At 33.6% G+C, this 71,612-nt stretch overlaps 7 protein-coding genes and 1 pseudogene across 10 annotated transcripts; 3 read left to right on the top strand and 5 right to left on the bottom strand.

Annotated features, from left to right (window-relative positions):
* LOC108663661 (LRR receptor-like serine/threonine-protein kinase GSO2) lies at positions 2,196 to 5,426 on the bottom strand. The gene is made up of 5 exons (XM_018128905.1): positions 4,582 to 5,426; positions 3,962 to 4,437; positions 2,637 to 3,749; positions 2,517 to 2,521; positions 2,196 to 2,306 (listed from the first exon to the last, which is right to left on the bottom strand). Exons 1-5 carry the CDS (start codon positions 5,424 to 5,426, stop codon positions 2,196 to 2,198), a joined length of 2,550 nt encoding a protein of 849 aa, XP_017984394.1.
* Positions 17,765 to 22,297, top strand: LOC18587318 (putative E3 ubiquitin-protein ligase SINAT1). The gene is made up of 2 exons (XM_018128904.1): positions 17,765 to 17,980; positions 22,016 to 22,297. Exons 1-2 carry the CDS (start codon positions 17,765 to 17,767, stop codon positions 22,295 to 22,297), a joined length of 498 nt encoding a protein of 165 aa, XP_017984393.1.
* Positions 23,127 to 26,790, bottom strand: LOC108663575 (DNA-damage-repair/toleration protein DRT100-like). 2 transcript variants are annotated; one of them, XM_018128732.1, is made up of 3 exons: positions 26,421 to 26,790; positions 23,714 to 24,071; positions 23,127 to 23,355 (listed from the first exon to the last, which is right to left on the bottom strand). In XM_018128732.1, exons 1-2 carry the CDS (start codon positions 26,761 to 26,763, stop codon positions 23,737 to 23,739), a joined length of 678 nt encoding a protein of 225 aa, XP_017984221.1. In that variant the 5' UTR covers positions 26,764 to 26,790; the 3' UTR covers positions 23,127 to 23,355; positions 23,714 to 23,736. The 2 variants fall into 2 exon arrangements, with proteins under 2 accessions (XP_017984221.1, XP_017984220.1); XM_018128731.1 differs by lacking the exon at positions 26,421 to 26,790 and having other exon boundaries at positions 23,714 to 24,735.
* On the bottom strand, positions 35,465 to 39,772 carry LOC18587317 (annotated as a pseudogene).
* LOC18587315 lies at positions 42,529 to 46,196 on the top strand. Its single transcript, XM_007011030.2, has 5 exons — positions 42,529 to 42,911; positions 43,357 to 43,418; positions 44,327 to 44,417; positions 45,024 to 45,120; positions 45,215 to 46,196. Exons 1-5 carry the CDS (start codon positions 42,703 to 42,705, stop codon positions 45,923 to 45,925), a joined length of 1,170 nt encoding a protein of 389 aa, XP_007011092.2. The 5' UTR covers positions 42,529 to 42,702; the 3' UTR covers positions 45,926 to 46,196.
* LOC18587314 (protein TIC 20-I, chloroplastic) lies at positions 46,800 to 48,942 on the bottom strand. 3 transcript variants are annotated; one of them, XM_007011027.2, is made up of 3 exons: positions 48,743 to 48,942; positions 47,922 to 48,112; positions 46,800 to 47,717 (listed from the first exon to the last, which is right to left on the bottom strand). In XM_007011027.2, the coding sequence occupies exons 2-3, from the start codon at positions 48,100 to 48,102 to the stop codon at positions 47,080 to 47,082; spliced, it is 819 nt and encodes a 272-aa protein (XP_007011089.2). In that variant the 5' UTR covers positions 48,103 to 48,112; positions 48,743 to 48,942; the 3' UTR covers positions 46,800 to 47,079. The 3 variants fall into 3 exon arrangements, with proteins under 3 accessions (XP_007011089.2, XP_007011090.2, XP_007011091.2); XM_007011028.2 differs by having other exon boundaries at positions 48,761 to 48,941; XM_007011029.2 differs by lacking the exon at positions 48,743 to 48,942 and adding an exon at positions 48,222 to 48,343.
* Positions 63,392 to 65,028, bottom strand: LOC18605649 (ribonuclease 1). Its single transcript, XM_007038787.2, has 3 exons — positions 64,698 to 65,028; positions 64,407 to 64,605; positions 63,392 to 63,871 (listed from the first exon to the last, which is right to left on the bottom strand). Exons 1-3 carry the CDS (start codon positions 64,965 to 64,967, stop codon positions 63,615 to 63,617), a joined length of 726 nt encoding a protein of 241 aa, XP_007038849.2. The 5' UTR covers positions 64,968 to 65,028; the 3' UTR covers positions 63,392 to 63,614.
* LOC18605648 (ribonuclease MC) lies at positions 68,833 to 70,050 on the top strand. Its single transcript, XM_007038786.2, has 3 exons — positions 68,833 to 69,119; positions 69,252 to 69,438; positions 69,642 to 70,050. The coding sequence occupies exons 1-3, from the start codon at positions 68,847 to 68,849 to the stop codon at positions 69,887 to 69,889; spliced, it is 708 nt and encodes a 235-aa protein (XP_007038848.2). The 5' UTR covers positions 68,833 to 68,846; the 3' UTR covers positions 69,890 to 70,050.

The raw sequence follows: 71,612 nt of genomic DNA, 5'->3' as shown, positions 1-71,612 counted from the left end.
CTTCTGTTGCTGTATTGTTGATGTCCATGGCATCTTTGGATTTTTGTGGCAACAAATATACCTTCAATAGCTGTTGAGATGATGGGGATTCACATCACACACTGTACCCTCTCATGCTGAACAGGTCACAAGGATAAAAATCTGATCTTTCTTCATGTCGTGCCCAAATACAAACTCTCTGCTCTCATTTATACAAACATATGACAGCAATGGTCTGTGACGCTGGGGCGTTGGGCAGAGTGGATATCATCACATTAGAATGACGAATGGAGATGAATGGAAAACAACCTTCAAAACAGCAGATGAATTATTCGAATGGTTGGTGTGGACCATGACAGTATGTGGATCCAAACATCTACAAGGAGTATGTTAAGGCCTATTCATCGAACCCGAGTCTTTTTTCTGGCAAGAGGAGAATGGTGCAGGCGCATCTAGAATTCTATTTTATTTAATTTTAGTTAGTTTAAGATTTTATTTTTTTTATTTTATTTAGATTGGGATACTTTTCTTATTTTTATTAGGATTTTTAGTACTTTAAGAATTAGTATTTGATTAGACTAGTCATCTTTTATTTAGGAATAAAATACTTATTTTATTTAAATCTCTTCCTACCTACTCTAATTTCATTAGAGTGCTAAGCGTAGAGTGTTATAGGCCCACATCCTAATAAAACTATACGTCTAGTTGTCTACTACAATTAAAGTAGCTAACAAGAGATTTAAATAAAATAAGTATTTTATTATTAAATAGATGACTAGCCTAATTAAATAATAATGCTTAAAGTACTAAAAATCCTAATAAAAATAAGAAAAGAATGCCAATCTAAATAGAATAAAGAAAATAAAATCCTAAACCAACTAAAATTAGAAAAACTAAATTAAATAAAATAAAATTCTATATGTGCCTGCATCATTCTGCTCGGGTCAAAAAAAAGACTTGACTCCGAGGGGTAGGCCTTGACATGCTCCTTGTAGATGTCTATATCCACATGCTGTCATGGTCGATACCAACCATTCAAATAATTCATCTGGTGTTTTGAAGGTTGTTTTCCATTTATCTCCATTCCTCATTCTAATTTGATGATATCCACTCTTTGAATCGTTATTTGAAAACACCTTAGAACCAACTAATTGATCAAGCATCTCATCCAATTGAGGAATAGGAAAACAATACTTGACTGTAATCTTGTTTATGCCACGGCTGTCCACACAAGTCCTCCATAAATCATCTTTCTCTAATAAAGCTAGGCAAGCACAAAGACTTTCACTTTCACTTTCACTTATTAGACCTTTATCCAACAACAAATTTATCATTGTGCATCCTTTATCTGAATCAATTAAATTTTCTTTTAGAATTTTAAAAATATAGGATGATTATGCTACTCTGGTTTGGAAGTGTTGGGGTGCATGTAGTGCTTCTGGGTGAATTGTAATTTCCGTAAAATTGCTGTGGGTGTTTTCTGATGTTCGGGCCATGAAATGTGTACTATGACATGTTTTGGGTTTTCAACTCTGGATAGTATAGAAAATGGAAACAAAAGAAATAGGTTACAACACAATGTGGTGACCTGTTCTTGAGGGAGGTTAAGGCCTCAGTTCTGCTATAGGTGTATTGGGAGTTATGTTGATCTTGGGGGTTGTAATAGGTTTTGTGGAAGGGATTAGGAACATTGATTCCTGGATTTTTTGTTCTCTGTTCAGCCTCTCCAAGGATTTATGTATCAGGTTGATGCATTAACAAGACTTTTAGCGTACAAAAAAAGTATTGTCCAATTATTTATTTACACTACTTTCTCTCTATTGGGCAGACTTGATTTCGGGGATTTTCTATCATTCAAGTAATCTGTTGTTTCTTTGTAAACATATTTAACTCCTGTATTCCATTATTTTCTTCTCCCATGCTCTAGTCAATAAAACATAACTAATTTGCAAATTAGTCCATGGGCAAGTCATAGAATTAAGCCAAAGCAAGTAGAATTCATCAAAAAGCTATGAATCTAGCTCATCAGTTTTTCTTTCTCAGTCAAATCTGATCATTTTATTAAGTGTCAAAGCTGTTGATACAAAGCCTAATCAAGACCTACCAATCAAAGAAATTTAAAGTAAACAAAAAGAGCCATACAGAATGATAACATAAATTTTCTACTTTTCAAAAAAAAAAAAGAATAACATAAATCTCTCCTGCATATCATACAGTCATACACTGAAGAAATCACCAAACCGAACAGCCGTAAGAGACATCAACCCAGAATACATCACCACAAGTACATAAGAGCCACATGCCAACTCCGACGTTGCTACAGCTAGCTACCAACAACATAACCTGATAAATCAGTTATCACTGAATCATTACAAGAAAAACAGTATTCAAAAGAATATTTGCTCTCGCCAAAGATTATAAATTATATCAAATTAAGCTTATAAATTAATTAAAATAGTTTGTAATGTAGTTTTAGATTCTCATTAAACTCTGATCTAACATTAAGAATTTTTATCCACTAAATAGTGAGCTCATACCTTATCTATAGATTCATGAAATAGGTTGACTGAACAATGTTTGAAACTAGAAACAAAATTTTTGATCTTATCCACTATGGGGAAGCTCATACCTTTATTAGAAACTTAGTAGCCACTAACTCTGGAACTTCCTCTCCAATCTTGCACTCCACCGAATGAATGTCCTGTACAGCAAGTCCATCCAATTATCCAAGAGCCGAAAATATGCATGCCTCCAAGAAGGCTTCAACAGTAGAGTGCCAATAACTCCCCAAAACGCCGTGAAGAATCCGATTCCAATTCCAGCATATAACCATGCGCTGAATTCATCTCTATCTTCTTCAGGTGGTTGAGCTTGAACTGTGTCATTTTTTAAGCACTGCTGTGTAATTGGAGGCCCACACAGTGCGTTATTACCAACAAAGGCTGAAGCACCAATGGTTTGGAGTTGAGTACCCAATGGAATTTTTCCTGATAAGTTATTAGATGACAGATTCAAGTAACTCAAAAAATTTAAATCAGCCATGCTGTTAGGAATTCGCCCTGACAATTGATTGTTTGACAAATCAAGTGATTCTAATTGTTTCAACTGACCAATGTTTTCAGGAATAAACCCAACCAAATTGTTCCCCGATAAGTTCAATACAACCAATTCAGAAAGTCTTGTTATCTCATCTGGAATTTCTCCATCTAATTTGTTTCCTGCAAGATCAATGATCCTAAACAGTCCAAGACTTCTTTCATACTCGTACTTTTTTCCCTTCCATCCAACCCATGCCTTTGCAATATAAAAGCCTGTAGTAATACCATGACCTTCGTCTGAAGACAAATATAATTGTTCAATGATATCATTCGGATCTACATTGTGAACCATGGCAGTCAAATTATTAAGGCACAATGGTATTGCTCCAGAGAGATTGTTTTCCGAGAGGTCCAGAATCCGTATATTGGCTAATTGGCATAAATTAGTAGGTATCCTCCCATAAAACTCATTAGAATGTAAACTCAAAAAAGTCAAAGATGACAAATTTTCTCCTATCCAGGCTGGTATACTTCCAGAAAACATATTCTCGCTTAAGTCCAAAAATTCCAACCGATTGCAATTTTTCAAAGAAGAAGGTAAGTCGCTAGAGAAGCTATTATTGTGCAAATTAATTATTTCAACTGACAACAATGATCCCACACTTGTTGGAATACCCCCTGAGAAGTTGTTATTAGCTAAATTCAAAACTAGGAGGTATTGCCAGTGAAAAATGCAATCAGGAAGTACTCCCCACAATAGGTTATCAGAAAGATCAATAATGGTCAAACCCTCTGCTGTAATCTCACATAAAGGAGAAATTGATCCAGAAAATCTATTTCTAGTAAGAATTAATGCTGTCAAGTTATATGGAAAGATTGGCAATGGACCTCAAACAGGTTAAAACTTAAATCTATTCCAAGAAATGCTTTAATCTTGAGTGATGATAAGTCTGGTAGCATGCCAATCATCTGGTTATGGGAGAGATTTAAAGAAGATAAATATGGAGGCAGGTCCCAAAACCAATCAGGGATAGTATCTGAAATTCCAGCACCAGAAATATCAAGATCTTGAAATTCCTTTTGAGTTCGAAGCCATTTTGGGAAGTGAGTCCCCAATTTGCAAAATGATAGATAAATATGATGTAACTGAAAAGGAGGAACCCAACCGGAGCTGACATTAAAAGCTAAAACATTGTAAGATAGGTCAAGTGTTTGTAATTTGGAGAGATTTTCAAAATGAGCTTCAGATATCACACCTTCAAAAGAATTCCAAGAAGCATTAAGATGCTCGAGCTCAGACAGGCATCCTAAACTTTCAGTCATCGTTCCATTGAATTGATTATAGCCAATATCTAAATACTTCAATGATGAAAACTTTGTGAGATCAGGTAAAGCACCTCTGAGTTGGTTGTTCGACAGATATAGAAACGCAAGCTTCGAAGGTCGTTTAAAACTTGCTGGAAAAGAGCCATTTAATCTATTACCTGAGAGATTAAGTTCTTTTAGAGAAGAAAATCTTGTTATGTAAGAAAATATTGAATCTTGAAAGCTATTCCACGGTAGTCTCAAAATCTCCAGTGAATTCTGTATGCATCCAGACAAACCAGCGGGAATGAATCTACTAAAGTTATTGAAGGAAAGGTCTATTGCTTTTAAAGTACATATGTTCCCCAGGAATTCTGGAATCTCGCCTCCAAGTTGATTTAGGGAGAGATCAAGATGTCTAAGGGAAACCATGTTCTTGAAAAAGTCTGGAATTGAGCCTTGTAATGAGTTATATTGGAGGTTAAGATCAACAATTTTGCTGGTAATATTGAACAATAGTGGGTACATGGAAGAAGTAAGATCATTTACAGAGAGATCAATGGAAATTGATGTTGAAGTAGTATTAGTGAGGGAAGGTGGAGAAAGGATTTTCGGAAGACTACAGCCGCTCAACTTTAAGTCTTGTAGATAAGGAAGCTTGTTGAGTAGCTGCGGCCAATCCTTGGCTTCACCAAGGTAGTTCCAACTAAGGTCAAGAAATCTTAAAGAAGAAAGATTCCCAAGCTGATACAGTATTGCAGAACTTACTCCAGTTTCATGAAGATCGAGGTATCTTAACTTCCTTAGAGAGCCACTAATATTCAGAAACCGACTTCCTCCAAAATCATTTTCACTAAGGTCTGAATATATTAAATGTTGCAGTTCAAGCAATGAAAGATTAATCGTACCTCTCAGACTATTATTCTGATAGGCGATATCAAAGCCAACATCAAGGGTCAGAGAGTTATGAAGATCGAGCATGATTACATGGCCTGTTCTCTTGCTACACCGGACACCTCGCCAGAGACAACAATCTTTTTCTCCATCTTTGCTTCCCCAAGACGAGAGTCGACCGGAATCACCAACAAGACTTTGCTTGAACATAAGGAGAGCACGTCTCTCGTCCTCTTTGCATCGGGTGGTATCTTATTTGGCACTTAGGTTGAAGCCATTTGCAATTGTTATGCTATGGCAAAGCCAAAGAAACATCAGCAGCATCTGAAAAGACCTACACTTTCCGCGCATTCTTGGGATGATTGTAATGAAATTTCGAGACAATCTTGGGTTTAATTATAGAGGCTGTCAAAGAGTCTGGAAATAGTTTAGTTCAATCCATTATTCCGACCTGTCCTCTTTTTATTTTTCCTTTTGGCGTCAAGTCAAGAGGCATTGAATTTATTATCTTATTATTCAAAGCGTGAGTTTTCCACACAACTTTACTACTTGAAAGTCAAAATGATAGTTGAAAAGTTCCACTTAGTCCGTTAATCTGCTTAGCAATTTCATGTTTTCATATCTTTGTTACTGTTTAAAAAGAAAGAAATTCATTCATCTAAATTCATAGATGTCATTATTAAAGTAGACTGCAATAATGAGACACACATGTTTCCTGAAGTTCATAGAAATTGTTGCCCAATGGATCATTTTTCTAACTTGATTAACCTCCTTGGCTATAATCCTGTGAGAAAATTACCAAATTGAGATTAACCAGAAATCTATTCAGCCATGGTTCTGAGAACAGAGCAATTCTGTAAAAGTGCTTGTAATTCATTCAATACTTAATATTTGTCATCACTTAAATCACAAAGCCCTGAAATTATCAACAAAACGTTTATTACAAAGTGTAAAAAGCCCTCAGTAAATTGCAATTCACTAAGAATGAATCTGGTTCGAATTGTGGGATATTGTTTTGATTTTAGCATCGTCTCCAAATCTTGCGTCATTTGCAAGTCTAGAATTGGACAAACCAATCAGTGAAGAAAAAGAAAAAGAAACCAATGAAGCGATGAAGTAAGCTTGTGGAGAAAAGAAAAATAAATGGTTATGATCAAAGGCGGAGCTAGTTAATTTTTGTTGGGGGTCAAAGACGAATAAGAATAAAGGGTAAAAATTTCTAAAACCAATATGTTGAATTTAACCAACAATAAAAAAATTCATACTGGATAATAATTTTTATATAACATATAGATAAAAAAATAAGAAAAGAAATATTTACTGTAGTCTTTTAAGAAAGTTATTCTTGATGATGTCTTTTAGATTCAAATTCATCAATTATTGACTCTATATTGACGATGCTAGCAATATTTTTCTCAACATAAATAATTAAATTTTATGCAAAAAACTCATCATCCATTTTGTTTCAGAATCTTATTTTCAAAATTTTCATTGCTAAAAAGACTCTCTCTGTAGTTGCTATAGAAATCGAAAAAGTAAAAACAAAGAGTGGTAATTTTTTTACTTTCTTATTTCTGCTAATCTTTGACACAATTTAGAAAATATCTTAATATCTTCAAAACCTTAGTGATGAGGCATATGAAGCTCCTAATGCTTTAATCGTAACCTCAAAAGAAGTCTTTATTGCTCTGTGAAATTTTGAGAATAAAAACGGTCTGTTAATTTGTAGATATCATCAATATTAAATGATTTGTAATTGTTAAAATAAAGGAAAAAAATTTAAATTAGGATAACATTGAGTAGGATTTGGATTTAGGGATTTTTAATTTTTTTTTGTATTAATTATAATAAAAAATTATTTTGAGGGAATCAAAATAAAAAATTTTAAAAATTTTAAAGAGGTCATTGAAAAATATATATATAATTAAATAAAAATTTTCAAAATTTTTATGCTCCGCCCCTGGCTATGATATACGTATCAGACTTAAAAAGGATTCAAACAGAAGTTTTGCATAGTCAGTCCATCAACAAGACTTAAAAGGAAAAAAACAGTCCTTTGTCTTAAATTTTCTTTTAGATTTTTAAACTTATAAATTAAAACCCTTCTTGACATGACATGACATGTAGTTGTTGAATAAATAAATAACAAACTGTCAGCTAATTGAATTTGCCCTTGCCCTTTTTATATAGTTTTGACCATTGATTGCGTTGGAAAGTGACTCTAAGAGGAAATCTTTATTAGCCAAGCCAGATATTCTTTTGTCACCCCAAGTGGCGAAACTTTCATAGAGTTAATGTCATATTAATTAATTTACACAGTAAACATGCCATCTCTCAAATTAAACGGAAACTTTATTCATTTAATTGATCAATCAAATGATCTATAAGCATTAATTCACAGAAGAAACAGCTAATCTCTAAGTAGACAAAATCCTAATAAATTTATTTGACCAAACAAATTCAAAATTTTGATGTCTACAATGTTACGTACAGCATGAATATAAGTGATGTATAAACACACACACACACACACACACAAATATTTTCTAATCTTGCACCCCACAGCATGAATGTCACGTACAGCGAGTCTGTCCATTTATCCAAGAGTCGCAACTTGCACATATAATTGTTGATTGAGAAATTTGTCTAAAAAGACCAAAGTATAAAAAAGCATCCCATTCATGCCTTATAATGTTAAAAGGATCTACATTACTTCTTATAAATTCATTGAATTATTACATTTTCCATCATAAATTGAATGTCCATCATAAAAGCATCCTAGTGAACGTTCAAGTATTATTAAAATTATTGTTACAATAGACTGTAGATTCTACTATTGATGTTTTGAAATGTCAAAGCTTATAGCCCAAATTTAGATCGAGAATGGGTCAAATGAGAAAAATGTGTGGAAATATAATAATCTCTTCTCTACTTGTGACAATTATTTCATTTTAATAGCTACTTGAGTCATTCTTGACACAACTGTTTTGTTTTTATAAATTTTAGAAATTAAAGTTAAAACAAGAAAATCTAGATTAATTCAATTCCTTAATATTAATCAAATTTAATATCATGCCCTTTTTTTTTTTGAAGAGAATTTAATATCATGATAATGCAAGATGCGAGAAAGATGATTCCTCTCCTTAGTAACCAAATCGATGTCAATGGGAAATTAGCCTTGTGAAATCCATTAAAGTGAGCTCTAATTATTGAGTTTTCCACAACTTTACTACTTAAAAGTAAATATGGTAGTTGAAAAGTTCTACTTACAGTTTAATAAGAAGAAATTCATTCATCCAAATTCTTTTGGAATATCAAACCAAGATAATCTCTCTATTTCAGCCTAATTTACTATGATAATCTCCCTGTTTTCAACCAGGTTAACCTCTGTTTGTGATGAATTGATTGCTTATGCTATTTTACCTTGTTGCAGTAGTGAGGCTGATGAGAAAGCCATATTTCCTGATCCAAGAATTGAAGTTTATTCAAGGACTTGATCACCACTTCTCAAGCTTTTCCAAACCAGTCCTTGCACAATGGTCCATTTCTCTCAGTTGCCAATATCCATTCTTAGGATATTTGGTGTTAAAAATCACAAAACTCTAAAATTATCAATAAAAATTTTATTACAAAGTGTAAAAAACCCTCAAAATATATAATCATTCCTGTAAGTTGCAATTCACTACAGATGAATCTAATTAGAATTGTGGGATATTGTTGTAATGTTACCATTACCTTCAAATCTTTGGACAAACCATGATTCTATAATTATATTTTTATAATTGAAAAATAATGGAGTAAGACAGAATAATGAGATCAAGGAGTGTAAAATAGAACATTCCAGTTATGTATCAACCAACCAATGAACTTTATACCCAAAACTTTGATGGTGGTATTTCTATGATGGTTATCCTGACATATCAATTGTCTCTGAATCATTAAAGCTCTAATCAATTTCAAAATCTAGTGAATGAAATCAACAGCTAGAACAAAAACAACATCTAGAGGAATCATCTGTTCATGTCAAAAACTAAGACTACAAACTCCTCCTTAATTCTCACTTATGATCAGTAACGGATTACTCTTGTTTTATAGTTTCATTAAGCTACTAATATATAATTAAGTATTTCAATTTCTATTCTGAAAATTAAATCTAAAGTTCATAATACAAGGAACATACTAAGCAGTGAGCTCATACCTTGTCTAAAGATTCATGAACATCACATATTTATAATTAATGAATCTTTATTATATACTTTTCGTAGTTGAAAATAAACAATTAAATATCAAATAGCAGTAAAGTGACCCTGTAAAGAATTAAACATGTTTCACTCTAAAGTATATACAATGTATTAATTAATAATTGTGCAGCTACTCTAACCATATAGTTAAGTAGGTGACAAAACATGCAATGTCCTTATAAGAAACTGAACTCTGAATTAATTGTCCATTACAAAATATGCAATCTAATCATGCTTAGAAAACAATCTGTAATTAAATGTACTAGATATTTTGTGAAATAAATATGCAACTTAACATGGAAAGGAGAATAAAATTATCTTATAATCCATTTGGATTACTAAAATTATCTTATAATCTCTCACCATTTTGGCCTATTTCACTAGCTTGAAGGGGGCTTTATGGGATTTGAATGCTAAGAAATATTCAGCCATCCTTTGAGATCAGAACAATTGAGTAAGCTCTTGCAAAATGATAATATCTGATATCAAGTTGCATGGTCAATACCATCTTAACGTGGAATGGTTCTTGTAAACATTCAATAATATGTACAATATAACTTAATTATCTTTCTTTTTTGACTTTCATCAAAGCAACCCCATCGAGAGAAAAGGCCATTTGAAAAGAATATTTCCTCTGTATGTTTTTCATCATCTCATTCTGTACAGTTTCAGTAGTATATGTACAAGAACAAATGAATATTGAGCCTACAATAAACAGCACTACCTGACAAAATTACAAGAATAAAAATACCTACAGAGGATAACTATCTACATATATACCACTATTTTGTTAGTCCAACAATCAAAACAAGACATCTTCATGACTCTCGAGAATCTTCTTTGCAACAAATTCCTCTCTGGCTTCACTCCATTTAATTTTCTAATACTCCCCCTAAAGAGGTGCTTGGTGAACTATGAATGTTAACCATGCTCATCTTGGATATGAGATAAGAAAATTGTTTTGGCTGAAGAGCCTTTGGGAAAATATCAGCAATCTGCATATCAGTTTGAATGTATTGTAGAGCTATCAATTTTGCTGCAACTTTCTCCCTCATGAAATGGCAATCCATTTCAATATGCTTCGTTCTTTCATGGTGTGTGGGATTTTTACAAATGTGAAGGGCAGATTGGTTATCACAATACAACTTCACTGCTTGTGAATGATAAATTCCAAAATCTCTAAGCAAATTCAACAACCATAATATTTCACAACGTGTTGCTGCATAGACCTATATTCTGCCTCTGTTGAACTTCAAGCTACCACAGTTTGTTTCTTTGCTTTCCAGCTAATCAAAGATTTTTCAAGGAATATACTGAACCCTGTAACAGACCTTCTTGTGTCTGGACAGCTCCCCCTATCATTGTCTGCATAAGCTGTCAAGATAGGTTCTGAATATGAAGACATCAAAATACCACACCCTGAGGTATCCTTTAGGTATTTAAGGACTCTGAGTGCTGCATAGAAATGAGACTTTCCAGGCTTGTCTAAAAACTGTGATAGAACTTTAATAGCCTATGTGATGTCTGGTCTTCTAAAGACTAGGTAAATTAATTTACCTATCAACTATCTATAACTTGTAGTGTAACGACCCTTCCTCAATCGCTACCAGCGTCTGAGACCTCCGGGAGATCGCGCCAAGTCCCGAACAAGCCTAAAAGAAATTTCTCCATAACTTATTGTACACCTTTACTAATCTATATTAATGTTTGAACCATATATAGTTTTTTTTTTAAACTTAAAATTTCACAAGAAACATAGCCATTAAATTTTGACTTTAAGTCATGATATCACAATTAAATACATTGAGTTCAAGAATCTAAAATTTATGTTTTTATCAAAACTAATATTTGTTTACATAGTAAAACCAAAGTACTACAACTCAATCTCTAACAGCGGAGCGACTCGGGATAAAATGCTATGAGATGCCTTTACCTATCTACGGTGGACCATACGCATCGATGATTACGCACTAGGCTGATCACTGTCTGCAAAAAGGGAAATAAAAAGGGGGGTGAGTCTCACAGACTCAGTGATCATCGGCTCCGTGAGTAGGGAGTAGATGGGAAACAAGCAAACAACAGATCAGTTGATATTAAAAATGCAAGATTATAAAAACAATTTATTTCAAACGAAAGTTTGTGCCTTGTATGAAAAACCGAGGATTTCTTACACATTGTAAACACTTCAATTGGTAAATTAACCAAGGTAGACAAAAATTTTCACTACAAAACAGATCAGTAACCTTATTCAAGTCAATCATTTGAAATATTGAATTAAAACAATTTTACATAAAAAAAATTTCGTCGTCAAGATCAATTGACATTTTACTCAAATCAAATCAGTATATTCGGCAAGCTCCCATGAAATCGAATGTTAATCAAACACATATGTAAATCACAAATCACCTCGCACTCGAGGAGTTAAAATTCATTTTACCGTAAAAATAAGGGGAGCTGCAGAAAAACCGTTAAATTTCGTTTTCACCATGCAAAGAAATATGAGTTTAAAAACCTAGAGATGCCACTCTCGAGTAGGGAATGAAAATAAACCCGTGGTCCCGCTACCACATAATAACATCCGGGAGCATTGCTTCCACCGGATTCCCATGTGCCATGGCAATCTCACGATGTTGGCCGACATCGGAGAATCAAACGGTCGCAACCGCATAATCATTTGGTGGCCTAGCCACGCATACATATATCACAGGCCGTGGCCCCAACCACGCCTAACCGCCCGTCGGTGACCTAATGGTTTTCTTGCTAGAGCTCACTCGTGCACGAGGGTCACACTTAACCGAAGTGACAACCGGCCTACTCTCCAATCTCTCGATTTGTAAAACCATTTTGAAATTGTGTTATGTTCTTAAAAGCTCGTCTCAAAATTATTTTCAAAGTATTCAACACAAGGTATGATAAAATCTATTATCATTTTCATAAAATAAAATTTATGCATGAATTTCGAAACAATAACTCGCATGGTGAATGAGCATTATAATCATGGATGCACACTGCACAAATATAAAGCACAGATTTTAAGGCAAAACAGTGCGAAGGACTTGTTTTCCCATTTTGAAAACACTTTACATATAATTTATACATATATATTCAAAACGATTTCTAAACATAATTTGCATTCACAATTCCCTAAAATTGCTACCAGCACATGCTATCCACAATTTTCGCGTTTAAAATAAATAATACATATAAGAATATATTTATGAAAATTTTAAAATGGACACTCCCTACTCACCTCACAATAGCGGGATGTTACGTCACTATTAATTCGTAAACGTATCTAGTTATTCCCTCCTACCGGCCATTCGTTATTTTTCTTCGGCCTGCCACCACAGTGTTCCACCGTTACTTATTTCTTCTATACATTGAAACCCCATTAATATATATATATATATATATATATATATATATTACTTTACTTTTATTTTATTTTATTTTATTTATTTTATTTTATTTATTATTTATGTTTTTTTTTCTTTATGCCCCCATTACCTTCCCTTCACCCGATCTCTTTCTCATCCTTTTTACTGCAGCCTTCATCCTTCCTCNATTTTATTTTATTTTATATTTTTATTTTATTATTATTATGTTTTTTTTTCTTTATGCCCCCATTACCTTCCCTTCACCCGATCTCTTTCTCATCCTTTTTACTGCAGCCTTCATCCTTCCTCCTTCACTACCAACGCCGACAGCAAGCTCTCTACTTTCACTCTCACCGCCGATCACCATAACAGCCCAGCTTCCTCTATTTTCCTTCCCAAAAATCCAGCAACACAAGGCCTTTTTTTCCTCTCAAAAACCGACAGCAAGAAGCCCCTCTTTCCTCTCTAAAATCGACAACACAAGGCCTCCATTTCCTCTCTCAAAAATAAGTTCCTTTCCCTTTTTTATTTAGCTCCATAAATGGCTTCCTTTCTTCTCTATTTCTCCCCTCAAGACCGGTTGCAACCACCCAAGAAATTCTCCCTTCAACCCGTGACACTTCCTCCTTTCTCTCTCACATTTCGGCTCTTTCTGCCTTTCTCTTTTTCTCCCTAAATGGCTAAGGATAAAATGAAAGAGACAAAGAGAGGTTGTATTTGATATGGCTTCATGGTGGGGCCGACAATGACAAGTTTCTTGTCCATGTTCCCCCACTCCTTTTTCCTTTCTTCTTCTTTCTTTCTCTCTAAAGTTCGGTTACTCCTCCTTTAAATCTAGAGTATATTTTCGTTGGCAGATTGTAATCCCAGTATTTGACCTTGCTACTTCTAGACCAAGAAAATATTTCATACATCCTAGATCCTTCAACTTAAACTTGGAACTAAGCTATTGCTTGATATCGTTTGTAACCTTCACAAAGGAACTTCCTATTACTATATCATCAACATACACAAGTAGTCCCACAAAATCATTGTTTTCAGTTGTCTAAGTCAACAAGGAATAATCTAATTTTGATTGTGTGAAATCATAAAGTAGTAATGCCTTAGTGGACTTACAATTCCACTGTCGTGACGCTTGTTTGAGTTCGTAGAGTGATTTGTGTAGTTTATAGACAAGTTTCACACCAGTAAGATACTCCCCCTTAATCTAACAACCTTGAGGCAAATCCATGTAAACAATATCATCAAGGTCCCTATTTAAGAAAGTGTTGTTGATGTCAAGATGTGAGAGATGCCAATTTTTCAATGCTGCTATTGCTAAAAAAATTCTAGCAGTAGACGGTTTAGCCATTGGATTAAACGTCTCTTGATAATCAAAGCTTTCTCGTTGATTATAGTCTTTAGCCACCAACCTAGTTTTGTATCTTTCTACACTGCCATCAGCATTCGTCTTTACTTTATATATCCATTTGTTGCCAATAGAATATGAATCTGAAGGTAATGGTACCACACTCCATGTGCCATTGTCTTCTAAGGCATCCAGTTCTATTTTTATGGCATTCTTCCAATGATCAAACTGAATTGCTTGATGATATGTTTTGGGCTCATCAACATGGGACAAAGAAACAATAAAGGCTCTATGAGAATCAAACAATAAATTGGAAGATAAAAAATCTTGCATGGGATATTTAGTAACATTGTGTGATGATGCAGATGATAAATTACAGTGATATGCCTCCAAGTATTTTGGAGGTCTTCTTATCTTATCACTTCTCCTTGGTGGATCATTTTCATGATTATCACTAGAGATAATCGGATGTTCATCATAAGAATTAGATATATTTGAAGTAGATGAAACTATGTCTATATTGGAAACTGATTCTGAATTTGATGGACTTGTATGATTTATGTCATGATTAATATCTGCTGAAAAAAGAGATTGATCAACAAGATTATAATCGTGAATAGGAACATCAAAATCTAAATAATGATTAGTATTGATATTGAGATCATTTGTGACAGAATTATGTTCACAAGGTGTTTGAGGAAATGAGAATAATTCTTTGTTGAGAGTTTGTGTTGGCTGTCGGAAGGGAAAAATACTTTCATGAAATATGACATCCCTGGATATAAAAACTTTATGAGTGCTCAAATCATATAACTTGTATCCCTTAATTCCTGTTGCGTATCCTAGAAATACACATTTGACAGCTCTAGGGTAAAATTTTTTTTCTGTTATGTGATAGAGTGCTAGCCAAACAAAGAGAACCAAATATCCTGAAATGTGAATAGGAAGGTAGTTTTTGGAATAATTTCTTATATGGAGTTTTATTCTTTAAAAGTGGTGTGGGGATTCGATTGATAATGTGGGTTACTCAAAGTACTAAATCAGCCCAAAATTTCAAAGGCAAACAGGATTGGAAAAGTAAAGCTCTAGCAATTACTAATAGATGTTGGTGGCTCCTTTCAACTACACCATTCTACTGCGGTCTATCTACACACGACAGTTGATGCATAATTCCTTTAGAAGAATAAAATTCAACTAGTTTAAATTCCTTACCGTTATCGGATTTTAATTGCTTAATGGATTTACCAAATTGATTTAATATCATGTTGTAAAAAGATTGTTTTAAATCTGTTGTATCAGCTTTAGCATGCATAAGAGAAGTCCATGTGAAATGACTGTAATCATCCACGATTGTGAGAAAATATCGATGACCATTAATTGTTGGTGTGAAATATGGACCCAGATATCTACATGCACTAAATCAAATGCACATTTTGAGCTTTGAACATGAATAGGAAAAGGTAAACGTTTTTGCTTTGCTAATGGACAGATTTCACAAGGCAAATCATTAGCACATTGAACTTGTTGAGTTTTAGGTTGACTAGAATTCTAGATCTTATTTGATTAGGATTTTTTGTTTGTATACAATATTAAGTAGTTGTATGGTTTTAAACTTCTTATTCCACATCGAATCCTAATCACATTTTACTTTGGACTTTTATACTATAAAAGTGGATTTTTAGGCTTTAGAATTGTAAGTAGTGCTTTGAGAGCTCTAGAGAGAGAACATCTTGTAACTCTATCTTTTGCTCTAAGTGAAGCTAGAGTGGTTTGAGTGAATGTTCTTGGGAGGTTATTGAGGAAGAGTGTGCAGGGGATATTGGGTTGTTTTGGGGAACCATAAAGGTCAATTTATTGTACTTTAAATTCTCAATAATAGAAGAACAGTTTCACTCCATGGACGTAGGCAAGAGGCCGAACCACGTAAATTCTTGTGTTTTTCTTTTTGCTTATTTTCTCTGGATTTTATCTTTGTTGATTTTTGGGCAATTTTCATAACAAACTGGTATCAGAGCTTCAGGTTCGGTAAATTCAAGATTCAACAAAGATGTCGAAAGTTACTAGTTCTGCGAATTTTTCAATTGAGAAGTTTGATGGGAAGACTAGTTTCACGCAGTGGCAGAGAAGGATGAAAGATCTCCTTGTACAGCAAGGTTTAATGCGCCCCTTGCTAGGAAATGAGGAAGAGCAACCAGATGACATGAAGGATGTTGAATGGGCAGAGTTGGAGCAAAGGTGTGTGAGCACTATTCGGCTTTGCATTGGAGATAATGTGTTTAACCATGTTATTGATGAGGATTCTGCTCTAAGATTATGGGCAAAGTTAGAGAAAATTTACTTGACGAAAAGTCTTTCTAACAAGTTGCAGCTTAGGTGAAAGTTGTATCGCTTAAAGATAAAGGAGAATGGAGACCTCGTGAAGCATATGAATGAATTCGATGGAATCATTGATCAGTTGAAGAAGGGTGATGTNCTACGAATTTTTCAATTGAGAAGTTTGATGGTAAGACTAGTTTCACGCAGTGGTAAAGAATGATGAAAGATCTCCTTGTACAGCAAGGTTTAATGCGCCCCTTGCTAGGAAATGAGGAAGGGCAACCAGATGACATGAAGGATGTTGAATGGGCATAGTTGAAGCAAAGGTGTGTGAGCACTATTCGGCTTTGCATTGGAGATAATGTGTTTAATCATGTTATTGATGAGGATTCTGCTCTAAGATTATGGGCAAAGTTAGAGAAAATTTACTTGACGAAAAGTCTTTCTAACAAGTTGCAGCTTAGGCGAAAGTTGTATTGCTTAAAGATGGAGAAGAATGGAGACCTCATGAAGCATATGAATGAATTTGATGGGATCATTGATCAGTTGAAGAAGGTTGATGTCAAGGTGGAGGAAGAGGAAAAGGCACTATTGTTCCTAGCTTCGCTTCCAAACTCCTATGAGGTATTTGTGGAATCTCTTATATGTGGAATGGATACAATAACGTTAGAACAAGCACAAGCAACGTAATGTCTCGTGAAGCCCAAAAAAAAGTAAAAAAGGGGATAGAGATCCAAATGGCTTGGCATTAGTAATTAAGGCTAATAGGAGAAAGTCAACTAGTAAGGGATCTAAGGGTGGCAAGTCTAGATCCAACAATGTTCAATGCTTTAAATGCAAAGGGTATGGGCATATTAAAAGGGATTGTCCTACAAAAGGGGATGAAAGTAACGAGAACAAAGGTGAGTGTGCTTTCGTTGCTGAAGGTGATGATTGTAATGTCCTTACAATTTCAGAAATATGGATGCAAATTCTTATTAGTATTTAGATTCTGCTTCTGCTACTCACATATGTTATCAAAAGGATTGTTTTGATTTACTACAAGAAGGGGTGGCTGGGAATTTGACTTTGGGTGATAAGTCAATAGTGAAGGTCATGGGTATTGGAGTGGTGAAAATCAAAATGTTTGATGGGGTTGTGCACTCTTTGGGTGGTGTGACTTATGTTTCAAGGATGTGTAAGAATCTAATATCATTGAGCCCGTTAGACTCCAAAGGGTATGAATATTCTGATTGTGATGGAGTAGTAAAAGTCACATAAGGCGACATGGTCCTGATGAGGGGAAATTTGCATAATGGCTTGTATCGTCTAGAATGTGAGGCCTTGAAAGGATGGGAACAGTGCACAGGGGATGGTAGCTACCAAAGTGAGATTTCATTTGCTGAGGAGGTGATGAAAGTTTCCCATGGTGTAGACGATGGTGAAAGGATGAAAAATCTTGCCAGTAGTGAATTGGAAGGGTTGTCGAGGTCCCTTTCCGAAGTCAATTAGTGCCATTGACTTGACGGCTACACAGGTGCATTGGCCGTTTTGTGGAATCAAGTGTTGGACCATGCTTGATTCGGTATGTGTAGTCGTGGCAATTATAAAGGTCAATGATTTAGAAAATCTTATGCTTGGAGAGTTGTTCAAGGTGTTGAAAAGTAGGTGGAGTTAGGAAGTTGCAATTAGGTGCGACTAGTGGAAGAGGTTTAAAGAGTTTGAATTCAAGTCAAAGGTAGAGATTTGTTGAGTTTTGGGTTGACTAGAATTCTAGATCTTATTTGATTAGGATTTTTGTTTGTATACAATATTAAGTAGTTGTATGGTTTTTAAACTTCTTATTCCACATTGAATCCTAATCACATTCTACTTTAGACTTTTATACTATAAAAGTGGATTTCTAGACTTTAGAATTGTAAGTAATGCTTTGAGAGCTCTAGAGAGGGAACATCTTGTAACTCTATCTTTTGCTCTAGGTGGAGCTAGAGTGGTTTGAGTGAATGTTCTTGAGAGGTTATTGAGGAAGAGTGTGCAAGGGATATTGGGTTGTTTTGGGGAACCATAAAGGTCAATTTATTGTACTTTAAATTCTCAATAATAGAAGAACAGTTTCACTCCGTGGACGTAGGCAAGAGGCCGAACCACGTAAATTCTTGTGTTTTTCTGTTTGCTTATTTTCTCTGGATTTTATCTTTGTTGATTCTTGGGCAATTTTCACAACAGAACTTCAGAACAATTTTTCCTATTAGATTTATCCTATTTAAAGAGACATGCCCTAATCTATAATGCCAAAGGTCAAAATAGCTAGGAGCTCTTGTACAAGTAAAAACTATTTTATAAAAATCCTTAGAAACAGAACAAACTAATGTTGATTCACAATTGTTCACAAAACTAAGAAAACTAGTAGAAACAGAATTAACAACCTTCTCAATATTGAATTTATCTAAATATTGTGCCTTATAGCTATCTTGTGAGAGGTATAGACCTGTTGTCACTTTAGCAAGCCCAATCACTATCCATGACTTGATATCTTGAATTACACAGTGTGCATCAGTAAGCAAGAGATAAAAATTCTTTGTATTTGTTAGCTTACTAACAAAGATAAGATTGACGCTGAATGAGGGTACACACAAAACATCGTGTAAGACAAAACCTTGAGTTTATTTTAACTGACCCTATATGTGATACAAGCACCTTGACTTTGTTTGGTAGATGACCATACTTTTGATAAACAGGCTTAGAGGAAATAAAAATCTTAGTGGAACAAGTTACATGATCACTTGCACTCGTGTTAATAATCCAAGTATCATTTTTATCATGAAAATTGAGATCATTATGAAATTTAAATGAATAAGATGGATGAGAAAGTATACTAGCCAACACTGAATTGACAAAAAATGGGTCTGTTTTGTTGATTTGTTGAGGCCTGTCCACCATCATCAAAGTTTGCAGCAAGTTTATTGATTAGTGCCAGAATGTTGTTGAACTGATTCCTAGTGAAAGACATAGGCAGCGTGGAATTGATTGGCATTTCTTCTGATTCATCATCTTAAGGAGTATACATCGCATTATTAACTAGTGCCTTTCCTCTCTTTGGACCAGGTTTACTTTTAGTGAATTTGAAATCATTTGGGAATCCAATCAGTCTATAACACTTCTCCTTTGTGTGGCCCTTCTTACCACAGTGTGCACATACAACATCAAGTCTTTGCTTCTTCTTTGTATCTTGTGCAACAACCATGGCAAAAGATTCAAGATTGGGCAATGATTGAATTCCTCCCTTATTATGAGATTGTAAGCCTCATTCTAGTTTGAAAATGGTTTCAACATTACTATCTGGGACCTTAAGGTAGAGTAGGTTTCATTTAACCCATTTAAAAACCTGAATATAGTATTTTCTTTTTTTTTTCAATCTGGTCCTTATAGGATTGAAAACATTTTGGGTTACAAGTACCACAAAGTCAGTGAAGTAATGGCCTATAATTGCATAACTCCTCCCAAAAACTGTTGAGCTCTGTAAAATAAACATCTACAGACCTTGTACCTTGAGTGACATCGTCGAGGCAGTACTGAAGGTTGCATATATGATCATCATCAGGTTGGCTTAACCTCTCCTTCAATGTTTCCTAGATCTAGTAAGCAGAGCTCATGTAAAACACGGTTGAGGCTATGGGTTGTGTAATTAATTCCAAAAGCCATGCTACAATAAGGTCATTGCAGCGAGACCAAGCAGTGTGAATCTCATCAGATGAATCTGGTTCTGGCAAAGTTCCATCAATGAAACCATTTTTATTTCGGATCGAGAGAGCTAGAGTGAAGGATCGGTTCCCAGAGACATAGTTGTTGGAGCTCAACTTGGGGTTTATCACCACTGACCCAAGGTGGTCTGAATGGTGTAGAAAATAGGGTGGCCTTGGGACTTATGTTGGGGACACCAATGATTTTGAGGTAGCTAAGGTCTTGGCTGTATCACTGCTTGAATCTACCATTTTCTTGAATCAGTGATCAAAAGTAGGATTCAAGTGTGTATTGAATGTATTTGAGGGATGAATCAATTGAAAGATTTGAGGGATGAAGTGTTTAGGGGAAATAAAAAAAACAAATTAAATACTAAGAAATGGGAAAGAAGAGAATCAGACAATCAAATGGATCTGAGCAAAAAATTCAATGAAAAATCCCAAGGGCTTTGATACCATATGAAAAATCGAGAGAAAAGGCCATTTGGGAAGAAGATTTCCTCTGTATGTTTTTCATCATCTCATGCTGTACAGTTTCAGCAATATATGTGCAAGAACAAATGAATATTAACACCACAATGAACAGCACTATCTGACAAAATTACAAGAATAGAAATACTAAACAGAGTATAACTATTTACATACACACCACCATTTTGTTAGTCCAACAATCAAAACGAGACATCTTCATGACTCTCGAGAATCTTCTTTGCAACAAATTCCTACCGGTTTCACTCCATTTATTTTTCTAATACCATTTCTTAATTACTTCTTTTCTGCCTCTTATTCCTATAACTTTTACAATAAGCTCATAATTATAACATAATCAAATATTTAATATGAAGGAGTAATAATTTCATTTGGAAATTTTTAAGGAATACTTTGTTTTTAATTTTAATCACTAATAATTTGAATAAAATAGAAAAAATTGTAAATAGTTGATATCAAACTCTAACAATTCATAGGACAAGGTCAAGGTGGTAGTAATTTTTTTATATGAGGTTTGGAATAAGGTTAGGATATTTATGAGCTACTTTTGAGTACAGCTTCTGAGTTGATTGGTGCGGCTGCCCATGGGAGCGACTGTGGAAAAGAGGACTTCAACATGATTGATAAAATCAGGATCGTGAAATGAATCAGTGAAGAATGAAATGAATTTTCTTGTATTGAAACAGTTAGTACAAGTGTATTTATGTACAGACAATAGGCAATAGGAATAAGCTACAATTAACAAATGAAACTAACAACTAATTTTTTTACTATACAGTAAAAGGAACTAGTAAACTGTAAATTCTATATTTACTCATCCTATATAAATATTACACGTGTCCTATTAACCCCCCTTTTCTCTTAGTCACAAGGAGTCCTAATGCTCTGTTCATGCCCGATCCTTCTTCAATGTACAGGTACGCAGGGGCTTGACTCTTCCTTAAATATCATCTTCAATGCTCAACACTCCCGCTCAAGATGAAGCGTGTATATTATCCACGTTCAGAAATTTTCCCTTTCTTCATTTTTTACTCCTCTGTTCTTTGAGTTCTTCTCTGATTTTCCAGAACTTCATTCTCAAAAATCCTTAAATCTAAAAGAGTAAAAGTAATAAAGTGGCTTTGCCACACAGAATTGAAGACTGTTACTAAGTTGTTTTTTTTATTTTTGGATAAGAGATTATGCTTCTTTTTGTTATTTGATGTGGCACAATGATATTCATAGACTTAACCTTGTTATTTTAGATTTTATTTAAAGATTTTGTGAGGTGTATCTCACCGATAGTTGGATTTCTGTTCTCAATTTTTAGGTTTTCAGTTGCTTTGGTCAACACTTTTGCCTGCACTTCGAAGCATTCCAGCTTGGGATGGCTTCTGTTTATATAGCATTCTTGCGGTTTAGGGGTGACGATGATGAGGCAAAGAACTATAGCTACAGTCTCGAGGTAGGTGGGAATGGGAGGAAGATGACTTGGCAAGGGGTGCCCAGGAGCATAAGGGACAATCACAGGAAGGTTCGTGACAGTTTGATGGTCTCATCATCCAACGTAACATGGCTTTGTTCTTCTCAGGGGGAGACCGGAAAGAATTGAAGCCTAGAGTGGCAGGAAGGATTTGGAAAGAACAGTGATGGGATTTTGTCTTTGTAATGTTCTCCCTGAATCTATTTTGTTGTTATAGCAAGTAGGTTGGTTTCTTTTGGTAGTTTTATGGGTCTTCTGCTCATGTATTTTTTTTTTTTGGTTTGTATGAGGCAAACTCTCTTTGCTTATCCATGCATCAAATACATGAATGGGAAGATGTAGCTTTCATGCCTACATACGTAGTATCTATCTATACTGACTTTAGATGTCATATATGCACATTTGTATCTTACAAAGTGCCTTTTTTTATTTCTTTTAGTTGCTGGAGAACAGGGAATGTCAATCTCTGGATCAAATTCTACCACCATCATATAAACAGGCAATGTCATTAGTATTAAACAAAGTTTGCACAATCTATAGATTAGCAAGATTATAAGCATACAAAGACATTCATTTTGCCATAGTCCTAATTTATGTTTCTGTAGCATAAACAAATTATATAACTTATGATATTAAGAAGAATAATTGTATTATAGCAAGATGGGATTAATTGAGTCACGAAAATATCCTGATTATCCGCTAGTTATTACTTATTATCCTTCCTTAAGAGGGATAAGGTCCACTATCCGAATTCACTCTCTCCTTGAACTTTTTTTTATGTATTAAAAAAAATTTAAGGTTGATGATATCTCAAATGGTAATAATCAACATCCAATTATAAAGTGATTTTGTAAAGAAAGATTATATATTTCTCTCAAAAGGATTGAAAATACATCAATATATAAAGGTAATAAGAGAAGAACATGTAATGTCTTCAAACAAACTGAAAACTTTGCACAAAGTTTTCTTCAGAATTCGTGCATCAACAAGTAGATAAGCATGCATAGACAAGAAGATAATTTCAAAGCATATTTATTCATCCTTCTCAAAACAGAAAAAAAAGCAGACTATTCATCAAGAGACAACGCATTTTGTCCCAATCTGGAGCTATGTCTGCATGCCACGTTCTTTATCTTTTTGAATCCATAGTTCACAACTCTGATACTGCTACAACTATGATAGTTAACCTGACAAATCAATTGTTTTTAAGTCATTAATGCTGCAACAATTTCTCAAAAAATAGTGAAATCAACAGTTAGAAGAAAGACAGAATTCACATCAGAGAGTATGAATTCCAAGATAGTTCTCATTTATTCTTGCTATCAGATTAAACTTATAAATAGAATGGTTTTAATTAAAAATTTAACTTCAATGTATATACCTAGTCTACAGATTCATGAAGTAGAATTTTGCCTGAACATGTTCGAAATTGAAACCATTTATTAAACATTATCCACCATGATGAGCTTGGTTGAGTGCTTTAATAGAAGACAATAAAACATGTATAAATATATTTATTTCAATGAAAACGTTAAGTTTGCTGACCTTTAGTAGAAACTTAGTAGTCTCTAACTTTTGAACTTCCTTACCAATCTTGCACTCGACAGCATGGATGTCACGTACAGTGAGTCCGTCCAGTTATCCAAGAGTCGAAAATATGCATGCCTCCAAGAACGCTTCAACAGTAGAGTGCCAAAAACTCCCCAAAACGCCATGAAGAATCCGATTCCCATTCCAACATAAAACCATCTATTGAATTCATCCCTCTCTTCTTCAGGTGGTTGAGGTTGAAACGTGTCATTTTTGGGGCACTGTTGTGTAATTGGAGGCCCGTACAGTGCTTGATTTCCCATAAAGGCTGAAGCCTCAAGGGATTGGAGTTGAGTACCCGTTGGAACTTTTCCTGATAAGTTATTATATGACAGGTTCAAGTAACTCAAAAAATTTAGATCAGCCATGCTGTCAGGGATTGGCCCCGACAAATGATTGTATGACAAATCAACAGATTGTAATTGTTTCAATTGACCAATGTTTTTAGGGATAAGTCCTATCAAATTGTTCCTTGATAAGTTCAATACAACCAATTCAGAAAGTCTTGTTATCTCATCTGGAATTTCTCCATTTAATTTGTTGCATGCGAAATCAATGATTCTAAACAGTAAAAGACTTCTTTCATACTCGTACTTCATTCCTTTCCATCCAACCCATGCCTTTTCAACGTAGGAGTCTCCCCAGAAAGATTTATTTCCTTCCACTGAATACCAATAATTATGCTCGATAATACCATCTGGATCTCCTTTTTGAACCATGGCAGTCAGATTATTAAGGCACAATGGTATTGCTCCAGAGAGAGTGTTTTGGGAGAGGTCCAGAATCCGTATCTTTGCTAATTGGCATAAATTGGAAGGTATCCTCCCATAAAACTCATTAGCTTGTAGACTCAAAAAAATCAAAGATAACAAGTTTTCTCCTATCCAGGCCGGTATACTTCCAGAAAACATATTCTCGCTTAAATCCAAAAATGACAGCCGATTGCAATTTTTCAAAGAAGAAGGTAAGTCTCCAGAGAAGCTATTATTGCGCAAACTAATTGTATGAATTGACAACAACGATCCCACAGTTGTTGGAATAACCCCTGAGAAGTTGTTATTTGCTAAATTCAAAACAATAAGGTTTTGCTAGTGAAAAAAGCAATCAGGAAGCACTCCACACAATAGGTTATCAGAAAGATCAAGAATGCTCAAAGTCCCAGCTGCAATCTTACATAATGAAGAAACTGATCCTGAAAACCTATTTTTCACAAGAATTATTGATGTCATGTTATAAGGAAGCACTGGCAACGGACCCTCAAACATGTTAAAACTTAAATCCATTCCAGGAAATTCCTTAAACTTGAGTGATGATAAGTCTGGTAGCATGCCAGTCATTTGGTTATGAGAGAGATTTAAAGATAATAAGTATGGAGGTAAGTCCCAAAACCAATCAGGTATAGTACCCGAAATTCCAGCCCCAGAGATATCAAGATGTTGAAATTCTTTTTGAGTTTGAAGCCATTTTGGGAAGTGAGGCCCCAATGTGCAAGAGGATAGAAAAATTTGTTGTAACTGAAAAGGGGGAACCCAAACGGAGCTGAAATTCACAACCAAATGGTTATCCGATAAGTCAAGAAACTTTAATTTGGAGAGATTTTTGAAAAGTGTTTCAGATATCACACCTTCAAAAGAATTCCGAAAAACATCCAAATTTTCAAGCTCGGATAAGCATCCCAAACTTTCAGGAATAGTCCCGTTTAATTGGTTACCACCAATACTTAAATCTTTCAAGGAAGAAAGTGTTGTGAAATCAGGTAACGTTCCTGTAAGTTGGTTTCCCCACAACCACAAGACAGCAAGCTTGGAAGGTTCTTTAAAATTAAAGCTCTCTGAGAAGGAGCCATTTAATCTATTAGATGAGAGATCAAGCTCTCTTAACGAAGAAAATCTTACGATATAAGGTAACATTGATGGACCTTGAAAGCTGTTTCCAAATAGGTCCAAAATCTGCAATGAATTTTTTAAGCACCCAAAAAACCCAGCGACGATTGATCCACTGAAGTTGTTGTTCGAAAGGTCTAATGTTTCAATAGTACAGATGTTGCCAAGGAATTTCGGAATATCACCTTCAAGGTTATTTCCCCCTAAATAAAGATATTTAAGAGAGATCATATTCTCGAAAAACTCTGGAATTGAGCCACCTAACAGGTTATATGAAAGTTCAAGATAAACAATATTGCTTGTAATATTGAACAACAATGGGTACATGGAAGAAGTAAGATTGTTTTCAGAGAGATCAATGGAAAGTGACGATGATGTAGAATTAGTGAGGGAAGGTGGAGAAAGGATTCTCGGCAGCATACACCATCTCAACTTTAAGTCTTCCAGGTAAGGAAGCATGTTGAGTAGTTGCGGCCAATCATTATCATCAGTAAGGTTGTTCCCACTAAGGTTAAGATGTCTTAAAGAAGAAAGACCATGAAGCCAATCAAGGTTGGAAATATTGTAATCATTGTAGCTAAGATCAAGGAACTGCAATTCTGACAAATTCCCAAGCTGATTGAGTATTGTTGAACTTAATCCAGCTCGATTGAGATTTAAGTATCTTAACTTACTCAGTGAGCCATTTAAATTCGGGAACATACTTCCTTCAAATTGATTGTCACTGAGGTCTAAATATCTTAAATGCTGCAGATCAAGCAAGGAAGGATTGATCTTACCTCTTAGAGAATTATGCTGGAACGAGTCATGATCCCAAGTCCCAGGGCTACTAAGATCAAGCTTGATTACATGGCGTGTTCTACTGCTACATCGGACACCTCTCCATAGACAACAATCTTTATTTCCATCTTCATTTCCCCAAGAGGAGAGATGACCATAATCATCGATGAGACTTTGCTTGACCATAAGCAGAGCATGTCTCTCCTTCTCTATGCATTGGATCTTCGCTTCTCTGGCACTTGGGTTGAAGCCATTTGCAATTCTCATGCATTGGCAAAGCCCAAAAAAAATAAGTAGAAATAGAAAGGACCTCAGCATTAAAAACATACTTGTGCTGGTCATGAAACTATAAGATTTAAAAAAGGATGATTTGTTGGTTTTAATTGCAATGAGTAGTAAATTTGCTTTGTGCATTTCATTATATAGAGCTCAAGTAGTATTTATTTTGTTTTATTTTTTAAGTGCAATCCATTATTTTTACCTATCATTTACAAAAATATTCCTTGCTACTTTTTCTGCAAAGTAGAAAAGCAACGCGGCATGCATCATGTTTTGTCTACAAAGTTACTGTAATCTCAATTTCGGCCATATACCCACTCTTTTCACATTTCTTTTTTACTTTTGTCTTTATAACCTCATTCTTCTTTACATATAAAAATTAACTAGGAAGTATTCATTGGACCTTCCTTAATCTTTTTTCCTCTTGGTAATTATAATTGTCTTGGAAAGTAGTTTGTCTTTGGATTTAGGTCATCCATCCGGTCTCTCTAAAGATAGTTCTCCAATGTAGTTCCTACTAAACTACGAACTTGATTGAAACAAGCATGCATCTCGTTCCATCTAAAGTTATTTAGTGGCGGAGGGAATGAGGGTTAGTAGAGTTTCCGTCTTTTTAAAAATTTTAAAATTTATAATATATATTTTTTTTAGAATTTTATAGTTTTACTCCTATAATAATTTTTTTATTTGGTGAGATGCTTCACAGCAATTAGCCAACAACTAATTTTAATAGTCTTAGGAATTAAAGTAAATCCTATTGTAATAGAATTATTTCGCAAACTCCACTACTTGAGGACTCCATGACTAATCCACCTTTTACTGACCCTCTCCAAACCGAAAATCTTGACTTCACCATTAATTATCCCTTCTATGGAAAAGGAATGAAGTCTCAAGTCGAATAAAGAGTGAAAAGAGTCAAGCAAATTAATTAGTGAACAGAGGTCGTGATAGGCTCTAATTTTTTTCTTTACCATTAGAGAAGCAAACAACTTCAAATGGAAAAATTGGTCTGTTTGTTTCGCAGTGAAATCAATTTGTCCAAAGAATATTTTCTTGAGTTACATTGAGTGAAATAAATGTACATTAGAGTTATTTTGATTCTAAAGAAATTTCATATCCACTTACAATGACAAATGTAAAATTTTACATGAGAGGTGGATAAAGAGTAATTATAAAAATAATCATACTATATATATAATAAAAAAATTAAAAAATTGAGGACTAACGAATCACCACCACCTATAATCTCTTGACTCCGTTGGTGTCCACTTATGCGATATTAACTTCTACAAAGCATGAAATAATTAGATAAAATCATATGTACTTCTTTAACTGAAGCTTTGCCAATGCATTTAACAGCGAACTTGAGACAAGGTTATGGCTAATTGAATTTTCAACAGTGATTGTACACCACTCACTAGTAACTCAATAACAAATACATATATATATATATATATATATATGTATTATATAAATATCTATAATATATATAAAAGTAAGATAATTGATTGGATTAATTAGTTAACATCTGTCATTCTTAATTGAATTTTTTTTTCGTACACCTTATATCAAAATTATGTTGTTTTTGAAATTTGAAGGGTTTTTTTAACTTTTATTTATTTCAATAAAAAATACTTGAAAACAATAATTTCTAACTTTTAATATTTAGAAGATAGATTTATTTATTATTTATCAATTGTAATTAAATATTATTTTTTATCTATATCCTCTTATTCTACATGAACCTGAATCAATATATTTAGACATCTGTCTTATACACAAATGTTTAAATTCCAATAAATATCCATCCAATTTATTGAACAAAATAAAAGAGTAAAGAAGATCTACTTATTTCTCAATAGATATAGCACATAGTCATTATTGAGTAAACAAATGAACTAAATTTAACAACCTTTAATCATTCATTTTATATATAAAAGATAGATACTACTAGAAATTAGTAACTATTTTATATTGATAAGATCTTTACATTATATTGTTGCCCTATATTCTACAATCATTTATCTTAATCTCCAATAGTACAGGTATCCTTAAAACATAAATCGAACAAATTCAGAATTCTAATTTAAAAAAAAAAACTCTAAAACCCTAACTACGAGTTTAATAGTTAGAACAAAGAAATAAAAACTAAAAAGAGTACGAAATACTTACACAACGGTGAAGTTTTCCGGTGGTGTAGTTACCGGTGAGTTTCAGAGTTTGTGAAATAAATTCACTTTTAATATTAATTTACTAATTATTCCATATTTTTCGAATTAAGAAAAAATTTAATGAAAGTCATTTAAAAAAAATTAGATTTTTTATTTCAAAATGGATAAATCCTATTATTAATATTTATAATAAAAACCATTTGATATAATTAAAATTCTTATTTACAAATTAGATAAATTTTATTAATTTTTATTAAAAATATTTACAATGATAATTTAAAAATATAATGAGTAAAACAATCTATTTCCATTAATTAAAAAACTTACGCATATAAATAATATATAGACATAATAGATTTTATTAATATATTATATATTTTGAATAACTGATAGATATTAGTCTTATCTATCATTTTCAGTGTCGACATCAAGTCAAGGGGATTTTAATTCACGATCTTAGTGTAAAATGTTCACCATTTCTTTCTTAAAATTTAATAAGGTAGTTCAAAAGTCCAACTTCATTGCATTCCTTCTAATTACTGATTTGAAGTATAATTGTTGACCAAAATATGTCCCTTACTGTTTTAAAGGAACACATTCTTTCAGCTAATTTAAAGAATTGTGACAGCCTTCCAAGCATTTCCAAGTCAGTCTTCCTCCATGGACGATTGCCAAAGTCCTCCTTTAAGAAATTCGTGTTAAAAATACAAAAAGAATGGAAAACTTAGTTAACCTTTTTTTTTTTTGGGATAATCATACGGAAAATTACCAAATTGAGCTTAACCAGAAACATGCAGTGACCATGCTTCGAGAACAAAGCAATTCTGTAAGTTCTTGTACACAATCAATAGTATCAACATTATAACTTTTTCTTTTTGGTAAAATATAAGAAGTTTTCTCGAAATTAATTTTACTTTATTACGATTTAACTCCTCTTTCTCTTTGTTACGAGTCACTTTCAATTAATGATAATAATAATTGCATAACAATTTTAAATTTAATTTTGAAAATGATGACTTGTTGAGTGATAGGCGTGCAAATTAAGTCGGATGGATCCTAACTCCCTGGGAAAGGGCTAACAATAAGATTGGGTTGTACTTTGAGGAATGGACTAATGGCACACACTAAAGAAAATGGAAAACCACTTTTCAATCCTACTTAACGTAGCTTGCAGGAAGAAGGCAATCCCATGGAAAGATTTTTCCTTTTGGTATGTACCTGGTAGAAAAGTTTATGTCGTAAGCTGTAAGTTAGCTGGCAGATTAGACCATGATGATAATCAGAGATACAGGGTTTTCTTAATAATAACCATATTTAATATTATGGAATTGTAAGATGTGAGAATGATTATTGCTCTCCTTAAGAACCAAATCAATACGAGTGGTAAATTTGCCTTGTGCAATCCATTAAAGTGAGATCTAATTATTGAGTTTTTTGCAACTTTACTACTTAAAAGTAAATATGGTAGTCACTCCAAAAAAAAAAAAAAGGTAAATATGGTAGTTGAAAAGTTCTACTTACAGTTTAATAAGAGGAAATTCATTAACCCAAATTTATTTGAAATATCAAAGCAAGATAATCTCTCTGTTTCAGCCTATTTTACTATGATGATCTCTCTGTTTTCAACCAAGATAATCTCTTCTTGTGATAATGAGAAAGCCATATTTCCTGATCTAAGAATTGAAGTTTATTCAAGGACTTGATCACCACTTCTCAAGCTTATAATCGTCGGAGAAAATTACCAAATTGAGCTTAACCAAAAATCCATCCAGCTATGGTTTTGAGAACAGAGCAATTCTGCAAACCAATATCAAGTAATCAAGTTTCTTCAAGGACTTTATGTAACAGCCTTTCAAGCATTTCCAAGTCAGTCTTGCTCCATGGAGAACGTCCTTCAATTGCCAAAGTCCTCTTTACGATATTTGTGTTCCAAAAACCAAAAGAATGGATAACTTATTTTAACTTTTTTCGGGGGAATAATCATATGGAAAATTAGCAAATTGAGCTTAACCAGAAACATGCAGTAATGATGCTTCCAGAGCAAAGCAATTCTGTAAGCTCTTGTAAACATTCAATAATATCTACAATATAAATTTTTTTGGTAAACTTTAAGAAGTTTTTTGGAAATTAATTTCATTTCATCTTCATTATGGTTTTGATTTCTCTCTGTTATGTGTTATTTTGATTTTTTTAAAAATTTTTGTTATTTTTAATTAATGATAATAATAATTACGTAATAATTTTGAATTTAATTTCAAAAAAGTTAACTTGTTGAGTGGTAGGCTTGCAAATTACGTCGAATAGATCCTATAAAATATTGGTACCATCTTTGGAAATGATCAATGGCTTGGAATAAATAAATTAATTTGTTGCCATTTTTTCCACATTAAGTCTTGGTAAATGATACCGTCTTCAACACTGAAAGCAATGCCTTTCCAATTGGTTTCAAATGATAATCCATTCGAAGGGGCATTGGACGTACGGAATGTTGCTTTACCGTGTTGCAGTTGTGGGGCTAAGAGAGGACATTGCTGGTTTCCTCAACCACCATCAAGTTTCTTCAAGGACTTTATGTGACAGCCTTTCAAGCATTTCCAAGTATGTCTTGCTCCATGGACCACGTCAAATGATAATTAATTAATCTTTAATTAATGATAATAATTTTAAATTTAATTTCAAAAGGGTTCACTTATTGATTGGTAGACTTGCTAATTAAGTCAAATGGATCCTATAGTATATTGTCATATGATTGAGTCATATACAGATAACGTGTATCATTCAACATTATTTAAGATATTACTCTCAATTGCTTTTAAGACATCAATATTACATCTACAACATTACAAAGAGCTTCGCAGGAAGCTACATGGAACATATTTAGTTGGTGCAATTGTGGTGTCATTTGATTTTTTTTATTGAGATTTATGCCACTTGATTTGAAGATAGTATATTTTATTAATTTTTAAATGTAATTGATAGAATGAATAAATTTGAAATATTAAGAAGTCATAAATCAAAAATTAAATTTTAAAATTATTAAAATTTATGTCATGCATGATTGATACATTTTACTCTAAAATCTTTCTCTTTAAGATCTCTCTTCCACTAAATTTTTGAATTTCAGTTAGCGGAATAGTTACCCCCAATGCAAATCCTCCTTGTTGGCAAGTCAAGGTCTTCTCTCTCTAGCAATTTGGTTGGTGCATTTGTGGTGCTAACAATGGAATTTGAGCTTCACACTTTCATGATAATTATTAAATGATAAAATCATGACTGTTTTCAAAGGAAGACATGCAATTGTTTTTATGGATAGAAATGTACTCTATGAAAGTATACGTATTGAATAAATAATATAATGATGAAGTGGAGTATTATTCTCATGGAGATTTGTTTATAAAGTTTCACTAAGTACTAAAATTATAAAACAAATTAATCTTATTTAAGCAATTTGAAAATTGAAAAGCTAATCAAAAACAAAATTTAAAAATAAATAATAAATTAACTAGCAAAAAACAAAATATGTTGAGAAAAGCAATAGATTAAAGACCTAGGATTATGGGTTCATTCAACATTTCATTTGATACTAGCTTTTCTTGTTATTTATCTTTTTGAGTGATTTTTCTAATCTAAAATCCAAAGCTATGGACAAGTTTCTATCGAGATGCTTGTACAAATACCTAACTTAATTAATTCACTATATGTCTATAGGAATCAATTAAATTAAGTTCATTAAGCAAGTGTCTTAATTTGACTATGTATGACAATTGACATATGTCTACTTTGTGCATTCCATTATATAGAGCTCAAATAGTATTTATTTTGTTTTATGTTATAAGTGCAATCCATTATTTTTACCTATCATTTACAAAAATATTCATGAATTCTAATTACATGAGGAAATAAATGGAAACATTTGAATAATAAGAGTAAGTCATGTAATTCCAATGCACAACAGCAGAAGTATCTACGAGATAGAATAAAAACAGTTAGATTATAAAATAAATTAAATTAACTCATATTGAAAAAAACAAAACTAGGGAACTGATATGATGTTGCCTTCTTCTTCCTTCCTTTGCTTGAGTCAAACACGTCTGTTTGCAGCATCATTTTACCCATCATCAACAAGAAAAATAAGTCTGCTACGGTAATCATATGTCATGATGGAATTAGGATTTTACATTTATAAAATAGTCATATTTGAAGTTTAATGTTTATAAAAGCAGAATTATAAAATTTTAAAACTTTGAAAAAACGGAATGCTACTAACCTCCATTTCCTAGACCACTAATAAGGGCAATAATTTTATAGCATGGAAAAACCTAGTATATCAAGATCCTGTGACATTCTAAGATTGACCCTATTATCTCCTCGTTTTTCATGACAATCTCCTTTGTGACTCACATATGAACTCTCAATCAAGAAATTGTACAAAGAAAAGGAAAGGCATATATTCCAAGACTTATCCATGCTTACTTTGACTCGATTCTAAAGGAGATGCTCTGTCTACAAAGAAAAGCAACGCGGCAAGCATCATGTTTTTTCCACAAAGTTACTGTATTCTCAATTTGGGTCCCAATTTTAATTAGACAACGAGCCAAGTGAGACATATGTCATATCGTTACGAGTTAGAAGAGATGGTGTTATGGACCCATATTTATGTGAAACTTTTGAATTTTCCTTGCTAGTTTTTTGTGTTTTGGATTTTAGTATAGCATGTACTCACTATTTTCACATTTCTTTTGGACTTTTGTATTTTTAACATTATTCGTCTTTACTTTTGGAAATTACTAGGAAGTATCCTTTGAACCTTCCTTAAGGCTTTTTTCCTCTTGGTAATTATTTTCTTGGAAAGCAGTCTGTCTTTATATTTAGGTCATCCATCCAGTCTGTATGAAGATAGCTGATATCTAATGTAGTTTCCTATTAATCTATGAACTTAATTGAAACAAGCATGCATCTCATTCCCTCCAAAATTATCCAGTGACAAAGGAAATGAAGATTAGTAGGATCTCCGTCCCTTCACAGGTTTTAAAATTTTATAATATATTTTTATGTTTTTAGAATTTTATAATTTTACCCCTATAATATTTTTTTTGTTTGGTGAGATGCCCACAACAATTAATCAAAAACTAATTTTGGTAGATTTAAAAGACTAAAGTAAATCCTATTATAATAGAATTATTCCTTCAAGCTTCATTACCTCAAGACCCCACGACCGTCTCACCTTTTATTTGCCATCCTCCAAATACGAAATCTTAAATCCACTACTGATTTTCCTTTCTATGAAAAAGGAATGAAGTCTCAAGTTGAATAAAGAGTGAAAAGAGTCAAGCAAATTAATTAGTGAACAAACATTGCAACAGGCTCTAATTTTTCTCTTTACCATTAGAGAAGCAAATAACCCCAGGTCGAAGAATTGGTTTCATTGTTCCACGGTAAAATCAATTTGTCAAAGGAATATTTTCTTGAGTTACATTGAGTGAAATAAATGAACATTAGAGTTACATTGAGTGAAATAAAAGATTCTCAAAACATTTGGATTTCTAATTTGAATTGGATAATTGGATTTTCTTCATTGAAGTACTTGAATTTAAGATATGTGAACCTTAGTTTGGCATCAACAAGTTGGCTGCTAGTTATTAATATGCTTCCTTATATTGAGGAGTTGCATTTGCCTACCTATGCTCTCGACCCAGGTACCTTATTCTCTTCGATTTGTGAACTTCAGTTCCATTCTAGTCCTCGATCTTTGGGACAGTAAAAGCTGATAAACATTATGTTTGGTCTGGTAGCTGACAACCAATCTAGCTTCTGAAAACAGAGGCATCTATTTTGTCCTAACAATCATCCCCTGATAGCTTTTCATTCACAACAAGTGGTGTAGCTACTAATTTGCATTGCTCCATGTAGTTAGATGAAAGAATGAGGTCAACAAGCATAAACTTAATATCCAGTTTTGTATCAAACTTAAAAAAGGATGAAACAGAACTTTGCATAATTCCTCCATCAGAAAGCAGATAAGCACACATAGACAAGAAGGTCTTAAATTTTAAGCAATTGAGAAAACAATTCATTATTTATAATTAATGAATCTCTGTTATATATTTTTTGTAGTTATGAATAAGCAATTGAGACCAAGGAATGAAATCTGGAAAACTAATAATCAATGTTTAATTAACTATCAAATAGCAGTAAAGTGACCTTGTAAAGAAAACAATCTGTGTACCATATATGTTAGGCCACTAGACTCCTTAACAATTGTTTTACGACTAAAGCTAAAGGGAGTGAGATGCAAGAATGAGTAACCTCAAATGGTTAAACTTCCTTAGAGTTAATGCCATATTAATTATTTATATGGCAACCAGCCCATCCCTTCAAGCATTAATTCATGGACTCTGATAATGTTTTAGTACACAAAACCCAAAAAAATTTATTTGAGCAATGAAATATCTATTTCAACTAATGAAACAGGTACAACTGATGTCTATAATGTCATCAATTACACACAAAATTGTAAACTACATAGACCAGAAGCTGATTTTGAAGGAGATTATTCATCAACAAACTTTTAATCCTTTCAGGACCTTCATCTGCTATGTTTGCCATCTTCCTGAATCCACAGTCCATAAATCTGGTGCTGCTACCTGTGATAAAAATCAGTTGTCTTTGGGTCAGTAAAATGCAAGAAGAAATCGATAATTTGAAGAAAACCAATATTAATAGGAATAGTCTGTTCACGTTGGAGATGTTATCACTTATTAATACCAGATTAAACTTTTAAAAATGATCTAAAATTAAGTATTCCAATTCTATTAATTTATTTTTACTATACAAGGGAAATTGTGAGCTTATGCCCTGTCTACAAATTCATGAAGTAGATTTTTTGCCTGAACATGTTCAAAATTAGAAGCTTAAATCTCATTGATCACTGTAATCTTAGTGAGAGGATTTTAAAGGTGCATCTACCACATATATATATATATATATATATATATATATATATATATCAATATATCAATATATTGTCATTAATGTGATATCTCATCCCACATTAGATGTGAATGTGATTATTAAGACTTATATAATGATACAAGTCCACTGCAACTAGTAATTTGAGTTTGAGCTTTTAAGAGTCATGTGATTTAAGTTTGAAAACTTGCTAATCCAATGCTTGGATTTGAGTCGTTACAAATGATATCAAAGTATGCATCAACCTGATTTGTTGGGCCAGTGTTTGAATTTGGATCGTTACAATTAAAATGTTATGTTAGCTTACCTCTAGAGTAGTAGTAGCCTCTAGCTTCTTCAGCTTTCTCTGTGATCTTGCTCCCCACAACATGATTGTCACGTAGAGTGAGTCCTTCAAAGTTGTCCAAGAACCGAAAATAGGCATGCCTCCAAGAACGCTTTGACAGTAAAGTGGCAAAAACTCCCCAAAACCCAATAAAGAATCCAAATCCCATTCCAGCATAAAACCATTTGTTGAATTCATCTTCAATTTCATCTTCAGGCGATTGGCTTTGAGTTGCGTCATCTTCAGGGTACTGTTGCGTGACTGGCGGCCCACATAGTGCCAGGTTACCAACGAAGGCTGAAGCTTCCATTGTCTGTATTTGAGTGCTTAATGGAATTCTTCCTGACAAATTATTGTATGACAAGTTCAAGCAATTCAAAAAGTTTAGATCAACCATGCTAGCAGGGATCTGGTCCGACAGTTGATTTTTGACAAATCAAGTGATTCTAACTTTTTCAAATGACCAATTGTCTTAGGAATGAACCCTATCAAATTGTTCCCTGATAAGTTCAATTGAACCAATTCAGAAAAGCTTGTTATCTCATCTGGAATTTTTCCAACCAATTTGTTTCCAGCAAGATTAATGCTCCTCAACAGTCCAAGAGATTTTTCAAACTTGCAGATTTTTCCTTTCCATCGAACCTATGCCTTTTCAATGTAGCTGCCTGATTCAAGACCAAGTACCAGATCACCGACAGGCCCTTCTTCCGATGAAGAAAAATAATCATTTTTGATGATGTAATTTGAATCTCCCCTTTGAGACATGGCAGTCAGATTATTTAGACACAATGGTATTGTTCCTGAGATGGTATTCAGAGAGAGGTCCAGCATCCGTATATTTGCTAATTGACATAAGCTGGCAGGTATCCTTCCCTTGAACTCATTACTTTGTAGGCTCAGATGAATCAAAGATGATAAATTTTCTCCTATCCAAGCTGGTATATTTCCAGAGAATTTATTATTATTTAGATCCAAGTGTTTCAACCGACTGCAATTCTTCAAAGAAGAAGGCAACTCTCCAGAGAATTTGTTATCGCTTAAATTAATTGATTCAAGTGATGACAATGATCCAAAAGTTCTTGGAATACCCACTGAGAAGCTGTTATTAGCAAAGTTCAAAACCTTGAGGGCTTGCCAGTGAACAGAACAATCAGGAAGCACCCCGGACAATGAGTTACTAGAAAGGTCAAAACCTCAGCTTTAATCTTACATAAAGCAGAAATTGATCCTGAGAACTTATTTTGAGAAAGATTCAATGATGACACATTAGAAAGAAACAACGGCAATGGACCCTCAAACAGGTTTGAACTCAAATCAATTCCAACATTAAGAAAAAACTTGAGTTGTGATAATTTTGGTAGTATGCCAGTGATATGGTTATGAGAGAGATTTAAGAGATTTAAGTATGGAGGTAGGTCCCAAAACCAATTGGGGATTGTATCTAAGATTCCAACATTAGAGATATCAAGTTCCCAAAGTTGAAGTTCTTTATTGGCAAATTCTCAACAGAAAAGTGGCTGTCAAATCTGAACTACTCAAAAGAGGACTTCTCAATATTGACTCTGCCAACTGCACCCTCTGTGGTAATGTTCTTGAAACCCCTCAACACTTATTTTTTAATTGCAATTATGCTTGGAGAGTGTGGATGTACAATTGCAACTGTTGGGGCATTGATTGGGTTCCTCCGGGTAATGCTACCAGTTTTTTCTTAGCATGGATTAATGCTGCCCCTCCTCACACTAGTGATATATGAAAGATGTTGTTTTATGTTACGATTTGGTCTCTCTGGTTGTGTAGAAATGAAATCCTCTTCCAAGAAAAGATTCTTGATATTTGCCAACTCCAGGATATCATTCATGTTAGACTTACTCACTGGTGCAAAGGAAAATGGTCCTTGGATCACTTGCAGACCAGCCTCATGCTTTCAGACCCTTGTAGAGTAATCTGTAGTAAGGTTAACAAAAAAGAAAGGCACAATAGAGGCTGGTCAAGACCACCCCAAGGATTTATGAAACTGAATGTTGATGGATCAGCATTGGGGAAGCCTGGACCAGCGGGTATAGGGGGCGCCCTAAGAGACCATGAAGGCTTCATCAAAGGTACCTTCTCTCATCCAATTGGGACTGAGGACTCTAACTATGCAGAACTGGCTGCCATCAAAGAGGGAATCAGCTTCTTTCTTTCCACTCCATGGTCTAGCAGCCACTCTCTCATTGTAGAAAGTGATTCTCGAAATGCCATTAATTGAGTGAATAACCACAGTTCAGTTCCTTGGCGTATGAAGAGTGTATCTAATAGCATTGAAGTTCTCAAACGCGATGTCAAAGCTATTCTATTCAAGCATATTTTTAGAGAAGATAACAACTTTGCCGATGGTCTGGCCAAAGCAGCTGTTATGCGATTGGGTAAATTCTCTGTAGTTTTTTAATGCTTTGCTTGCCACTGGTTTGATGACAATGATCTATGATGGTTTCTAGTTCATCCATTCGTTTCCTTTTTTGTATGGATGATGGATATTCATTTTGAGGATTATTTGCATTTTCAGGTGGGCATGAATTTTTTCTGCCCTTTTGCTTTTTTCATGTGTTTTGTGGCTGAATTGTGTGGCCATTTAGGACCCAGGGGACTTGTTGTTTTTTGTGGCTGATTGTTGTGACCCATTTGGTCTCTTTGCAACAGGCGATTAGCATCTGAAGGGTCTTTCTACACCCTCTCTGCTTTTTTCTGGCAACCCCCTTGCCAGCTCTATCAAAAAAATGTTCATGCCCTTCAAAAAAAAAAAAATCCGTTTTGAGTTTGAAGCCACTTTGGGAAGTGGACCCAAATTGCATTTGGACAGATAAAGATAATTCAACTGGAAAGGGGGAACCCAACCAAAGCTGAAATTCACAATCAAATGGTTCAACGACAAGTCTAGAAGTCTTAATTTGGAGAGATTTTTGAAATGAGTTTGAAATATCACACCTTCCAAAGAATTCCGAGAAATATCCAAACCTTCGAGCTCGGATAGGTATCCCAAACTTTCAGGGACACTCCCGTTCGATTGGTTATCACGAAGGTTTAATGCTTTCAAGGATGAAAGTTTTGTGAAATCAGGTAAAGTCCCTGTAAATTGGTTTCCTGACAAATCCAAGTAACTAAGCTTGGAAGGTTGTTTAAAATTAAAGCTCTTTGACAAAGTTCCATTTAATCTATTATTTGATAGGTCCAAAATCTGCAAAGAATTTTCTAAGCACCCAAGTAACCCAGGAACGATTGATCCACTGATGTTGTTGCCCCAAAGGTATAATGTTTCAAGAGTACATATGTTACCAAGAAATTTCGAAATATCACCTTCAAGATGATTTCTTGAGAGAGAAAGATGTTTAAGAGAAACCATATTCCTGAAGAAGTCTGGAATTGAGCTACCTAACAAGTTATTTGCAAGGTCAAGATCAGCAATCTTGCTGGTAATATTGAACAACAACCAGTATATGGAAGAAGTAAGATTGTTAGAAGAGAGATCCATGGAAAGTGGCGATGATGTAGAAATAGTGAGGGAAGGTGGAGAAAGGATTCTCGGAAGGTGACACCCACTCAACTTTAAGTCTTCTAGGTAAGGAAGCATGTTGAGTAGTTGCGGCCAATCCTTAGCATCAGTAAGGTTGCTCCAACTAAGGTTAAGATGTCTTAAAGAAGAAAGACCATGAAGCCAATCAAGGTTGGAAATATTGTAACCATTTCAGCTAAGATCAAGGAACTGCAAGTCTGACAAATTCCCAAGCTGATCGAGTATTGTTGAACTTAATCCAGCACTATTGAGATTTAAGTATCTTAACTTACTCAATGAGCCATTTAAATTTGGGACCATACTTCCTTCAAATTTATTGCCACTGAGGTCTAAATATCTTAAATGCTGCAGCTCAAGCAAGGAAGGATTGATCTTACATCTTAGAGGGTTATGCTCCAACAAGTTATGATCCCAGGTCCAAGGGTTACTAAGATCAAGCTTGATTACATGGCGTGTTCTATTGCTACATTGGACACCTCTCCATTGACAACAATCTTTTTTTCCATCTTCATTTCCCCAAGAGGAGAGATGACCATAATCATCGATGAGACTTTGCTTGACCATAAGCAGAGCATGTCTCTCCTTCTCTATGCATTGGATCTTCGCTTCTCTGGCACTTGGGTTTAAGCCATTTGCAATTCTCATGCATTGGCAAAGCCCAAAAAAAATAAGTAGAAATATAAAGGACCTCAGCATTAAAAACATTCTTGTGCTGGTCATGAAAAAATAAGAGTAAAAAAAAGATGATTTGTTGGTTTTAATTGCAATGAGTAGTAAATTTGCTTTGTGCATTTCATTATATAGAGCTCAAATAGTATTTATTTTGTTTTATTTTTTAAGTGCAATCCATTATTTTTACCTATCATTTACAAAAATATTCCTTGCTACTTTTTCTGCAAAGTAGAAAAGCAACGCGGCATGCATCATGTTTTGTCTATAAAGTTACTGTAATCTCAATTTCGGCCATATACCCACTCTTTTCACATTTCTTTTTTACTTTTGTCTTTATAACCTCATTCTTCTTTACATATAAAAATTAACTAGGAAGTATTCATTGGACCTTCCTTAATCTTTTTTCCTCTTGCTAATTATAATTGTCTTGGAAAGCAGTCTATCTTTGGATTTAGGTAATCCATCCGGTCTGTCTAAAGATAGCTCTCCAATGTAGTTTCCTACTAAATTTCGAGCTTAATTGAAACAAGCATGCATCTTGTTCCATCTGAAGTTATTCAGTGACAGTGGAAATGAGGGTTAGTAGAGTCCAGTCTTGTTAAATTTTTAAAATTTCATAATATACTTTTTTTAAATAAAATTTTATAATTTTTACTTTTATATTAATTTTTTTATTTAGTGAAATGTCCCGCAACAACTAACCAACAACTAATTTTAATAGACTTAAAGATTAAAGTAAATCCTAATTATAATAGAATTATTCTCCCAAACTCCACTACTCCAAGACTCCACGACTAATCCACCTTTCATTTGTCCTCTCCACACCAAAAATCCTGATTCCACCATTAGTTATCCCTTTTATGGAAAAGGAATGAAGTCTCAAGTTGAATAAAGAGTGAAAAGACTCAAGCAAATTAATTAGTAAACAAAGGTGGTAACAGGTTCTAACTTTTCTCTTCACCAGTAAGGAACCAAACAACCCCATGTGGAAGAATTGGTCTCTTTGTCCCACAGTGAAATTAATTTGCTCAAGGAATATTTTTTTGGGTTACATTGAGTGAAATAAATGTACATTAGAATTATCTTGATTATAAAGATATTCCATATCCATTTACAGTGACCAATTTAAAATTTTACATGAGAAGTGATTAAAATATAATTAATTATATTATATATATATATATATATCAAATTTTATACAAATAATAATAAAACAAATTGACTAATTCCATCTGATGTAATTCACTTTTTCAGCTCCTTTTGCAGCTATGATTGTCATTCCCCCATTGCCTTTTTGCTTTACAGTTGGAGAGGAACTTTTTGTTTCCCTTTTGGCATCAGCAGGATGCTTTGTACAAAGTCTTTGAGGCCAGTGTTTCAATGATTGTCCAATCAGAATTACCGTTTAGAATTTATAATTATCTCAAAAAGTCCAATATACATACATTATTGGACCTTTTGAATAACAGTCAAGAAAACCTTATGAAAATTGAACATATCTATTACCTTTTATAATCATATCTATTACCTTTAAAAATAATAATAATGAAAATAAATTAAAAATTGAGGAATGAGGGGTAGTTGGCTTGCCGCTGTCCACTTATGCAATATTAACTTCTACAACGCATAAGATAATTAAATAAAATCATACGTACATTCTTTAACCAAAGCTTTGCCCATGCATTTATCACCCAACTTGAGACAAGGTTACTGCTAAATGAAATTACAATAGTGATTGTACACTGCTCACTAGTAACTCAATAACAAATATATATAAATATATATATATATATATTTTATATAAATCATAATATATATATACATAATATTAAGTTCAATTTTTTATCGGTTTGGTTAAAAGATTTTTCTTCTGAGAACTGAATAAATTGATGGAATTGAACATTTTAAACCGAATAAATCAATCAAATTGAACTGTTTTACTCCAATTTTATTTGGATTAATCGGATTAGTTGGACATTTTTACTTACCCCTACAATTTGACTAGCAATGGATCATTGTTAGGATATTTTGGGCCAGCCCAGAAGTTTTTGAATGTTAAAACAATGAACCAAAATCCCCCAGAGGCCCAGCCCATGTTTATAAAATTAAAAAGAAGCCCTAATTTCTTTTTCTCACCCTTTCTGTCTCCGTTTTGCGTGAATCAATTTCCTCCCGATTTCCCAAATTTCAAATCCCTTCCACACTCCCCCCTTCCCCTTTCTCTAAAAATAATATAACTCCACAGAAGTCACGTGCTAATCACATCCAATTCACCAAAGAAGAAGGGGGAGAAAAACGAAAGTCACGTGCGATATATGGCGGCCTCATCGCCAGCCGCGACGAAGAGCACAACCGATACAACCACGACGACTGCTACGACGGCTACAGCTGCTACTGCTGCTGCCGCGGCTGCGACACCTTCCCCTCCTTCGCTCCCTTTTCAACGCATGGACACGCCGCCTAAGACACAGCGTGGGCTTAATAAGCCTAAGTGTATTCAGTGTGGCAATGTTGCTCGATCCAGGTAAGATAGTTCTGCCCTCTCTCTCTATTTCCTTTTCTTTAGTCTTTGGGTTTTTTGAATTTCATATGTAGTTATGAGATTTTTTATTTATTGATCTTTTTTTTTTTTGGAAATTGGGTTTAGGTTTATTTGGTCAGCAATTTGGAAGTTAATTTTGTCATTTGGTTTTTGTTTGGTCAGAAGATGGTAACAGTAAAAGCAGGGAAATTTATGTTATAAGGAGCAAACAAGTTTAGAATTTGGCACGTGTCTGCTTAATTATGTATAAGGAACACATTAAGTCGACATAGTTACTTGAATGAACATGTGTTGATTAGTTAAATTTGTTTTAGGAATTATAAAAGTCCAATGTGGTGTTTGAAATCTCTCTTCTTTTGCTAGTTTAGTAAAGAGCTTGAAAAATTTCCCCATCAAATGACTCTCGTTACTTGGATTACTTGTGCAGGTGCCCGTATCGCTCTTGCAAGAGTTGTTGCTCAAAAGCACAAAATCCATGCCATATTCACGGTATGCCAATTTTAACATATTGATTAATAAAACTAGAGAAATGAGTTTACTTTAGGTATTGTGAAGTATGAGTCCTTTTGGTGACGGGATAATTTCAAAATTTGCTGTTACTTATCGAACGGTGGAAGTGGGATTTATAGGTCACTGGGTGATATGAAGTAAAAATCATGCTGGACATGGTTAGAATGGATATTTTCTTAAAGCCAATTGTAAAGATCTGGGATTCTTTTTCATAGTTGTCTACCTTGATTCACTTTCTTTTGGACACCTTGGAATTGAAGATTGTGAAAGGATCTGTAAAAAATTCTAGTTTTACAGCTCAGGGTAGCGACTTTCACTACTATTGGTTGCTTACTTCAGAAAATTAAATATTTTAATTTTGTTGGAAATGGTCATTAAATTTTATCAAAAGGCGAACGATGTGGCGAGCATGGGTTTAAGTTTGTCTATAAAGTGTTCAGTTAAGGTGTTGGCTAAATGGGCTGTTGAAGGTGAAATGGGAGAATTTTGGTGTAGGAATTGTTTCCTATAAAACTGAAACTGCAATTATCATTTGCAAGATAGATTGTTGTAAGCATTGAGATGTTTTGTTTCCTTATATCCTCAGCAAAACCTAAAACAACTTGTTACTGCCAAAGTGGAATCCATGGAAGGGTTCTTGCATAATTCAATCCTGTCAGATTCTTTCCTTGGCAATGCTTGTTTTATGATTGGTAAAGTCTTCATGTTTCTGGTTGAGATGTGAGTAATGTAGTTTGAAGGAGGTAGAGAAAACATCCAGAAATTTAATAAATTGGGGGGAAAAGAAAGAATTTGTTCTTAATGCTTGAGAGTAGATATGCATTCTTAGGAAATGAAGCACTGAACATCATAAGTAACTCATCTCCTGATTTGTACTGTGATTGCAGTTTTAAAGTCTAATTCAGCTTATCCAGAGAAGACACCAACTTCAAGCACTCCTTCATCAGACCAGAAGTCAACTCAGGCTTCTTCTCAAGCGTAAGTTGCAAAAAACAGCTACTGTGCATCTTGCTTCTTTTGGGCATAGAAGTGAGGTGTGACTTTGTGTAGTTGTCAGAACTGAGAATGAGAAGCAGATTACTGTCTAGGCAACTTCACTTACTATGTGAAATAGTTCCGAAACTTTGTTTGGCATGCATATTATAGTTCTTGCTGGACATGTGTGGCTATGTCATGTTCATCAAATGGGCACCCTTGGAAACATACATCTAATCTGATATTTGATATATTACTTTTCTATCATTACCAATACTGTTTCCAGAGTTCTAAATTAGCATAGGTTCCCAAAGCCCACTAATAATTGATGATTTATAGCCTCTTGGAAATATAATTGGCTCTAGAATTTTCCTTTTGTTTTTTACCTTTCAAGTCCTTTATGTTTTCTTTTCCTCTCCATAGTCAACTTGTTTTCCTAAAAATTTTATGGCCTTCTTACCATTTTGTTTTTTACTTTCTGAGTGGCTGAATTCATTATATTGTTTGTCCAAATAAGTTGTTCAGCCCTATCTTTTTGAGCTTTAAAGTGATTTTTGATTTTGTCATTTGACATGTGGCTGTTTCCTTCCCTGTTGAATTTTTATTCAGGACTCCTTTAAGGGTTCCCTCATTTCGGCAACTTTCCAATGCTTTTGCACAATTTGACAATTTGCAGGTCCGCTCAAAGAAACACCTGACAATAAAGGTGCAGTATGGTTTATAGTAAACCAATAGTCTTTTTCAAGTTTGTTATATTACTGTATAATCCTGAACTTCACTAATCTTGTGACCTTTTTCAGGATGCTGTAGCTTTAAATGAATGGAGGTTTTCCAAGTTGAAGGAATTCAAGGACAGAAATATTGAAGTAGAAAATGAAGCTTTTGACCGGTACATGCAGAATATTAGTTTACTTGAGGAAGTGTTTTCTACAAAATCTATTCACGAAGGGTCCAATGAGGATGAAGGGTCTGAGCCAAACCCCTCTTCTCAGGAAGATGAGAATTGGATGATGACTTCAGGTCTAAAGTTGACATTAAGATCAGACCCAGTGAGAACTGATAACTCCAGAAAAAGGATGCAACAAATTGTTGATCAGGGAATAAAAAAGCTTCAGAAATGTGACGCAGATGATGGTGCTAATGACCCAGATGACCAAAATAAACATGGTAGTATGTTGAACAAGGTAAAAGCGTTGTGGGTTGAGAGAGCTTCCATTTTAAGTGACTTTGTTGACAAGTTAAACAAAGCTCGAAGTGAAGAGGATCTAAAATCTTGTTTGGACATGAAAGCACGGCTTTATAATCAAAGCATTGAACAAGCAGACAGAATGGTAGCAGAAACTAATGATCATGAAGCATTGAACAAGCAGGGTGCAGAGAATGATGTAACTCCCAGAAAAGTAGCAGATTATATGTTGCCGAAATTGTTTACACCAATTGAGATTGATCAAGAAACTATCAACAAAGTTGATGTACATTTCTCTTCCCTAGAGCAGATTGAAGATTTATAAGTTTTAAGTAGGATTATTCACTTAGGGACGGACTAGATTCGAGGTTAACCCATTGAGCTATGATTAATGTTGATGGTTAGAATTTCTTTTCACCCCTTTTTGGCTGAGTAGCAGTGGCTGAAATTTATTGTTGTAATGTTGCCCCACTTAATGTGCTTTAGCAGCTTAGTGTAGAAATTAGTGTTGTTGATATTGCAGTTACTCTTGGCGTGAAAAATTTGAATGTAACATAGAAATTAGTTACCTGCATTCTTCAGCATTTTTGTGCCTATTTTCGTACTCGCTTCGCATTGTTATTCTGGAGGGCTAGATCATACATTGCTTAGTTTAGAACTTACGGAAAGGACTATTCTCGTTTCTGCTGCTTAAAATTGCTTAAATGGTCATTGCAGGTTTGCAGGAGATTCAATTGACAGTTTTTCTGGAAACAGGGCCTAAACAGAATTAAATACATTTAAGTTCCTGAAAGCAAAATCCTAGTTAACCACTGAATAATTGTAGTTATTTTAGTTTTGTGGTTGCTTCATCTGGTCAAATAATGCCATTGAAATTCCACAACCACCTTGCTTAGAACTGGTGCTAAGAAATACAAGATTGGCCTGGATCATGTTCTTAACACGGTTTGATTTCACTCCATTGAGTTACAAGGAATCAACAGATTTCTTAAATTTTACTTGATGCTTAAGTAAACTGGATTGCAGTTGCCCTTAACCGGTTAGAATATAGTTAATTTTCAAATCAGTTCTTCCAGAAAACCTGGACAAACAAATGACATGCCAACTTGATTTGCAAAAGTGAAAATGCAAATTACAGTGTCTGAAGGCAAGGGCAAGAAGATGTTAGGTTGCATGCAAGGAGAACAATGAACATGCTGTTGAGAGTCAACATTGCAGCCTATTTAAATCCATTACTGACCATTCTGAGTGATGTCTGTAGGAACAAGATAACACTCATTTTCAACAAGATAGAAACAACAGAGAACACGGGGGTAGCAGGGCCGGACATAGACTCTGCTCTGGAACAGAACTAATAAATCTTGTACAAAAAAAGTTCAACAAGCCTTCAACATAAGAAATCCGTCTTTCCACTCAAAAAGTTTCCCGTACAAAAGAACCAACAAAAATTGAACACAACTTTTTCACTACATTCTACCCTTAGTCATATGGAATCTGGATGTATGCAGCATCACAAACAAAAGGAATGTCAGAATACATGCCAGCAAGAGCACACCGTATGCACTCTAAAACAGTAAATAGGTAGGCAAATGCCACAGCTGTCCAAAAGTGCATCCCCAGCTTACCCCAGTAGACTGCGAGCGGCATCCACCGACTAACAGTCCCTATCACCTGTAGGGCAATTTCCAATAGCATTCCCATCACCACATGAAATCTGAAAAAGTGAGGCCATTCCTTTCTTCTTACAATTCCAAGATATGCAACAAAGAAATATGCCATCAAGAACCAGCTTGGCAACCTCCCAATGGCTCCAAGGAATGGATAGGTCAAAAACTCAAAGTCTTCCAAGAAGGGGTGTAAGTGATATGCTGTCTCTGCATACATCCATGTTTCATGGAGAGGCATTAAATAAGGGAGACATGCCAAACTCCTCCACCACCATTTAGGCTTCTTAGTCATTGTTGGATAGCGGAAACTGTATGGTACATCCTTTGATGCACGAGGCACCAAAGTAGAGCTCCTACGTGTAGGTAATGAGGGCACTGTATGAGATAAACCACCTAAATCCCCACATAACAGTGGGGTTGATGCAGCAGAAAGATGAAAGGGAGGCAAACCTACAGAATATAAGATCATAAATTAGAGAAATAAGAAAACTATTAAGGAATTTCAGAAGCAAAGAGAAAAACTAGAGTGACCGAATATATGCTGAGGCTTGTAGGAAAACATAGTTTGGTTTTGTCATAAGCCTAATTCAGAACATTCTACATATCATATGCATTCCAAATGATGCCTCTTAGCAAAAAGGCATATTTATATACCTTTAACTATCCAGGACTTTGAATCCTGATCTAGCATCCACGAACTCCTGATTCTTAACAATGCATCTGTTGTAGGCAAACAAGAAATTGATGCAAAAACAGAGCTACATGGCATGGGCTTAGATAACCTTGAACTCATTGAAGCACATCCAGAAGGCATGGTACATCCATGTGGAATCATGGCCAGCTACCTTTAAGAATAATGTAGGGAAATTGATTAACAATTGGCAGAGTGAAAAACACAAATAACAAATCATCACATAAACCAAGCAAATTCTGTCATTAAAATGTCTCCATTACAGAAACACAATCACATCAGGACCGGAATGGGGGAAACACAGCCTTTGCCAAAGGATATCACTACAAATTGTGTTATTTTAAGCTACACAATGGAAACTAGCTCTCTTCCACCCTATCCATCTCAAGACCTAAACCAATGGAACAAAGATAACTTTGGTTTATGGGCAAGTTCATCTCTTTCGGGTTCAAATCAAAATCTGATCAATACCACCAAAGACCATTGATTAGATTTTCGAAGCATCCACTAGAAATTATTCAAAAGGCGATCATCAACAAAATATTCCAACATAAAACACATCAAAACCATTAGAATCATTCAGTTTAAAGGAATTGTCATAACCCACTACATAGTAACTAATGATATGCAAGTAAAAATCATACATTTCCCCATTCACCAAAATTTAAAATTTTAATTTCTAATTACTCAAAAATACCATTTTTTTTTTACCCAAAATGCTCAATTTTCTTTTTCGAATGAAAAAAACAAGTGGTGAAAGTAACAATCAGACATAAAAACAAACCAGACTATAATGTTTTACCGGGTGATTTTCCGGCGGCAAGTCAAACCCACGAGGCGGAAGGGCGCCAGTGAGATCCACCGTCGTTGCGCAGGGCCTTCCTCCACTGGATTGTCTACCGAATGAAACTCAGTCGTTTGAGGGGATAAAAGAGGAAGAGAAAATGGGGGGATTCGGGTTTTTAGAGGGTTTTGCTGCCGGCATGGATGCAGAGGAAAGTGGCATTATCTTTGAGGATTTATTACAATTTCATCTGTAATCTTTATCTTAATTATATTTGGACCCCATATGGTTTTCTAATTAACAATACTAGCTTTTAAAGCTTAATCATTTGTGCTGCTTATAAGTGAGAAAAAAAATAATAAAAAAAAAAAGAAAAGAAAAACTTTGGATCACATTTATTAAATATAAATTGATTATGCCTAGACCATTACAATTATTTTCCAAAAATATGGATTCATTTATTAATTTATCTTAGAATCTTTTCCTAGTCCAGGTTATATCTTGAGAGCATTGTTTTCTTAAAGAATGTGATCCATATATACCTTTTATTATATCCAAATAAGTTCTTAAAATATAATTACCAAAAATAAAATATTAAATTATTCTTGAATTATCTTAATTTTTTAAAAAAGGCTCTATTTATTTATTATATATAAATAAGTCATGATCCTATGATTATTATCCATATAAATTTTTATATTGATAGAAAAATGTCACATAACATACATAATCTTAATTATCATTAGACTAATGATCGACACCCGCGGTAGATGACGCGATTTTGTTGATCTATCAAAATTAATAAATCTTGGGGAATTGTATTATAGCCATGAATGGCATCAACACATCAATAGTATCTAATCATTAATACTTATCAACTCGAAAGGAAAATATTTATTAATTTCGAGATTCTTTGATTTAATTTCCTTTCGAATTATTTTAACAAAAAATATCAATCGAACGAAATCTTAATTGCTTACAAAAATGTTATCTGGATTTATAGGGATGACATCGGTGCATGCCGGTGCATTTGAAACCTTCCGAGTCATTACAAACAGAAGGTGGCCATGGGAGACTGAGTTTGTAGAAGGCAAAGTCACGCCTATGCTGAGCTGACACAGACACTAGCAAGCTCACTGTGGCCAAGCCTGCAGCAACCACTAAATTGCCTGTCACTTTGTCATGCATTGTTACAGCCAAGGAAAAGATATGCTAATGGGTAAGCTTTATTGCCAAGACTAGTGAAGTTCTTTACATTAGTTCAATCTATGCATTTGTTTTCTTTTTAACAACTTTGAATCATTCTCAAGCAGATGCAATAGCTCATCAACCTGTAAAACCCCGCTTAATTGTTACAGCAATGGAAGCCTAACCAGTGGGATTGCCGCACTAGGACTAATTGCTGCATCCACAATAACTTTTACTGATCCCTTAGTTGTTTCCAGGTTAACCTCATCTGTCCTCCACTTTCACTTCAATTTCCAGGTAGGTTCTCTGGCAATGTCTGGTGTGTCTGTAGCTGATATGTTTATGGCATTGTGGTGGGTTGTGCTCCTTCTCCAATAAATTGCAGCTATCTGTTTCGATATATTGATTAGCCTGCACCATTTCTCTTATGAGATTTCTTGTGTGAGGGCATCTAGGGACGGATGGTTTACAATCGAAATATGGATCATGTAGGTGGCCATTGGAGACTGAGTTTGTACAAGGCAAAGTTAGGCTGACCTGATGCTAGAAAGCTCACTGTGGCTAAGACAGCAGCTACCAGTAAGTGCCTTTGCATCGTTAAGCTTTGCCAGGACTTCCCAATTTTTACAAATCATAAATGATCCCATATTTCGATTGCATTTCATATTATTTTTACACTATTAAATTTTATTTTTACAAATTCAAACAATTTTTTGCTCTGTTAAATTTGAATTCTTTATAAATTATAAATGATTGTGTGATTCGTGATTTGTAAAAAAAGAGAAAAAGTATGGATCTATTTACAATATGTAAGAATAATTAATCTCCTGTCCGAATTCAAAATATTAAAATTCTTCCATAAATAGTGTAATATATGAAAAGGAGGATTGTATGAAGCGATTACTCCATGTTAACCTAAATTCATTCAAATTCATATTTATGAAAGAACTTTCAGACAAAATCTGACGTGTTTAAGATTATGATTACGTGTTTTTCTAATGTGCAATAATGTTCATATAATTTTTTAAAAATATATATCTCATACAACAAGTTCATGTTTCTTATGCTGTTGTGCGTTGTGTTCCTGGAGGGTTGATTGTTGTATGAGGGGGGAGGGGTGGTTTTGGGCATTGAAAGCTAAGGCGTCAGGGCAGGGCGTTAGGCTGCTATGGAGTTTGTGGCTGGATGGTGACTATGCCTTTCTTCCTCCTAGCTCAATGGAGGGGATGGGAGCAGAGGCGGATCGAAGAATTTTTTTGAATGGTGTTATGATATTTATAAATTGTTTTTTTTATATGACATTTATTGGGAGAGTATTTAGACAAAATTCAACACAATTTTGCTCAAAAGAATATTATTGAGTATTATCATTATTAGAATTTTGTTATTGTTGTTCAGGATTCGAGTCTTTTGAGACAATTTTTTTTTCTTTTAAAATATCTTTCCATGACTTATTTATCTAAAATTATAAAACTGACTAAAAATTATTATTCATTAGTATAAATTAAATTATTAAAATTAGATAAAATATGATTTTGCGTAGTAAATTATCAAGTTTAGTAATTAACAATACGACAATTTTCTATTCATTGATCAAAACTAAATATTAACATCCACAAAACAATATAAAGTTAAATACAAAAATCAAACAATCATGTAACGACAGCTCCTCGACCGTTACCGACGTTCGAGACTTGCGAGAGAATCCGCCAAATCTCGAACAAGCCTTCACAGATATCAATTATCAAACTATCACACATGTATTGGAAAATCTCATAATCATCACAATTTTTATTAATAGCAATTATTCTCTATACACTGTATTTCATTGTCATATAAATATCTACATTGTACACAAGGATTTGCGTTAAAACCATTATACTATAACTGATCCGAACTCTAATAGCGAAGCAACTCGGAATAGGTTGTTAGGAGATGCCTTACCTACATCTCAATGAATCATAATGTCGATGAATAACTCGCTAGCTAATCACTATCTGTAAAAGAGAAATAAGGGGGTGAGTCTCACAGACTCAGTGATCATTGGCTCCATGAGCAAGGCGTGTAACACCACGTACCTTCATATAATGGTCAACGTAACAGTTCCGGTAAGATGAAGGACCAATTGATGCGAATTTATGTGCTAAAGAGCAATAAAAAGTGAAAGAAATGTTCAAGAGTAAAATATTTCGCACACTCAAAAATAACAATTAAATAATAATATCTTCATCGGGGATGAATTAGCAAGCTAAAAGATGATTTGGAAGTAATCGGGACATAATAAGACGTTTCGGGACCAGAGGAGACACGTGAAAATTTTTGAAATAAAATAATATTAAAATATTGATAGTTTATCATATGTTGGAATTAGTCATTAAGAGGGATCATATGGTCAATCCAAGTGGGAGAGAAGAAGTACGAACGAATTTTAGAGAGAAATGACGTAAGTGAAACCCGCGTGTTTTTATTAAATCGAGTTAGCGTTGGTAAGTAAATATTTAAATATTATGGTGATACCGCGTTGAAGTACAACTTCAATATTTTGATTGTATACGTGTAAAGGAAAAAAGATAGAAGGAAATTGAAATTTAAAATGTGTTGGATGGATCAAATTGTAAAAGATGAAAGTTTGAAGGGTTATACGGTAAATAGAAAAATGTTGAAGATTTATATGTAAATTTTAATATTTGGAGGAAATAAAATAAACAAATAATAAAAAAATAGAAAGAGTTGGGAGGTGGCGAATGGGAATGAAGAAAAGTAAAGTAAGAAGTAAAATCAGATAAAGATGAGAAAAGAAAGGACAAATAAAAAAAATGGTAAAAGAAAATAATCAGGCAGCCGCCCATGTGGAAGTGAAAGAGTTGAAATATATTTTTTTTAAGTTGTGTCATGTCTGTCGTAACTTGCGAGTTCGAGAACCCGATAGCTAAACGTGGGGAAAAAACACTAAGGAGTCGCCACCAATTTTTGTTCTAGGTGTGATTAGGGTTTTTATTGACTCGATTCTAATCGACGAAATCTTAAATTGATTTTAAGTCCATCGAGAGAATTTTAAACTGGTCTACGTCTTTTTAGGACAAGGTTTAGGAGTGCAGTTACACCCGGGGAAGGATTAGCACCCTCGGGATGCCCGTTCCTTGAACAATACGATTTGGTTTTAGATTATCCTATTGGGGCCTTAATCTTTAAATTTATTATGTTTTCGTAGTTATTATTCATTTATTTCATCCTTTATTAAGATATTTTATTTGACCTTAAGATATGGTAAGATCATGAGGTATTATGAAATGCATGGCATGAAATTCAAATAATGTCGGACAAATAACCTTTTATTGAAGACATTCTCCCGGATCCGCCCATCATACTGGTGGAATCTAGGGATATTCTCTCACTTAGAGAATTATTTGAGAAATTCGCCTTCGCAAATTTGACGAATAAATCACATCATCAAGGTTATCCTACGCTATTTTAGAAAAAAAATATTTTCATGAATGTAAACTTATTACGAGCAAAAGCCTTTTTATTAAAGATATTTTTTGAGCCATCTCATTGTACTGGTGGGACCCGAGGACATCCTTTCACCTAAGGAACTTTTCGAGAGAAACTCACATTCGCAATATTTTCAGAAAATCCCATCATCGGAACTTATACTCGTGAACAAGAATATCTATATGCCATGACATGCATGATGTGATAGAAATATATGCTATGCTTGTGAAGTTCATTATTAGGTTTTTATTTTTTAAGTTCTCTTATGTCTTCCTTGCTATTTCTTATGGACTCTTTTTTTCTATATCTCCCTTTATAGTTAAGTGAACATTTTTACTAAGTAAATAATCTTTTCACTCAAAATCTATAGCAAGATATCTTATTTCATAATTATATATATATATATATATATAGATTNATTCTTAATCTAATTATATATATATATATATATATAAGATATTTTAATTCCATTTTTCTCTTTTTATTATCTACCCTATTCCCTTTTCATAACACTTATTAATTTATTTAAACATATTTTATACTACTAGATATTTAAATTTTATATTTTAAACTTTTATTGTTTTGAATTTTCCATCATTGACTATTTTAGTTATTTATCTATTTATTTATTATCATGAGTATTACCATTTTCACAATTTTCGTTCTTATCTTTGGACAACTTAAATATATGTCATCTATGCCATATTTGTATTTATATTTCGTTTTACTAATTTATTACAGAGTAATTTTTATTTATTTCAAATTAAAAGAATCTCGAAACCTCAAAATCAGAACCCTCCCATCATACTGGTGGGGCCTTAATTTGGATTCCGAACCTAAGGAAAAGTAGCCCGAGATTGCAACTTCTCGCGTCCCGATAGATCATCCCATCATCAGTATTAATTATTTATTATTCCTATGGTTAATAGTATGGTACTTTAAGGCTCAATTTATGTACTATCATAACTATTAATATTGACCTAAAACAAAGGTTTTATTGTTGTGACTAATATTTTCTCCGCCACACTATTTTATCTCTTGATACAAATATTATCTTTTTATCCATTTCTCCTATATTATACTTTATTGTTTTTTATTTTGCTTATTTGTTTACTTAATTTCTATTAATTGCTTACTTATTCCTATGTCTTTTCTTTCTCTTTCTTTCCTTTTTATCTTGTTCTTCTTATTCATTTTTTTTAAAACTAGACTAAACCTATTACTACATTTTTCCCACTATTTATTTATTTATTTTATATATTTGTAAACATGTATATTCTTCTAAATCCCAATTCTTTTTTATGACTAAAAAATATTATTTAAAACATTTTTTTACTATCTTTTACTATTAACATTATTATTTCACATTTTTCTGTTAATTTTAATCTTCTAAAATATTATTAAAAGGATTTTAAATATTATGCCCAAACCATTTAAATTTATTTGAAATAGTTAAATAATAGAGCTTAATCAAAAAAAGTGGGCTAGCCCCGAAACAACCAATCCATCACAGATCCATGCAAAAATAAAGTTTTTTTTTACCTAATCGGGCTTAGTTAGCCCAAACTACTGCCGAACCCTGGCCTGCCTTGGAATAGAATAGTTTGGAGCTTGGTGTGGCAGCTTCCAAGCAACAAAACCGGCGTCATTTGGCGATTGAAAGGAGGCCTTGGTAGATCAAAACGGTGTCGTTTTATAACCCTTTAAACCCTTGAACCTTCCTTTCTCTTCTTCACTTTTCTATCTTTTTTTACTCACTTCATCTCTCAAGCCATCGGACTCTCTTTCCCTTCTTTCTAATCTCCCAACAAAATGATACCTTTCCTCTCCCTATTTGCACCGTCGACTGGATCTTTTCTCTCCCCTTCTCCTTTATTGTCGATTCGACTCTCCCTTTTCTCTCTTACTCATACGCCGAACCTTTCTCTCTCTACCAAACGGTGACACCCCCTTTAAAACTTTCTATTCCTAAACAGCGGCACCCTTAAATCGAGCCTCCGCTTTTGTCACCGGTTGTTCCTAAAAGAGACACTTCTCCCTCTTTTAAACCGCCAGCCACCCAAGCCAAAAAAATCCCTCCCAAAAATCAAAATCTACCCTTAAAAAAACAAATTAAAAAAAACTCCAAAACAAACCTTATTTGCTTTTCTCATTTTTCATTGTCTATTTTTGACTGATTTTTTTGATTTTTTTCTGGTTGTGGTGTTTCTTTCTTTTGGCTATTGTGGTTCTGTTGGTTGCTAGAAGTTAGAGTTTTTTTTTTTTTTTGTCGTTCTCTCTGTTTTTTTTTTTTTGGTTTTCGCCCTTGATTTTTAGGAAAATGTTAGCTTTATAGCTGCCCTTTCGACACCTTAATGAGGAATCTACTAGACGCGGATTTTTCACATCTGGCAAGACACCATCATTCCTGGCAGGGTGCATTTTATTGACCCATATGGTCTTTTTTTCTTTAATTTTTTTTCTCTTTTTTTTTCATTTTTCATTTTCATTTTTTTCACTTTTCAGAAGGTTCTTAAGTGTAGTTAGTCATAATCTTAATTTATTAGTGTTAATCTTGTTTGATCCATTTTAGCTCAGCTTTAATCACATTGGGCCTGTTTTTAGTAGTTGGTTCAAACTTTGGGCCTGACTGTAAGTCCACTACTCCTTAATTGGACCTAATTGGACACTAATACAATGCTTGAAGTGCTCAAAACCCTGATCTTTGGACTTAACTTAAATAATAATAAGATGAACAATAAAAATGGAATATAAAAAATAAGGGTCTCTACATTACGAAAAGTAAACAAATAAAAAGAGAAACTAAATAACTAGTGTCTATAATCATGTGAAGGGTGTAGGCACTAACCAAAGTGAAAAAGAAGAAGAAGAAGAAATGATGGGGGTAGCCGACCAATGAAACAAGAAAGGAAAAAAAAAGGAGACATGACAAACAAGTCATGTTGACTTCCTCCCCCCAAAATTTGTAACCACATTATTATACAATTTTAATTGTCTTTTCTATTTCTTACCATCAGCTTTAATGGAGACATAAGGGAGCCAAATATATTTTTTAAGTTATGGAGGTAGGGGGTCGGCCAAATGGTGAATGAAAGAGAAAAAAAGAAAGAAAGGGGGAGACATTGACAATTTAACTTGTCATGTCCCCCCCCCCCCCCCCCAACCAAGTAACACCATTTAAAATTTTTATTTTCTCTTTACTCTGTCGACAACCGTTTGTGAAGAAGAACAAGGGGAGAAAGAAACGGCTGATGAAGGAGAAAGAAAGAGCTGGTGCTACCGGTGGGTAAGAGAAAAAGAAAGGATGGGTGTTACCGGTTTGTGAGAGAAAAAAATGAGGAAGTGCAGCCAGTTTTGAGAGGAAAGAAGTCGACTCATGAAGGAGTCGGTTGGAACATGCAAGAGAGAAAGAGCTGTGTTTTTGGGGTGACTGATGGTGAGAGAGAAAGGAGAAAAATGTGGCCGACGTTGAGAGTGAAGGACGAAGGATGGTGGCTGCAAATATGGTGAGAAAGAGATCAGGTGAAGAGAAAGAAATAGAAGCATAAAGGGTGAAAGAAAGAGAAAAAATAAATAAATAAAAGAAACATGAGAAATAGGCCTTAGTAAGAGTCAAGGGCCGACCATTTGAGGAAGGAAAAAGAAGATAGAGGTCTTGGAAAGTTAGAAACTCGAGGAGAAGAAGGAACAAGGAAAGAAAGGAAACCTTGAAACATTTTACCAGAAAACAAGAAAAAGAGAGAAAAACAAGGAAGAAAAGAAAATGCAAAGGTAAAGGAAGTGAGCTGTGTGAGAATGTCGAACGAAATAATTAGCAATTGACAAGTAAAAATAGCGACGTAATATCCCGCTATTGTGAGGCGAGTAGGAGGTGTCAATTTTAAAATTTTCGTATTTATTTATATATATATATATATGTATATGCATGATTTATTTTATATGCAAAATTGTGAAAAACATGAGTTGGTAGATTTTTAGGAAATTTGTGATTGCTATGAATTTCAAACGTGCTTTGAATATATATGTATAAATTATACGTAAAGTGTTTGAAATTGGGAAACAAACTTTTCAAAACGATTTATATAAAAAATGTGCTTTATATTTATGCAGTGTGCATCCATGATTCTAACGTATATTCACCATGCGAATGGTTGTTTCAAATTCATGCACAAATTTTATGTTATACGAATGTTAATGGATTTTATCATACTCTATATTGAATGCCTTGAAAATAGTTTCGAAATGAGATTTTAAAGACATAACAAAACTTCAAAAATGATTTTACAAACCGAGAGATTTGAGAGTAGGCTGGTTGTCATTTCGGTTAAGTGTGACTCTAGTGCACGAGTGAGCTCTAGCTAGAAAACCCTTAGGTCGCCGACGGGCGGTTAGGCATGACGGGGGTCACGGCCTATGATATATGTATGCGTGGCTAAGCCACCAGATGATTACGCGGTTGTGACCGCTTGATTATTCGATGTCGACCAACATCGTTGAGACTACCATGGCATTTGGGATCTGATGAAGCGAGGCTCTCGGATGTTGTTACGTGGTAGCGGGACTACGATTTTTATTTGATTTCCTACTCGAGACTAAAATCTCTTTGGGTTTTCAAACTCGTAATTGTTTGCATGGTGAAAACGAAACTAGAAGATTTTTCGCAGCTCCCTTCTTTTTACTGTGAAATAAATTTTAAATCCTCGCGTATGAGGCGAGTTATGATTTGTGCAAAATTTTAAATAATATTTGATTTCGCGAGAGCTTGATCAATTTTATTGATTTGACGGGAATAATACGTGAAATAATTTCGACGGCAGAGATCTTTTACGTACATTAGATTCAAAATGATATATTGAAATGATTTGATTTGAAAATGCTTATTAACCTATTTCGATGTTGAAAATTTTACTTACTTTGATTTGATATACATCTTGGCTAATTAGAACTTATAAGAAATTCTCGATATTATTTTCTTTATTTATATAAGGCACAAATCTCCGTTTGAATTAAAATATTTTTATCTACTCTTGCAATTTTTAATATTCAAAATCTCTACTTTATTGCTTGTTTCCCATTTACGCCCTACTCACGGAACCGGTGATCACTAAGTCTGTGAGACTCACACCCCTTTTATTTCTCCTTTTGCAAACAGGGATCGACCTAGCTTGTAATCATCGATGCGTACGATCTACAGCGGATAGGTAAAGGCATCTCATAGCATTTTATCCCAAGTCACTTCGTTGTTTGAGGTCAAGTTGTAGCACTTTGGTATTACTATGTAAACAGATTTTAGTTTTGATATGAAGAAAATTTGAGATTTTTGAACTCAATGTATTAAACCGTGAATTTATGAGTTAAAGATCAAAATTTAATTACTATGCGTGTTGTTAAATTCAAGATATAAATATATATGGTTTAAGCATTAATGTGGTTTAGTAAATGTGTATAATGAGTTATCGAGGGATTCCATTAAGTCTTGTTCGGGACTTGGCAGGGTCTCCCCGAGGTCTTAAAATTTCGATAGCGACCGAGGAGGAGTCGTTACAAACTTGGTATCAGAGTTGTTCTCACTTTCAAGGCTTTTACTACTTTCGAGACTTTTCCCACTACGAAATATTATTTCCACTTACGATGGAATCTATCCAATAGGAAGTCGGGACAAGTTACTTGTTACGCTTTCACCTTCGGGCACATAACAACTCCAAGTAGTGAAGTCCATTGATCTTTCTTTAGCACTAAGGGAACCTTTTCCTTTATTCCCACTACTGCTCATGTTGTCGCAGGGCACCTCCAGACCTGCATACAAACATGCATTAATTCTTAACCTCTTACGTATTATGATAAAGGTAGGGTTCTAGAGGAATAAAAGTTTATGTAGCCTCTTTCTTTCTTTTCTTTTTATTCTCTCTTGCATATTCCAGCCGACTCCTTCATAAGCTGACTTTTTTCCTCTCAAAACCAGCTACACTTCCTCTTTTTTTTCTCTCACAAACAGGTAATACCCATCCTTTATTTTTCTCTTACCCATCGACAACACCAGCTCTTTCCTTCTCCTTCATCAGCCAGCTTCTTTCTTCTTTTGTTCTTCTTTAGGAACGGCTGTCGGCAGAGCAAAGAGAAAATAAAAATTTTAAATGGTGTTACTTGTGTAGGGGGGGCGGACATAACAAGTTAAATGGTCAATGTCCCCCCCCCCCCCCTTTTTTTTCTCTTTCATTCACCATTTGGCCGGCCACCTACCTCCATAACTTAAAAAAATATTTGGCTTCCTTATATTTCCAATAAAGCTGATAGTAAGAAATAGAAAAAATAATTAAAATTGTATAATAATGTGGTTACAAATTTTGGGAGGAGGAAGCCGACATGACTTGCTTGTCATGTCTTTTTTTTTTTCCTTCCTTGTTTCATTAGTCGGCCACCCCCATCCTTTCTTCTTCTTCTTTTTCACTTTGGCCAGCCCCTACACCCTTCACATGACACAACTTAAAAAAATATATTTCAACTATTTCACTTCCACATGGGCGGTTGCCCAATTAGTTTCATTTACCATTTTTTTTACTTGTCTTTTCTTTTCTCATCTTTATCTCATTTACTTTTTACTTTACTTTTCTTCATTCCCATCCGTCACCTCCCAACTCTTTCTATTTTTTTATTTTTTATTATTTATTTTATTATTTATTTATTTTATTTTCTCTAAATATTAAAATTTACATATAAATCCTCAACTTTTCTCTATTTACCGTATAACCTTTCAAACTTTCATCTTTTACAATTTGGTCTATCCAACACATTTTAAATACCAATTTCCTTCTATCTTTCTTCTTTTACACATATACAATCAAAATATTGATTAATCGAAGTGACATACGAGTAGGTCTTATTTTCATACTTAATCGAAGTGACATACGACCTACTCTCGACGCTTTCGATTTGACAAAACTATTTGCTAAACCAAATCCATGTTTTTCAAAGCTTTTATTTAAATTAGTTGAAAATAAGGTTCGGCAACCATTCAAATTGATTTTCTCATTGAAAAGGAATGGTGTAAATACTTGTATAAAAGTCGGACGAAAACCAGCTCTCGAAAACTTACATGTAAATCATTTAACAAATGCATTTAAATATGCATATCTCACAAAAATACAAGGCACAGATTTTTGATGCAAAACAGTATCAAAAGGCTTGTTTTCAAGTTTGTCAAATACTTTACATATATAACTTAACTATATATATCGAAAACAATTTCAAATAAATTGGCATCCACAAATTTTGCCTAGCACTTCTATCAGCCCAGGCTTTCCACAATAGCATTTTATAAATCATTATAAAACCATTTTAAAATTTCCTATTAAGGCTAACAGCTCATGTTATCCATAACTGCTATTAAGAAAACTAACCACATTTATTAACATAAATCCATATATATATATAGTACGGAATTTTTGAAATAAATACTCTTTACTCACCTCACAATAGCGGGATGCTACTTCGCCATTGATTCGTACGGGTATATAACTACTCCTATTTACCGATCACGTTATCACATCAGGTACGCCACCACGACAAACCTTCCTTATTTACACACTTTCTAGCAACAATTCAAACTCAATATATTTAATTACACATGTGTACGGTAGCACTTCAATCAATTAATCCTTAATCTAATTTCATATTTTTCATCCTCATTATTCACTTATTATTATTTTAAAACTAAACTAAATCTATTATTGGTTTTTTTACTATTTATTCACTTATTTTATATGTATGTTCTTCTAAATCTTAATTTTTTTATGACTAACAAAATATTTAAAACATTTTTTTTTTGTTTTTACTATTGACATTTACCTTTATATATTTTACTTTCTCTAACTTTCATATTTTAAATATTATCTAACAATTTTAGAACATTATACCAAATAATTCAACCTCTTTTATATCATCAAATCATACATTCAACCCAATGAATTATATTAAATCTAAACAACATACTCCATAATAGATGCATAACGAAAAAGATATGATTTTTATTTTATCTCACTTGGGCTCAGACAGTGACCCAAATAATTTGTTGCAGCCCACCAGAAGACCAAGGGAGTGAATTTACTCCTTTTTAAACGGTGCTGTTTCAGAGGTTTTCTTTTTCTTTTTCTCTTCTGCTCTCACTTTACTTTCTTTTCTTCCATTCTCCAGCCGCCGCTCACCCCTTTCTTTCGAACTCTCCAGTTGCCATTTTTTTTTTCACCATCTTTCTCACTCAAAAATCTCTCTCTTTTGGCGCCGGATACTCCAACTTCTCTAAAAAGCTTCCATTTTTCTGCTCTCTCACCAGCTCTTTCTCCCTCACACCACCGGCGGCATCTAAACAAGCCTTTCTTCTCCAGCCGGCGGCCAACAGCCACCCTGTTTCCCCTCTAGACCGGCGGCAAACAAACTCCCAATCTTTCATCTAGACCGACAGCAGCTACCCCTTTACACTCTCTAAATCGGCGGCAGCTTTCCCAAAGCTTTCTCTTATTTCTTTCCTCTCCGCAAATGGCTTCTTCTTTTTTCTATTTCTCCCAACCGGTGACTTAAAAACCGAATCTCCTTTTTTGAAAAACTTAAAACCAAAATCTTCTAAAAAATTATTTTCCTTTCTCCCTGTTAATACCGACGGAGTTAAGATAAGTATGAACTTTTTACATATCAAGTGACAATCAATATAGGCTGCTGGTAATCTTCAAAAGCATAAAAAAAATCACCATTTTTCATGTAGAAACATTACCGTTCGTCCATAGGTGGTTTAGATAAAATATTACTTTTGTATGCATTTTGTCTTCTTTTATCTTTGTTATTAACGTCACCTTCAATGGTTGACCTAAGCATGTATAATTTTTTATTCTTTTTTTTATTTAATTAGTTTGAATCTGATCCCACTTAATCTTTAATTTATTATTATAATAATAATAATTATTTTTATTTATATATATTTTAAATCAATTTGGTGTAATGATTACAGTTTTTTTCTTCTAAAATTCATTTTTACTTCTTCTCTTTTATTTATATTAATCGTATACCCTTCTTTCATTATTAATTTTAATAATAAATAAATATTAATATTTTAATATTATTTTATTTAAAATTTTTTCACTAATTTTTTAGGACTCCAAAACATCTCATTTTGTCCTGTTTACTTTCGAATCACTTTTTAAATATTCTATTAACCTCAATTGACATCCGATGAATTTTATTAGTTACCATATCAAAGTTCTAAGTGTTACAAATCAAATAATATATCTATAAAATAAATAAAAAATATATATAATTTTAAGATATTATTTGACATATAATTTTATTTTTTATTAGCTAAATTATAATTATGAACTCACATTATCAAACTAATCAAAAAATATTTAGACATGAAGTATTTAAAAATTTAATTTAAATTAAAAATTACTTACAATTGAATTCTAGATGAATTATTTTTAAAAAATAAAAAACACAATCAACCAAGAAGGGAAAAAACTTGAATTTTTAGACAGAGAGAATAGTTTAGGTTTTAACATTTTTAATAAAATCTTAAATTATAAAAAAAATATTTTTATCTTTCCTTATAGTATTTAAATATTTATACATAATTACTTTTTGATAAATCACTTTTATTTGGAGTCTTTGACCCTACTCCCAATAAAATTATAAAAAAATAATGAGTTAATTAGTATATTAACTACCATGAATCTTAAATAAATTGTATAAAAATTAAAATATTTTAAGAAGTGAGTAGTGTTCCAACATGGGTCCGCCCATGCATATATATAAAATTGTAAATATTATTTTTCTTAATAAATCTGTGAGGAGACGATTGGGTTTCCTTCTCCAGAATTTTCTTTCAACACTTAATTCTTTTTCATCTTCAATTTTCTCAGCATCACTGATGATGGAGGAAAAAACCATAATTAAAAAAAAAAAGAAGGATCCAACATTAAACACACGAAATTTTATTAAAGTGCATTCGAAATACAGATAAGGTGATTCGTACTGCCAAGCACCAGTGGTAGTAAAGCCAATTAGATAGCTTTTAAGGGTGTGACAGAGTTTACGAAATCATCGCTAGAAAGCAACTTACGTACATAGCTTTCCAGGTTTATTTATTCTTACTTATTACTTCACAGCATCCCCACTAGCTTGAGAACTAGCTAGTTCTACTTCTCATTTAGCCAATTAGATGAGGAACGAACGAGATTTCGTCAGTGTCATCTGAACATTTATAAGCATATCTTATGGGGCAGTCTTGAAGGATGGATGGTGAGTTTTCCCTGTCCCTTTTAAAGCATAACCGGACCTCCGTAAGCTGGACTGTTCCGCCCACTTCGTTACAGGCAATTTGAGGATATACTCCAAGCTTTTCTTTGATAGCATCTGATATATCTTTTGCTATATAAGGAACTATTCGGGGTGTGATTCTGGTGCCTGCAGGTTGGAAAGGAGGAAATATAAAATCGATACTGCTTTCCTTTTGGTATTTTTTTTAATATGTGAAAGTTATTCGATTTCAGTTATGTAAAAAGAGATAACGTCCTCTTATTTCATAGGATAAAATTTTAAATTCTTATTATTCAAATATCTCTTTATCGATATAATTCGATGAAATACATTGTCTTATGATATTGGGCTACATAATATATAAGAGATAACCCTATTCCAATCTCTGAATATCACTTCATCATCTTAGAATTTGAATTTGAGGCTTTCACTATGGAAAACATGTTTTAATGGTGAAATTTCAATTTTTTAATTTAAAAATTCCAAAAATTTTAAATAGCTTACAATTTAACTTTGAGAGTTAGGTATACGGTGAGCTTCAAGTCCCCTTATCTATTGTCATGAACCCTCAATTAAATAAGGTTATATATAAATATATATATATATATGTATAAAATTAAAGTTATAATTAGTAATTTATAATTATCGGTATATTTAGTATTAAATTGTGTATATACTTTACCTTTGAATGGATCAATGTACTTGACGCTGAGAGATACAGTGTTCCTGAAGTAACTAAAAGGCTTGTCAGGATAATCAGAACACATTCCATGAAGTTTCCATGCATGTTTCCAGAAATTCTCATTCAGTGTCTCATTCTGATAGTCTCTATAATTTGGCCAATATTTCCGTAAAGCCTCTATGAGGTGTGTCATTTGCCCCTATGAGTTTGAATAAACCAATGGATAAGCAACAAAAACCAATGGAAAAAATATTAATGAATACATCAAAATCCAAAAACAATTTAACTTACCAAAATTTGATCTGGATTCACAGGAGTGACATCGGTGCATCTATTTGTTTCCGGATCATAGGGAGGCACCACTTTGCCATCAGCGAATTGTGGCCATAAACCATGGATGGTAAAAGTGTCGAGAACGTGAGGTTTACATTCGAAGCTTGGTGCATCACAGTGAGCAGGTGGCCAACGCAGACTGAGTTTGTACGTGGCAAAGTTACTCTCACCTGCCACTAGCCAGCTCACTGTGGCTAAGACAGCAGCAACCAGGAAATGCCTATGCATTGTTACAGCCAAAGAGAATATGCTATTAAGCTTGCCAAGTACTCTCCAATTTTTGCATTGATTCAATGAACATAATCAAGGGTTTTTATAACAACTTTGAAGCATTCTCAAGCCTAATTTTAGTAAAAAGTGCCAATAGATCACCAATAGGAAAGTATTGCCGCATTAGGAGTGAATGCTAAATCCACATTGCTGATATTTTTGGGTTGTGGTTTCCACTTTCCAGGTAGTAGCCTCATTGTCCTCCACTATAACGTCAATTTTATTCTCCCTTTCATCTCATTTTTTTTCCTCTTTATTTAATTTTCTCAAAATTTAATTTTATTTATCTCTGTTTAGTTTTCACCAAAGGATACATATAATCAGTAGTGGTTGAAAACAATTACAATTTGCATACTATTAGAAAAATAATTTCTTTCGCAGATTCTCTCGTCAAATTTGGTGCTGATAGATGAAAAATATTTTATACTTGATGGTAATTTCCGAATGAAAATTATGTATTTTGCTTTGATTTTTGTATATTTCGGATAAGTTTATGATAATGTAAACTTTTCTCTTTAATTGTCTGTGTATCTCAATTTTATTGAGATAACAATAAGTGTATCAGTGTTTTGGTATTAATAAAATTATTTTTTTAAAAAAAAGTATATGAGATTTTATTAATAAATAGATTTATAAAAATTACTCGATAAAATGATAATAGTACAAGACTGTATAAGAAGAGACATAATTCCTCTTTCTTTGCTTGACTGACATATACAATAAAAAAACAAACCAATTTGATTACAATGAGATCATACTACAACTAAAACAATCCCACAAAGTTCCCCAACTCAAGAGTTGAAGGAATAAACCGAATCATCCCACCACAACCAGAGTTGAATCTTCGTGTACATCGAAAACAATTGCAATTTGCAAGAGTATTTAAATTAAAAGTGCCAATATTCAAATTATTTCAAAGCACAAATTTACAACAACTTCCAATCATTTTCAAGCAAAGTCCCGTTTAACTGCACCAATTGAAACCTAGCCAATGGAATTACCGCACTAGGACTAGTAGTGATTGCTACATATATATGTATCCACATTAACTTTTACTGTTCCTTCCACATGGGCTGGTGGTTTCCAGGTAGTTGCCTCGTCGGTCCTCCATCATCAAGCCAATTGTGTACCATCTCCATACCATTCATTTTGATATCTCTTTTGCTGTGTAAAGATCTTCTATTGCAGTTCAAATCTCATAATTAGGCGCAGCCAGTGCATTTTTTATTTGAACCAACAAAATAATTAGGCACAGGTATGGGCCGATATGTTGGAGGAGTGGTGTTACATGACACCACTCCCTTCTTAAAATGTTTTAATTTTTATTCTATTTATCTAGGATGTAAGGTAGTTGATATACTAATGATCTTATTATTTTTTTAACAATTTTATAGAGAGTGGGGTTAAGAACTCTAAATAAAAATGATTTATCAAAAGGTAATTTATGTATTAATATTTAAATACTGTAAAAAAAGAAAAAAAAAATCTTCTATAATTTAAGATTTTATTAAAAAAATCAAAACCTAAACTACTTTGTCTATCTAAGAATTTAAATCTTTTCCTTTCTTGGTCCTTGGCTATGTTTTTCACTCTCAAAACAACTCATTTAGGTGTCAATTGTCAGTAATTTTCAACCCAAATTAAAGTTTTAAATACTTCATGCCTAAATTGTTTTTGATTAGTTTGATAATTTGGGTTCATAATTATAATCTAGTTAATAGAAAATAGTATTACATGTCTAGTAATATCTTGAAATTAGAAATCTTTTTTTTATTTATTTTGTAGATATATTATTTAATTATTTGATTTTTGTATTTAACTTTACATAGTTTGTGGATTATTGTATTTAGTTTTGATCAATGAATAGAAAATTATAATATTGTTAGTTATTGAACCTAATAATTTGCTATATAAGATCATATTTTATTTTATTTTAATGAATACTAATGAATAGTAGTTTTTAACAAATTTTATAATTTTAAATAAATAAGTCATGAAAAATTATTTTAAAAGAAAAGAAATTTATCTCACAAGATTCAAATCCCGAATAATAACAATAAAATTCTACTAACAATGGTATTCAACAATATTCTTTTAAATAAAGTCATGTTAAATTTGATCTAAATACTCTCTCAATAAATTTTGAATCAAGAAAAAAAAAACTTTCTAATGATAGTATTCGGAAAAATTCCTCCGTCGGCAGCTTGACCACAGCAGCAGCCCCACAAGAACCATGACTATACAGACCATCATTAAAAGAAAAAACAGGAAACAATGTTCATACATCAAAACTAATGACTTAGTCGGCCGACTTTCTTCACACAAGACCAGCAAAGGACAATCAAATCGTTTTTGTGTTTTCTTAGCCAATCCTGGTGAGTTCATTAAAATAAAGGGAGTTGAAACAAGAAAGTTTTCCCCAAAAAAAAAAAAAAAAGGTAGGAGCAACGATAAAACTAACATCCTGCGTCTCAACAGATGAAGTGCATCAGATCAGCAAACTGATGCAGAGCAACAGGAAGAATAACAACCAAACATAAAAAACAAAGGACAATCAAATCACTTCATCACTTGACTCCCCAAACACATTCACCAGGCTGGTGGCAAGTTGTACCCCTGTTTGGCAAGGTTTTCAGCAACTGAATTGGCCTCTCTAAGTGTGTGAATCACCTTCCACCTCTTCAGTTGGGTTTTCATCACCTCAATCTGGTTTATCCACTTTCGGACTCTCCAAGGGGCACTCTCGGGTAATGATAAGAGACATGTGAAAGAGGAAATTCGGACGTTGAGTGTTCGAGTAGAGTAGTTGAGTTCTAATACGATTGACATGATTGTCTCAACACAGCAAATATCTACCTTCCTTCTCAGTTTTCATATTTCTCACAAAAATTATGGATGATGTTGATTCTACTTACGGGGTTACAAAGTGGTCCTTTTGGTTTTTTGGCCGCAGCCAGACAAATTCAGAGTTCCTATGTTAGAAAGCCTCGTATACATTGAATTAATGTAAAAAAAATTGGGTGGCAAGCTTAATTATTAGCATAGTTCTCAGTTATATTGTCATCTTTATATCATTACATATTATGGAATTAATTGACGAGCATCCATAACTTCAACAAGCTATAATTAATTAATGGAAAAAACTATTACGCCTAATCTCTAGTATAACTTGAGTACACAACGTTTACATAAAAACATCTTTCACGTACTTGAGTTAATATAATCAATGAATCAATTACAGGAAATGTTCACTACCCTAGAAGAAGACCTCTCGAGAAAACCTCTAACTATCTTTCTAAACTTAACTATATGTCTAAAAGTTTCGTGTTTAATTAATTGGATTAATTTCAAATGGAGATTTGAATTCTAATCTTAGGAGCTTGTTGTGGCAGGCGAAGTTCATACAGCTAACAAAATGATGGAAAAACCCATCATTTTAATTTGCACCCTTCAATTATATTTTGTCACATCACAACTAAAATTTGGTCCTGGTGCCAGGAAGAAGAGATATCTCCATCATTATTATTCCTTAACCTTATCTCTATTGGATTTTCATTAACTAAAATTTGATATTTTGTTTTCTAGGGAATTTGTTTGATAACAAAAGAAATTCAATATAGTTTTGATGTGGCAAAATATAATTGATGGGTGCAAAATGATGGGGTTTTCATCATTTTTCTCTATTCATAATGGGCAGAGCAGTTATTCCTTTTCCTTTTTTTTTGTCTCTTTTGTTTTGACTGACCATAGCTGACTCAAAGTATTTATAAAAACCCTTGCAGACATTGAATTGATGTATATAAACTACTTATTAGCATCTTGATCTTCACTGTGAAAATGCAGAGGCACTTGCTTGTTGCTGCTGTATTAGCCACATTTAGCTTGCTAGTTTCAGGTCAGAATAACTATCCTGACTTCTTCTACAAACTCAGTCTACAATGGCCACCTGCGGTTTGTGCCACTTCCCAGTACCGGACACCCATCCCCGGAACTTTTACAATCCATGGTTTATGGCCACAATTTGTTAAAGATGATAGGCCGGTTCCTCCCTATAATCCAACAACTAATAAATGCACCGATGTCAAACCTACGGCTCCAGATCAAATTTTGGTAAGCAAGTTATTTTCAATTTTATGTACTATTGATATATTTGATATGTCAGCTAAATTAGTCGACATATACTTCTCTAATTAAGTTATTTTAATTTTTATTGTTTATTGATTTGTTAATGCAAAATCATAGGTTTCATTGCAACCCATCCGAGACAAACTAAATAAACTTTGGCCAAGCCTTCTGATGAAGAATACGAATGAGGACTTTTGGCGACTTGAATGGGAAAGACATGGAATGTGTTCTGATTATCTTGATGACCCTAGCAGTTATTTTACCTCAGCTTTAAATCTTGCTACTACAAACAATCCACTCAAAGGTAAATCATGCACACAAATATAAAACTAAATATTAGAACTTCAATAATATCATACTTTATACCTGTATTTAAGCTCATCATCATATGCCAAACTCTCTTGAAGTTAATTTGCAAGCTATTTAATCTTTTTGGACTTTTTTCCATTAAGAAAAAACATTGATTATATATATATATGTTTGGTTTCGTCTTCTAAACAATTGAAGGACTTGTGCCCCGACAAGATCTTTATAAAGCACGCGAGATAAGCGAGGCTATCAACACAAAACTGGGAAAATATCCTGAAATCTCATGTGGCAAAGTTAGTAACACACTACAATTGAATGAGATCCGCTTATGCTTTGAAAGGGCAAAGCCGCCTTCCGTCCTTCGAGACTGTCCCAAGAGATATTCGAATGGTTGTTCGAATGGCAATGACCAAGTAAAATTTCCTCCACTTACTAGTAGAGTGTGAGAATTATAAAATATGTAGCTTATGGCAGGGTGGAATTAGTGAAGAATAAACGTGGCAAGCTATATATGTACTTGCTTTATTAAATAATAGTGTAATGAATAAATGCTCTTCTTATCTAGAAGAGAGTTACCTTTTCTTGTATCATTTGCTAATATCAGTTATTTAAGAAGTACCATCCAATTATTTCTATCTCTTTTCTCTATTTATCTCCCATCATTCTTGCAATAATCATATCTTACTCTGACTATTAGTTCTCTTCCCTCACCTTAGTGCTTTCCTTTCACCACACCTCCAGAACTACCATTTTTTATTAATTTATACATTAATTAATAAAAAATTAATTTTTTTTACCACTTTTTATTATTTTATTATTTTATATGTATAATAAATTTCTATAAATCAATACCTTTGGAAATATAAAATTTATTAATTAATTGAGATATTATTTAATCGATAAATTAATAATTTATTAATTTATACATTAATTAATGAAAAATTAATTTATCAATATATTCTTTATTTTTTTTCAAAACATTAAATTTTTTTAAAAGGCATTGATTTTATTAACCTTCTTTTACCATTGTGCAATCATCAAGTCTTTAGCATAATCTGTAAAAGACTTTTCATGACATAAAGAGATGGTAAGGACTTTGAAAATAAGTACAATCACAAAAGTTGACTGCCACTCGAAAATATTTTGACAGCACTGATCATCAACAACCTATGCGCCAACAATGCAGCGCCCTTAGAACAAAAACTGGGCCTATAAGTGAAGAATTCAACCCAAAACCACCCATGATGATCGTACAATAAATTCAAGAAAGTCAAAAAACAACCCGGGTACAATCCACTAATCATTCCAAGACCGTCGGAACAACCCCAAGATCCCTTGCTTAGAACTAAATATGAAAAACAGAACCCAACAATACCCAACATCAAAAACAGCTCAAAAAGAGTACGATAAAAAATAGCCAAAAGCTTTAGACAAGTGCAGCCCCTCAACAACACTTTCAGGCATAACAAATATGTCATAAAACCCCTTAGATCAGCTAGCACAAAAGATAATACCTCATCCACAACAAGGCAACAAAATCAAGAAGCTGATGGATAGATCTCCTGGCTCAACTTCCTTTCCAAATCTTGAAAGACACACAGCAAAAGCTTTCCTTTATCTCATCAGAGAGCCCTCCCAAAGCCCGGTATCCACTCATCTAGAATTTCCAATGATCACACATGAAAACTAGCAAGCTCCAAAACAGTAAACTTAATACATGTATTGTTAGTGTAAACCCTGCAAGCCAATCGGTTTTGTGCTTGTAAAATACTACATTAATTAGTCATATTTCATGTTAAATATATTATGAATATTTTATATAATATATGAGGTATTTCTTTATCCATGAGTTTATTTATAAAGAGTTATGAGAGGCTTATGTATATAAAGTTCTTGAAACATAATGGCCTTACAAAGAAATTATAAGGGTTATAATTATGAGATTCTTATGCATCAAAGCCTTATTCCTAAATATGTTCCTGGTCATTGTATTGTCAAGAATAAGGGCATTGACAATGTTCAAAAATTGGTACACGCTAAGCCTCCTTTGGAAGTAAGCAACCGATTTCATAAGTTGAAGTATGTAAGATACTTGGAGATAGTATGTGGGTGCTTGTTAAGGAACAAGTTCACTGAACATGACTTGTTATGAGAGTTTCATTTGGTATT

Source organism: Theobroma cacao, chromosome 10 (genome assembly GCF_000208745.1).
Source record: "Theobroma cacao cultivar B97-61/B2 chromosome 10, Criollo_cocoa_genome_V2, whole genome shotgun sequence".
Lineage (NCBI taxonomy): Eukaryota > Viridiplantae > Streptophyta > Magnoliopsida > Malvales > Malvaceae > Theobroma > Theobroma cacao.
This window is presented reverse-complemented; position numbering and strand designations above follow the sequence as displayed.

Bases quoted from the DNA above. Each gene is read 5' to 3' on its own strand.
- LOC108663575 (XM_018128731.1), bottom strand. From the start codon at position 24,669: ATGTTTTCTGGAAGTATACCGGCCTGGATAGGAGAAAACTTGTTATCT.
- LOC18587318 (XM_018128904.1), top strand. From the start codon at position 17,765: ATGGTCCTGATGAGGGGAAATTTGCATAATGGCTTGTATCGTCTAGAA. The intron at 17,981-22,015 runs GTCAATTAGTGC...CTCAATTTTTAG, and splicing joins TGTCGAGGTCCCTTTCCGAA to GTTTTCAGTTGCTTTGGTCA.
- LOC18605649 (XM_007038787.2), bottom strand. From the start codon at position 64,967: ATGCATAGGCATTTCCTGGTTGCTGCTGTCTTAGCCACAGTGAGCTGG. The intron at 64,606-64,697 runs GTAAGTTAAATT...TCAAACTCATAG, and splicing joins TGAATCCAGATCAAATTTTG to GGGCAAATGACACACCTCAT. The intron at 63,872-64,406 runs GTAAAGTATATA...TCCAACCTGCAG, and splicing joins GTACATTGATCCATTCAAAG to GCACCAGAATCACACCCCGA.
- LOC18587315 (XM_007011030.2), top strand. From the start codon at position 42,703: ATGGCGGCCTCATCGCCAGCCGCGACGAAGAGCACAACCGATACAACC. The intron at 42,912-43,356 runs GTAAGATAGTTC...TTACTTGTGCAG, and splicing joins GGCAATGTTGCTCGATCCAG to GTGCCCGTATCGCTCTTGCA. The intron at 44,418-45,023 runs GTAAGTTGCAAA...ATTTTTATTCAG, and splicing joins ACTCAGGCTTCTTCTCAAGC to GACTCCTTTAAGGGTTCCCT.
- LOC108663661 (XM_018128905.1), bottom strand. From the start codon at position 5,426: ATGTTCAAGCAAAGTCTTGTTGGTGATTCCGGTCGACTCTCGTCTTGG. The intron at 4,438-4,581 runs ACTACCGTGGAA...TGCGTTTCTATA, and splicing joins AATTCACTGGAGATTTTGAG to TCTGTCGAACAACCAACTCA. The intron at 3,750-3,961 runs CATCACTCAAGA...TTCCTGATTGCA, and splicing joins TGGCATGCTACCAGACTTAT to TTTTTCACTGGCAATACCTC.
- LOC18587314 (XM_007011027.2), bottom strand. From the start codon at position 48,102: ATGATTCCACATGGATGTACCATGCCTTCTGGATGTGCTTCAATGAGT. The intron at 47,718-47,921 runs GTATATAAATAT...TATATTCTGTAG, and splicing joins AAAGTCCTGGATAGTTAAAG to GTTTGCCTCCCTTTCATCTT.
- LOC18605648 (XM_007038786.2), top strand. From the start codon at position 68,847: ATGCAGAGGCACTTGCTTGTTGCTGCTGTATTAGCCACATTTAGCTTG. The intron at 69,120-69,251 runs GTAAGCAAGTTA...GCAAAATCATAG, and splicing joins CGGCTCCAGATCAAATTTTG to GTTTCATTGCAACCCATCCG. The intron at 69,439-69,641 runs GTAAATCATGCA...AAACAATTGAAG, and splicing joins TACAAACAATCCACTCAAAG to GACTTGTGCCCCGACAAGAT.